The sequence below is a fragment of the Ailuropoda melanoleuca genome, chromosome 8 (genome assembly GCF_002007445.2).
Source record: "Ailuropoda melanoleuca isolate Jingjing chromosome 8, ASM200744v2, whole genome shotgun sequence".
In the NCBI taxonomy this organism is placed as follows: Eukaryota; Metazoa; Chordata; class Mammalia; order Carnivora; family Ursidae; genus Ailuropoda; species Ailuropoda melanoleuca.
In genome coordinates this window covers 76,998,362-77,070,450 of record NC_048225.1, presented here as the reverse complement: position 1 = coordinate 77,070,450, position 72,089 = coordinate 76,998,362, and the positions used below count along the sequence as shown (strand labels likewise).

Below are 72,089 nucleotides of genomic sequence, written 5' to 3'. Positions count from 1 at the left end.
ACTTAGTAAAGTTAGGTAGAACATAGAACATGTAGAGAGAGGTCACAGACCTACCTGGGTGAGGCTTTTCACTTTCTACGAACTAGGAAGAGGAGAGAGGATGTAAGGCAGAACTTGACAGCCTGGGGAAGGTTGGCTCAGTTGGCCAGAGTAGGTGGCAAGAAGATCTGACTCCACAACTGGCTTTTGCCCTGTTCCATGTTCTCATTTCAGAAGGATTCCAGAAATGGCACTTCCACATCCAGGTCCATGGCAGACACTGAGAATCACTTAGAGCCCTCTTTCGCATTGAGCTTAGTGACAGCCTCAAGTCCTGGCCTTCTCAAGGCCAGGTCCCCTACAGTCACTCTGCATAAAGGATATGGCATATATGATGAACCTTATTACTATATTGGCATTATATTGTACTTGTAACCTCGTCTGTGCAACAGGTACGAGTCTCTTGAACACAGAGCCCAGCATGAGGTTGTTGTGTGACTCATTCCCAGTACGAGAAAAGCAAGTGCTGGCATTTCTATGGAATTCTCACTGGCTGCATTCATTAGGAAAGATCTGTATATTTTTCCTCCTATGCATATGAAATATAACCTTCTTTTGTCGTCCGTGCCCTACAGACAGATACATAGTAGTTAGCAGCATGGGCTCTGGAGTCAGATTATCTGGGTGTGACTAGTGGTATCATGAGGATTCGATGACTTACTATAAATGGAACACATTGAACAGTACCCAGCTTATAGTAATGCTCAGTGAATATTAGCTATAATAATAATTATTATTATACTGTGGCAGAGTCCCTATTCAGGAAAGTGTAAACTATTTAAAATGAGGAATTTCAGCTCCAGCAGCAAGGGGGTTAGGTATCCTGAATTATCCTCCAGTTAAAAACAACCAAAAGAAATGGAAAGAATATAAAGAATATTTTAAAATTGCATCTCTGATGGGGTGCCTGGGTGGCTCAGTCATTAAGCATCTGCCTTTGGCCCAGGGCGTGATCCCAGGGTCCTGGGATCGAGCCCCGCATCAGGCTCCCTGCTCCGCTGGGAGCCTGCTCCTTCCCCTCCCACTCCCCCTGCTTGTGTTCCCTCTCTTGCTGGCTGTGTCTCTCTCTGTCAAATAAATAAATAAAATCTTAAAATAAAATAAAATAAAATAAAATAAAATAAAATAAAATAAAATTGCATCTCTGAGCCAGCAAGAAAAGAAGACATCCACAGAGGCGGAAAACTCAGTGAAAGTGGGAAACTTAAGGGCAAGTGCACATCAAAGCAGATTTCATTTGGGGTTATCTAACAAACCTTGGTGACCTTGATGTTTTGTTTTGATGGGTGCACAGGACTTAGAAGGCAAGGGATAAAGACTAAGGATGGACTAATGTGGGGATCTCATAAGAAACTCACAAATAAAGCTGGGACACCTAAGAGCTACGGTCTTAGTTTAAGGTTAAACTCAATCTACCCTATAGAATGGGACAACAAGGAATCTTGTCTTGTTTGACCTTGGTTTGAGCAAAGGAAGAAAAATCTCCCCTGAGTATTTATAACCACAAGGCAGTCCTCTCCGGGGTTTGAGCATGAATGGAAAGTCTGAGCTGCAAAAAGAAACGGTGAGCAAGTATGTGATTAAAGATGTGGTTAAATAAAAACAAACGGCTGTATAAAATAATAACAGCAATGATAATACCTAACTGGTAGGACAAATCAAAACAAGACAGAACCAAAATACCAGACAACTATAGCATTTAAGTCATGGGAATTACATTGATGAGAATGAAAACATTCTACGATCTGTGTAGTGCTTAAGAGAGGATAAAAATATGAAACTTTGAGTTTGTTAGTATGCTTGTTAAAAATTTAGGTTAATCAGGGGCGCCTGGGTGACTTAGTCATTAAATGTCTGCCTTTGGCTCAGGTCATGATCCCAGGGTCCTGGGATCGAGCCCAGCATTGGGCTCCCCGCTTGGCAGGAAGCCTGTTTCTCCCTCTCCCACTCCCCCTGCTTGTGTCCCCTCTCTCGGTGTCTCTCTATCAAATAAATAAATAAAATCTTAAAAAAAAATTAGGTTAATCACTAAAGGAATAGACAAGTTCTCCTTTTCCTGAATAATTTTTGAAAATCTTCTCAGGTATGATGATTTGGCACTGAGGTAACATTATCTGAGGCCCTGATCTTGGATTGTACAGAGAAAGAAAATTTTTTACAACATAAAATATTCACTAATGAATTGGCTAATAATGAAATTAGTCCCCACATAAATATCCTTCTCCATCTTTTCTAACTCTGTGGCTGTGAACATTTGAATGCAAAGTAAATTGAGTGATGAATAAAACTGCAAATCTTGCAAGAGAGTCAAGATATTGAGTCTGTGAAAGTACAATTGGAGAATCACACTTAAAGTGTTTGAAAAAGGAGGCTCTGGCTGGTTCAGATCAGTTACCAACTGAAGAAGAGGGAATCAACCAAGATGGTAGCATGATCAGATGATTTAAAGGAGAATGATTCTGAAATACAAGGGTTAAAAGAGCCCTTGAGAAAATAGATGGATCTCTCTTTAATTGTACTGATTATGGAAAAACCTGAGATGCTGGAAAATGGTCCTCAAAATACAGTGATTTGAGATGAAAGATATGTCTCTCTCGTATATCAGTCCAGCTCTGCGAGGTCAGTTGGGGTGCATGCTCCTTCCCTCCTGTGCCCTGTGTTCTCCCAGGGTGATGCTCACCTGTGCAGTCAGAGATAAATCATGTGGCTCATCCATGTTTCAGTTAAAAGGAAGGGGAAAGAGAGGAAGTCCAGAACAAGCAATTTCCTTTTAAGCAAGTGATAACAGAAGATATATGTTTATATCACTTCCTCTCATGTTCCATCGATGAGAACTAAATTTCATGGCCACAACTGCTAGTGAAGTCGAGAAAGTGGTCTCTGCCTGGATGGCAAAGGGCCTAGCATAAGAGAATAGACTTGTGGGGACCACTAGTTATCTGCCTCAATGTAAAATTGATTCTGTGATCATGTTCTGAAGAAAACATGAAGTCGTGTTGCACTCTCTGTACCGTGATGTATAATTAGGTCTGATAAATTATGCCCATCCAAATCAATACTTGATTCATTCTTTAACTTAAAAAGAATGCCATATCATTATTACTCATATTTTGTAAGTCAGATAAAATGAACTTATTTAAAGAAATAAATGAACAAGGGTTTATTAGACTAGGTGCTTAACAACCTTTGTTTTGTCTTTTTATTTTCTAGTAAAATGACTAGAAAGTTCTTGTTTCTCTTAATTGTCCTGTAACTACTACGGTTACAGAACTGTAACTACAGTTACAGAACGTATGTAGTTGATGTGATTCTCCATCCACGATCTCTCTGTTTGAGAATTGAAACAAACCTCATTTCTGTGTTTCTATTTTTAACTCCCGTGTATTTTGGTCCGAGCAGTTGCAATTTAATTTCACTTCATAGTTCCTCTTTTCACTCTGGTTGCACCTAAATTCCGGCACCCAGAAATTATTGGGCTCTAACCTGGCATTTGCTGGGACAGCTATCATTCATCTAGGCCTCCTTCATTAAAAAAAAAAAAAGTACTTCAAGCAAATATACATGCCAGGCCCTGAGAAACACTTCAGCCCTTTCCCTACACTAGTGAATTTTGGTGCATTGCTAAAAGTTCTGGCTCAAGAGCAAGGTCGAGCATGCGCACGTTAGAGAAGTCAATTTGAAAGATTGGCTCAAAGTGAGGAAGAAGAAAGTTAATGACTAAATGGCTATGATTGTTCATTTTCAGTGAATTTTTTAGAGATGTGTATGTATAAGAAAGAGTGACTTCTGTTTGTCCTGGGGAATTCCTCTTTCAATGTTAGGGTCAGGGGTAGAGATCTATGTAAACATTCAACTGAACGCAGTGGTATTCAGCCCACCTCTTACCACATGACGGTAGCTTCTTAGCTGCTGTGGGATATCAAAGGGAGAAAGAGCCACAGTTCTGAAAGTTGCTTAGAGTCTCCTTGTAAAGAAAAATGACAGCCAGGACAGGCAGGAAGCAGAACTGTACTAATAAAACACTGTGGCAGAAATAAAGCACAACCCTGAAGAAGGCTAGGATTATAGGTAGGCAGAGAGGAAGGGCAGATGATTGTAAGATAAAAGAACAGTGTGGTCAGTTAATTGCAAAAGGGCAGCGAAGAGCATGGTGGGCGCAGTGTCTTGTGCAGGGAGGACAGGTGTAACTGGAGCCAAGGTTTGAGTGGCAAAGTTTGCTTCGTGGCTACACTCTCTCCTCAGCTACTCATGCTGCACAGCTGCAGGCCCGCCCCTGTGCTCAGTTTAATAGTGTCATTCTTTCTATAGCCTAGCGAATGAGAACACTGGCTCTGCAGCCAGCAGACCTGAGTTTGAATTCTGGCTCCAGTACTTACTGGTGTATGAGCTTGGGGAAGTTATTTAACCTTCTGAGCCTCTGTCTCCTCATTGCCTTGTAGGTTTTTGATGACTGCAATGAGCTACCATATATAAAGCATCTCATGGAGTTTTCAGATACTCCATAAGAACAACAGTCATCACTATGATCACCACTGTGGTGACGAGTGCTGGGGCCAGGGTGGTAGCATGGGGCAAAAAAGGATGGAGTGCAGCATCAGAGAGTCCCGAGTTCACATACCAGCTACATCACTTCCCTAAAATTCCCACTCTGCCAGGAATAAATGAGATCATGAACATGACATGCTCCACATAGGCCTGGCATATCATAGTGTTTTTAAAGACATTTCCTTCCTCCCCCATCACTTAGCCACCCTTTTTTCTTTGTTCCTCAGCATCCATCTTCTACTTTTCTAGTTTTGTGTTTGTACCTAGACTAGGACAATGGACACAGATGAGGAGGGGTCGTGTGTTGGCTTGCCTGGACAGTCCTGGTGCGTGTTGTTGACCCAACATTATTTTGAGTAGTTTTGAATAGTCTTCCCTTTCACTCACAAAGCATCCCAATTTGGCAATTAATCACCCTAGTTCTACCTCCGGCTTTCTGCCCTCCTGTCCTGCACGCTAGCCATAATCACAAGCTGCCTTTTCTGAAGGGGAAATCACCTGGGGGCTTTGGGCTGGGGCATATCCCTCCAGAGTGGCTGAAGAGCTGACAGGCATCTCCCCAGGCAACCCCCTTATTTGTATCTTCTTCACTGTCTGGGGTCCCCAGGATTACCTGACCAGCTCTCTGTGTTCTAGCACAGCCTATTCTTTCCCCTGGAGCTCTTGCTGAGATAAGACACAGACATACAGTAGAGTTTCCCTCCTTGCCTTTCCTGTTTGTTTCCAGCCAACACAGATTTTCTGGTCATCTGGGAGTTTATATGTTTGGGAAAAGGAAGAAGGGGGATCAAAATAACGTACAGGAGGAAATCAAAGCTCAACATTGGGACGACATTAGAAATGCCCCTAACCTCCATAAGCATATGAAAGTTGGCCTTTCTTAGCCCTCCTCACTGATTCATCCCTTCCAGTGAACTTCTGAAATCCACCTTGGTCTAGTCTTCCTGTCTCGATTTTTTTAATTCTTGGGACTTTATGCAATAGTTTCCCCACTATTTTCTTTAGCAATTTATTTTTGGAACTTATTGGGTGCCCAATAAATCTTCTTCTCTAGAATGGGGGCAAGCAAAGAAACGGACTAAAAAGAAATTCCTGGCAGATTTTGTTTGTTTGTTTGTTTCTGAAAAGACTCATTTCCTGAGAAATCCTGCTCTAATCAGAATGAACCTCCAGATACGGACAGAATAAGTGTAAATGCTCACTGAAGGCTATGTGCCAGGTGTTTTAGGGACATTATCTTACTGACATCTTAGAGTCACCCTGTTAAGTTATTGTACTCTTTCCCACCTTTCCTATACAATGATAATATTCGTTCCCACATTTATTAATGAGGAAACCAAAGTTTAATAAAGTTAAGCTGTCCAATTACTCCAATAATTTTTCCATTATTACTGAAAAGGTTGAGGCAAGCTGAAATTCAGACTCAGGCAGCCAGTCTCCAAAGCACCTGCTATTAATCCTTATACTAGACTGTCTTCCCAGACTGCAGGAACCAGAGACCACATCCCAGAATTGTAGCTAGGATCCAACCTAGAGAGAGCCTGCCTGGCATGGGGCTGAATTGCCTTGCTTTCTCTGACAGCTTTTCATACCAGTCTTAATGATCATGTCCTCATTTTACCTTTAGAAGTTATTCAATAACTAAGGCATCATTTGGTGACTGTTTGGAAGGGTACCCCCACTTCAGTTGGCATTGATTTTCCACTGCTGTATTTTCTTACCAGATGGAGTGCCATGAGGGAGAAGGCGCATTCTGATATTAGGGTGTACAATGGGATGGTGGAAGAAGCTGCTGCACCTGGGGGGGAGGCTCAGGGAAGGAATTTTCCAGGTATTTAAGCTAAACCTCTCAATTTTGCCAATTTTGGATCAGTTCTTCCTATGAGGTCAGTGTGGGGGAAATGCTCTTGATTACTCTTCACCTTTGGCTTTCCGGGATCAAGATCTTTACTGCCTGATTATATCGTGTGTGGTTATTTTTTTTTTTTTTTTCACTGAGACAACTAACTTTCCCTGATTAAGGCTGGGACTTTTTCTCTTTGGTCATTTCAGACCCTTTCAGTGGAGTTTTTGTATCTTGTCTTCTGCCTCTGATGTTTTCTTTACTCAATCAGGCTTTATTTCATGTCTCACTGGCTTCTCCCCTGCCCTAATTTTTAGAAGTCAGAGAGTATCCAGCATAGGCAATTGGGTTCTCATTCTGGAATGCAGTCTTGACAATGAGAAACAAAACTAGGGTCAAAGCTGAAGGCCAATTGGAGGGAGAACATATACCTCCCAGATGGGTTCTTTTAGTAGGAGTAATCCAGGATCATAATGCTACAATAGTCCTAGCTTTGGAGATGACCAACTATAACATTAGCTAACACCTACCACACATTTACTACATGTTACGTCATGCAAATTGCCTATCTTGCTGCACTTGACTCTTACTCAAACCCTGAGCAGGAAACGTTCCATTTTCAAGAGGACAGAGTCAAGGCTTAGAGAATTTAAAGGTCTTGTCAAAGAGTCACACAACTAGCCAATGGTGGTTCTGGGGTTAGGACTCAGCCATCTTAACCTCTACACTGCTGTGTGAAGGAGGATATCACATGGGGTGAGTCAGCCAAGTTATTAACCTTGTTATATAACCTCTCTGTGCTTTAGTTTCCTCATCTGTAAAATGGGAAGAATAAAATGACTCTTGGAGTCATCTTAAGCATCTCTGTGGTGCTTAAATGAGGAGCTGTCCAAAGCAGATCCCCTGATTTGCAAACTGCCTCTCCAATCTGCTTCTCTGCTGTCTTCCTCTTAACTCAGTCAATGGCACCAATACATAGCGATTCATTCAAGTCATCCAGAAATCGTCTTTGATTCCTTGAGTTCCTTCACTTGTCATATTTAATCCAGTAAGTCTTATTGCTCGACCTGCAAAATACATCCCAAATCTGATCATTTGTCCAAATCCCTACTGCAACAACCCTAGTAGTCAAGGGGCTTCACATCTTGCCTGGATTACTGTGTCCTACTGCTTATATAAGTTGCTAGTATTAATTCATCTCCCACACAAGTAGAAAAATAAAACATATAGAATGTTCTTGGTTTTTTTTTCTTAAGTAGTAACTATAACACCAATGAAAAATATTTTTTACTAACCTTGCAATAACAGAATCCCACATTTTACACATATTATGAAGGAGCTTTATTTACTATAATGTGCAGGTTAGAGGTGGGGGCAGCTAGGAAACATCAAAGGTAGTTTTTTTGTATGTTAGGGGAATTTTGTTCCCTATGTCTGGGCCAGGAACAGAAGATGAGATCTGTAGTAACTAGAAAGAGAGAGAGTGAGAGTGTCAAGGAAGAGGGAGCTACTGTGTATAAGGAGCTTTAGAATGTTTTCATCAAAGGGCATTGAGTTGGACCTTCCCTTGTCACCTGGAAACTGAGATGAAGCATGGAGGGGCCCTTGAGATAACGATATTGGGTTACTGGGTGCTGCCAGTAGAAATTTGTAGTAACTATGGAGGGGACCTCACCCACAGCCAATAGGAACAGGGACCTAGAGAGGTCAGTCTGGAATGTCAAGGTGATTAAAATATGCAAGGGGCCTGAAGACTCAGGAGGAACAATGGTTCAAGGAGAGAACTGCTGACAAAGAAGAAAAGCATTAATCTAGACTGATTTGTGGAGCATCTGATCTCTCCCTGGAATGCCTAGAAATACTTGGGACCACATTGTGGAATGTGACAGGGTCAGGCTACCACGTGGGTTAGGATCTATCTAGCCCAACAGTATCCACTGGAAATTTCACAATGTAATCTAAAAATTTTTAGTGGCCACATAAAGAAAGCAAATAGAAACAAGTGAAATTAATTATAATAATGTTGTATTTAACCTAATAGATCCAAAATATTATCATTTCAATACGTGGCACTAGTCCAGTGATATGCTGGTAAAGAGTTCTCTCTGAAAAAAAAGTCCCAATTTGTAGTGTTTACCAATTACCATGATGTAAACACTCTTACTATGCTCAATTTCAAGGTACAATAATGATACTATGAATGACAACTAACAATTACTGAATGCTACTCTGTATCAGTTTCTCTCTTCTTAGCACTGTATTCTATTTGTCCTTTTTTTTTGTTATCATTTTATTATAATGTTTCTATAAGAAAGAAAAGCAACCCCATTTCAAGTTGTCTCTTAATTCTGATACAACTTTATTTTAGTCATTTGTAAATTTCTTCATACTGTAGTGTTTTCTTTTTTTAAATGACAGCTGCAGTATCCTAATTACAAGGTTATTTATCTATCATCTCTCTATCTATCCATCATCTATCTATCACCTCTTGATTAATCAAAAATAACTAAATGAAGGCTGTGATGTTAAATAGTTTATCCAATAGGAAGTAGTAAAGCTTTTATGTGCATACAGGTCTTTTGACTTTGCACAGAATGTCAAGAATAAGCCCAGTGGAATCAAAGAATGGCAGGGAATCATGGAATTAGAAGGGTATGAGGATAGAACAGTAGAAGCTCCAAAGAACTGGAATAAAACTATAGCCCTCAATCCAATTGAATTCAGTCCCTGTACTGAGCACAACCATGGACTAGTTCTGGGGGGAGGAGGAGCATATGACAATGGCTAAGGCGTGTACCCTCTTCCCCAGTGGGTGACAGGCACATCTGTGCAGAACTCTCACACAGGGTAGACTGTAATTGGTGCTAAAAAAAAGAGACTAATCCAGCTTTCTCAGAATGAGCCTAGAAAGCACCAAGGAACACAGCAAAAAGTAGGAAGGAAAGGCCTGGAGGAATTCCCTGAACTGATTTGTGTAAAGTTGCAGGGGTTTGTGTGTGTGTGTGTGTGTGTGTGTGTGTGTGTGTGTGTGTGTGTGATTTTTGCAGAAAGGACATATCCCTAGGACTTATTAGTACAGCTTAGGGAGGTGGAAATGAGTGAATAAACCATACAGTGGTATTGAGGGTAGGGAGATAAGGGAAAACTACCTTCAAAAAAGAGAGAGATTGCTGATCAGACCTAAGCTTTAAGAGGAGGTTAATGAACATATATGGCAGTGGAAGAAAAAACACTAAAATGCCCTTACAGATTAAAAAAAAAAATCACACTACAACATCTACTGAAGGCCTCCTCTGTCTAGAAACATTGCTCAGTGTATTTTATAGATTCTTTTACTCTAGCTCCAAACTAGAAGTACATTCAGAAAAGAGCTCCCTAGAAGTACATTGAAGAAGACGGGATAAAACCCTTGTTATCACAGAGTGCATGTATCTGGAGCTAGAAACAAGAAAGTGTTCAAGAAACAATGCTCCTGTGGTATGCTTTTTATAATTTTCAGTTTTCTCAGTCTGTTCAGGCTGCCTTAATAAAATACCATAGACTGGGCGCTTAAACAATGGCAATTTATTTTTTTCACGGTTTGGAGGCCAAAAGGCCATGATCAAGGAATCAACATGGTCAGGTTCTGGTGAGAGCTCTCTTCCTGTCTTGTGGCTGTCTTCTCACTGTATCCCTCATTGGCAGAGAGAGAGAGAGTATGTAAGCTCTCTAGTGACACTTCTTATAAAGGCCTTTATCCTATCAGACAAGGCTCCACCTTCATGAACTAATTATCCTCCGTCTCCAAATACCATCATATGGGGGTTAGGGCTTCAACAGCGAACTGTGGCGGGACACAGGGTTTTAGTCTATACCGTCAGCTATTAAAGGTTTGGAACCGTTAAGCAAACAGACAAACCCAGATGATCTTGGTTTAAATCCCAACACTGTTGTGGTTAAGTTACTCTGAGATTCTGGTTCCTCATCTCAAAGATGTGGTTAATAATAACCATGTATGGTTGTTCCCAGAAGGATTGAATGAAACTCGGAGGAGTTGTTCCTGGCACACAGAAGGCATGTAAGAAATATGAGCTTGTATTCTATTCATCAACAATTTGGGAAAAAATCAGATCCAACTGATAAGTTATTTTGTTACTGAATTAGTGGCTTGTGAATCTGGCCATGTTAACATCTGCTTAGATATACTGGTTGCTTACTAAGTGCGCCAGACACAGAGCTTGTATTTTTATTTAAAAAATTAATAGTTTCAGGGCAGTTGGGTAGCACAGTTGGTTAAATATCTGACTCTTGGTTTTGGTTCAGGTTGTGAGATAGAGCCCCACGTCGGCTCTGTTCTCAGTGCAGAGTCTGCTTGAGTTTCTCTCTTCCTCTCCCTCTGACCCTCCCCTCTGCTCTCTCTCACTCTCAAATAAATAAATAAATCTTCAAAAAAAATTAATAGTATCACACAGAGTTTAAGAACAGACCTCAGAGAAAAAGGACCTGGATTCATATCCCATATCACAAGGTTACGACGTGACCTTGTCCAAGTTAGTTCATCTCACTAAGCCTCAGTTTCTCAATTATAAAATGGGTAGAAAAATAGTACCCTCCTTATAGATTTGTTTCTGGGCAGTGGAGAGGCATGTTAAGCAGGACAATAAGCAAATGCAATGCTCAGAGAGTGAGTACTGTATTGCTTCATTCATGGTCAATTATGGAAATGGATCTATACCAGGGTTCGTCAATCTTAGCACTATTGACATTTTAAACCATTAATCCTTTGTTGTAGTGGGGGCTGCTCTGTGCCTTGTGGGATGTTTAGCCCCATCCCTGTGCTCTACCCAGCAGATATCTGTAACACCCACCCCAAGTCCAGACAACCAAAAATGTCTCCAGACATGGCCAAAGGACTGACTCCTGGGGGAGCCAAATTGCCTCCTGCTGGGAATCACTAGTTTACATGAATTCCAATTTATACCCAATTAAATGCAGTTTGGAAAGAGGAGGGAGGTTCTTATGTACTCTGTTTGGATTTGCTTTTAGAATGATTATTTTTGAAAGAAAAATTATCTTTTGGGTGTGAATAAGGGCTCTGTATGTGATGGTGGTTTCACTCGTATCTTCAGCCAAAACTCATCTAATTTTTCACTTTAACGGGAAAAAGGATTTTTTGTCTATAATTATATTTCAATAAAGTTGATTCTTTAAAAAAGAAAACTGCCTATACTGTTATGTCTTAAAAGATCTCCTTACAAATTTTTATATATTCTTGGTGGTGCCACATGTTGTACACAACTTAAAAAGTAATGCTGTGTCTAGATATTTTCTTCTCATAATGGTGTAATACTTCCTGGGCATATTTCCACAGAGAGAAAAATTTCTGTGGCTGTTTTGTGCCACTAAGTTTTAGAATCTATCATCACGCTCTAAAATAACTGCCAATGATTAACTCAAGATAAAGAAAAGTAGCAAATATGAAGAATGAAGGGGAAATCAGCATCAGAAGAAAAGGGGTTGACAAGATGAGGGGCTAATGAGTCTGAAACCCCAACGAAATATCACTAGAAGGGTTCACATTTGCATGTGAAATAATGGTGTACATCCGGTTTCAATGAAAAGTACACATTTCAGGTTTGCTAATCTTTCACATCTAAGACCAAAGTCCAGCTATCAGGAAACTTCTGTATTTAATAGTGCCATTTTCAGTTTTGTTTAGACTTTCATTCTTTCTGGTCCTGAAAATAGCGCACTTCAGATCTATTGCAAGCAAATTTAATTTAATTTGGTAAATATTTATGGAAAGACGATTTCGGCCCTGAGAGTGAGCGCTCCACAAGACTCTTAACCTCAGGATCATGCGACATCACGGAGGAGCCTGAAATAGATTTAAATTGTTATGACACGAGAGAGATCATGATAAATGCTCTCGACACAGGGGTGGGAACAACTGCATTCTTCTGGGAGGCCCAGGGGAGGCTCCTTATCATTGAAATGTAATAGTGAAAGAGACCTTAAGCGGTCATCTGGGGAGATTCACAAATCTGGCTCTTATCAAATGTTTTAGAAATACAGATTCATAAGGCGCTACCCCAAACTTCTCAAATCAGAATTTCTAGAGTGAAGGGATCAGGAATCTGAATCTCTCAAAAGCTGTCCTCATGATTCTGATGATCAACTAGGCTTCGGGAACTACTGTTCATATAACCCGTCCCACTCGATGGATTCCTGGAACAGGATTCTTTCTGGGTTTTTGTTTAGTTTTTTTGGCAACACTGCAAGCTCAATGCCTCACAAGACAGCCAGCCCTTCATGGAAAATGTGTACGTAGTGTGTAGGCTTTGATTGCTAGAGATGGAGGGTAAGGATATTTGAGGCACGGCGACTATCAGAAATCACCAAGAAACAGAGGGAGATAAGTTTGGAGCGGAAATATGAAACCTGAGGTCCCATTACACAGTGACTCGAATATCAAGCTAATGAGTTTCAGCTGCATCTTTTTTGAGATGGAGACCCTGGACAGGATTTGGTCATCACTGGGTTTAAAGAGCCTGCCAAAGCAGCATGGATTAGAGATCAAAGAGATTGGAAATTGGAAGAACAGCTGGCAGTTTCATTCGGGAGTTGAAGTGAGGTGTAATAAGGACTTGGATCAGAAGCAGTAAGGAAGACAAAGTGGAGGAAAGTATGAGTCTCATCGCAGGGATAGTGCTACAAAGCTTGACTGATCGGGACCAAGGAAGAGTCAAAGCTGATTCTGGGGTTTTGAGATTCTAGAGTGCTGAAACATTAACCAGAATGAGGACATTAGGATCTAGAGCAGGTTGGGAAGGCAGATGGCAAATAAGGCTTTTGACATTTGACATGCATTTGTTTCCATCACCGACTATCTTAATTTGTCACCTGTCCCAGGACAGAGCTTAATTATGACTCCTTTTGTATGCTTAGAGGTTGGCATAGAATAGGACCTCAAAACATTTGGTGAGTTAATAGCCACTGTAAATATCTTCTCTCTGATTCAGTTTAGGATTTTATTATTATCACTTAAATAATTGCAAGCCCTCAGGACCACCCCAACTCATAGTGCTGTCTTTGTGTGAATTAGAACAGGGTGCTAGCTCAGGGTGTTTTTATCTGGGTGGACTCGGCTCTTTGCTCCCTTGGGGCTTGGGAAGCCACGCACACCTTTGCGGAAAGATAGCCCTTCCTGTAGGGCAAAGCCTCCGGCTCAAGGATGGAAGACAGGGACAGCTCAGGGTGGGGGTTGCTCCAGACCACCCTCTTCTCCTCAGCTGGCACAGGGCGCCCTGGAAAAGTCCCTCAGCTGATCCCCGTGACCCCTCCCTGCCATTTCTATTTCACTCAAGGAGATACTTTTCTAAAATGTCACCATCTCACATTCCGCTTCAAATCTTTCCTTGTTTCCCCAGGACCTTCAGGATAAAGTTCAAAGTTCTTAACTTGGAACAAAAGTCCATTTGTGATAGCTTCTCAGCCTCTTCCCCAGCCACTCTCGCTCACAGTCTTCCTCTCCAGTCGCAGTTCCCAAACCAGCAATGCACGAGAAGCTTCACCAGGTTGCGTGTGTTTCCTTCATTCCCTGTCTGGCTACTACTGCTCTTCCTTTCCCACCTGTGACTGTCCTGACTTACTGTCTATGACGTCCTTGAGGACTGAGAACGTGTTTTGTTCATGTCGTTCCCCTAACACCAGTATGCCGGCTGGTCGAACAGACAAATGACTTAGAAACCAATGAAAAGCCAGATTTTACCATGACAACTCCCCCCAAACCAAACCAAAAAAACCAAAATAGAACAGCACAAGACAAATACCACACACACGCCAAAAAAAGAAAAAAAAATTTTTTTAAGTTTTTGCTGCTTTCTAAGCATGAGGTATTCTGTCAGTTGTCAAAGCCTTTTATTTTCCATAGTTTTCTGTAATCTTGAAATGGCCATTCACTGAGAGGTCAAAGACCTATGGGAAGATAATTGCTTGGAGTGAAGTCTGAAGCTTCCTTCCAAGGCTGGCTTGCTCTGGCGGGTGTGTGTGTGTGACCTCTGTGAGAAGATTTGCAACACGGCACAGAGGTTCGGGTAACATACTCGACCTGGTTGAAAACATCTGCTTTGAAGCTGGAGGACTCTGCTCGTCTGCCTGAGATCGAACCATGGGTGATGTCTCAGACAGCGGTTTCACTTGTCCCAAATGCCAGGCCAGCCCAACTTTGAAGTGACGACGTCATCTGTCAAAAGGGCTTGCCTGGAACTTCCAGGCCAATTTATATTTATTTTTTTCTGGGTCTATTCCTCTGCTTCCCACAAAGAACGTGAAGAAGCTGTGAGAATGTGTTCAATAAAAAAAGAAATGTTTCAATGTATGCCACCACTTGAACTTCAACCAAAACATCACACGGAGGCAAAATACGGTGTTGGAGACCCGGACAGGGAGGTGAGAGGTGCGCTGCAGGCCCACACATTGCAATGGTCGGCCCTGCGCTCTCTTGGGACAACACAAACATGGAAGCTTAAAACATAGTAATTGTAGCTTTTCTTCATAGAAACCACGATGTTAATAATGCGAAGAGATGTGGCTCCGGGCCTAAGTACATACACTAAATGTTTATTTTTTTCCATTCTTTTGGCAGTCATTTAAAAATATTTTCTATGATTTCAGCATTAATAGTTTTCATAGATCTTTTCCAGCTAGTCTTTATAGTTTCTGATGGTATTTTAGGCTTTGACTCTTTTAGTTGGGTTTTGAAAATAAATGAGTAAGTCGTTACCAATTTTAACATCTATTTATGATTACCAGCTATTACACAAGAATTGGGCTCTCTATACACTGATTTTTCTTTCATTTCTTCCCCCTCCACACCCTGCATGTTACACATACTTTGTTCATAGGCATAACTAGCTAGAGATAAGTTTCAGTGGAACTTGGCTTTTAAATTTTGGCTTGGAGTCTATGGTAAAGTGTTACCTTATCTTCCAGACAACTTGAATTTCTGAAGACCAAAGTGTCCTGCAAGCGCAAGGCATAATGATTATAATGAGGATATTAATTCATACTTTCTTCGATTTATGCTGTAATAATAAAAGTACTTTCTATTTTCCACAAACTGTTTCTTTTTGGAATATGTCTCATATTCATTGTCTATAAAATTAAGCTGATATAGCATTTCATATTGTTGATATCAAAATAGTCTTTCCTCCCTTCTTTCTTTAAATATCTGTTGAACGGCTCACGGGGAGCTTAGAGAGACCTACTTGGCCACAGAAGATACATCCCCCCTCACCAGCACCCCCATGTCCCCCAGTACAGCACTGGGTTTACTATGTATCCGGTAGATATTTGTCAATCTGGACTTGACATTATAAATAATTTCATCATTTATTTCATTATAGCATTTATTTCAGTGCCAAGGGTAAGTAGTGTCCATCTATTGATAGAATACTCTTACTTTCCAAGTTCTGAGTCCCACCCCTGACCGCAAAGGAAGGAACAGTCTATTACAACCTGTTCATTTCTTCATTCGTGCAAAAATTATGTAAGAGGAAAAGGAAAAGTGGAAGGAAGGGGAAAAAAGTCAGGACACTCTTCCACTTCTTTTCTGTTATGCTTTAAATTAATCACGTAAATGTTTACTAAATCTGCCTCAAGAGATCAAATGGGAAAAAGATTGTGTGGCCGTCTAGCACAGTGTCTGACAATAGTCGATGCTCAGTATTTATTGTAATGTAATGGACTAACCCCAGAGGGTCTTACTCCTTTATTGCTACGTGACCACCATCTTATTTTCTTCTTTTCTCTCTTTCACTTCAAGAACAGTCTGTGTGTGCTTATATATATATATATATATATATATATGGATGGATATTTGTACAATGATTCAATGCTTAGTTACCCAATAAAGTGCAGATGAGAAATTAAGTCCAACATTTTCCTCAAATCTCTTCTATGATTTAAGACACCTCAGGGAAGGGATGGAGGAACTCCTACATCAACGGATGATGATTTTTATCTCTATCAAGTGACCCACAATTTGGTTACTGGTGCAATGAGAAATTAAGAAATTAGCACACTTTTATGACTGTCATTTCACAGTCACTCAAATCAGAACTGGAATGCCACAAAAACAACTCCCTGTTAGCCCAGAGAAAAAAAAAGAAAGAAAGTAAAGGGGAAATTCAGATTAGTCACAAAGAAGTTCCCCCGCCTGCCTGCAGAAGCTGCAGTGTTAAAACTGAGAGAGTGCGTTCTGCGCTTTCAATTGCCTCTTATCTCTGGTCCTGGGACCTCTGAGTATTTTCTGATTGATAAACTTTGTTTTCCCTTCATTTCCTTCTTTGTGGAGAAGAGGTCAGTCTCCCTCAGGCTCCCCTTTGCCACAGTTTTCATCTTCCTTGCATCCAAATTGTGAAGATGGAAGGGGTCCAACCCCTGGACGACAATGTGGGAAACACACCAGGGCGAAGATTCCAGAAGAACAAGCTATTGCTGGTGGCAGCTGTAATTCAGGGGCTGGGTCTGCTCCTGTGTTTCACCTACATCTGCCTGCACTTCTATGCTTCCCAGGTAAGATGGATGCTCCACTGGGCACTTTGCTTCCTCCAGCTCCTGCTGATGGCAGCTCCAGCAGCTCCAGTCACTTGGAAATAATCTGGTGCCAAAACTGTTCATTGCCCCCATCTGCCCCTCAGTGATCGTAAAGTGTGGTCAAACACCCTCCTGTCTCTCCTTTCCTTCCTTCTTTTCAGTAGTGGCAGTGGTGGGGCACAGCAGAGGTAGGTAGGGCAAGGGCACTGCTTCTGGATTCTTCCTCTTCCTCTTCTTTTTGCAATGTAAAAATCCTGGTATTCCTTTATGAGCTCTCACTTCGAAGCTTGGAGTCACTGATACCCTTGCTTTACCCGTTCTGCTAGTAAGCATCTGATTAGGGAATTTATATAAAAAGGAAATAAGAAAGGGACCAGTTCCACTTTCCCACTGTATTCATAAACCCCATGGGCGATTTGCTTTTTGAGGAATGCTGAAGGTACCAATATCAAGTCCTTTAAATAGCTGACCTATGGATTTTAAGGGCAGAGAAGTGTGTGTTCACGTGCGTATCCACACAAGGCCAAATATTTACTCCAATAATTTAATCAAAGATGATTTTTCAGTCTTTCTGTGCCAGTCACAACTTACAGATATCACTTTGTCTTTTTCTACTTTGTCCAGTACATCCTGTAGTGGGTGATCATCTTTCTAAGCATTTCCCCCACTTAATGAAGATATTCTTTCCCTTTTTCCTTCTCTTTGTTCTGGTTCCTTCTACATTATTTTTTCTTATTTACTTGTTTGTATCTACAAACATTATTATGTCTTTAAGGATGTTCTTGGCTGCAAGAGATTCCACTGAAAAGAAAATAAATGTATCATCTTCCCATGCTCCCTTGGTGGGGCTAGTCTGATAATCCTTGTTTTCTTGGCAGGTCACTAGGTTAGAAAAGTCTCTCCCTGGTAAAGGTGAAATAAGGGGAACTTAAATTTCTCATGGCCATGTCGGAGACTGGGTACCTCAAATTAGACCAGGATAAGATAAGCAGAGTCCTAACCAATGCCTGGGCTTGTCTTTGTCTACAGGAAGTGGGGGTTTTTGGTGCACAGAGGCTGGTGGGAGTGTGGTTGTGATCAGTGTACCGCAGAGAGGGCTCATGTTCCTAAATTCCAGAAGTGTAGCTGGTGTCATGTCAAGTCTGCAGACTAGTAAGCACACCAATGTGCCAGTCCTCTCTTGGTCTTGTCACACATTTCCTTCTCTGTGCAGAGCCCCTTGGATAAAATTAGAGTAGGCGATTAGGGGGGAGGGATGGGGGAGGAGTAACGTGTCCATGGCAGGATGCCTAAGACATAGACCGGAATTAGGCTTTTCTGAGAAGAAAACAAAGAGAATGACCAAAAATAGAACAGCTGAGTGCATTCACCAGGTCTGGGAGCCCTGAGAGTGCTTTTTCAGACAACCACAGTGTTACATATTTCCTTACACTGTGGGGTGATAGAAAGACAGAACAGATGGCCCCAGTAAAGGCTCAACAATTGCACTGGGGCTCTGAGCAGGAGAGAGGAAAAGGTGAAACAGATATATAGCTAGCTGGTGGTGGGACCACCCAGACTGTTAATATCTAAGAGATGCTGAGAAGGAGAGGGGTCCTTTCTGGCAAGTCACCCAGAGACTCTGTGACAGAGCCTGGAGGGAAAGCTAAGTGCGGGTTTCCAGGATGCTAGAATTCAGTGAGCCGATCTCTGGGAGAGAATTAGCTTTCTCTGGTCCTGGCACAGAAATGGAAGCAAAGACATAGGAGGTATGTTAGAGCTGCTGGCTCAAGAAATGTGCTCTCATATACTCGGGGTACAGAATTTTTTTGGCGCAGATATTTGAAATTCTTCACTTCACATCACATTTAATTTCTTTTTTCCTATTTCTTAGCTAGACTGTTGTAGCTAACATAATTTCTTGTACTGTTAGGACCCAGGGCAGCACAATGGGTCCTTACATTTAATCTCATGTAGTCTATTAGGGGGAAGGATAACATAGATGGGTCATGTGTGTTCTGCCTGGAATTTGATCAAACAGTGGTGGTGGCAGTGTGTGTGTGTGTGTGTGTGAAAGAGAGAGAGAGACAGAATGGTGTAGTGTAGCTATTGAAAAACAGACGTTGACTGGTAGCCTTCCTAAACTCATTGATAAGATGGGAATTTTGGTCAAAGGGTATAGGGCTGGTGGTGAGTAAATCAAACCCCTACTTTTATAAAACATAACATTCCAGTGATGTGACTGAGGGGTGAAATTGAGCTGAAATGCTGATCATTTGACCAGTTACACTGGATCTCTTTTATTGTAGGAAAACATATTTGGAGAACAATCATGTTTTTTCTTATTTCCTAGATCTAACTTTCAGCTTTATAAAATAACTGCCTACATGTACAACTCTGTAAAAAAAATACAAATATAACTATTAAACTTCATTTGACAGTGGACTTTCCCTTCAATCAAATTTATTTAGTAACCTGTGTCTTTTCACAACTCTATTAAGTTGTATGTACTTATGTGAAAAGCAGAATTTTTTTTTAAGATTTTTAAATTTATTTATTTGACAGAGAGTGAGAGACAGTGAGAGAGAGAGAACACAAGTAGGGGGAACGGCAGGGAGAGGGAGAAGCACACTCCCCATGGAGCAAAGAGCCCGACGTGGGGCTCGATCCCAGGACCCTGGGATCATGACCTGAGCCGAAGGCAGACTTTCAACCAACTGAGCCACCCAGGCGCCCCAAAAGCAGAAGTTTTAGTTTTTGAGATACTAGAAAAAAAGATAGTTCATACCCACTCCTCCTGTAACTTCCTTCTTTGGGCCTTGATTTACTCATTTTAACACAAGGCAGTTGGATCACATGATCAGAAAGGTCTCTTCCAGCTTAATATCCTTTGAGTATGTATTTTAGAATACATACATAGAATGTATGTATGAGAATGGGTATGAGGATTTGAGATATACAAAATATAAGTAAATAGATATTTGTGTCTAAGCTTACAAATTTCCTGCTTCTTAAGAAGGGACTGGAGGAAACAAATTTTGCACGTATATTTGTAATCTGTACTTATTTATATATCATGTACTTATCTATACATCTATTCTGGGTTAGCTAAATGCCTTATTTCAAAAGGGGAGAGACGTGGTTGCCCTAGAAGAACGTCCATGATACGAGTTATAAAACTGAGTGTTTCTGTCACCAAAACCAATACACACTGTTTGGATATTTATTGGGACCTGTCATTTAAAGTGTCAGGCTCCTAGTTGTATCTGTAGTTTCAGCTGGGAAGAGTGGGGGGTAAACAGAAGGGGGAACGAACCACAAGAGACTATGGACTCTGGGAAACAAACAGAGGGCTTTAGAGGGGAGGGGGGTGGGGGAATGGGATAGGCCGGTGATGGGTATTAAGGAGGGCACATATTGCATGGTGCACTGGGTGTTATACGCAAACAATGAATCATGGAACACTACATCAAAAACTAATGATGTACTGCACGGTCACTAACATATCATAATAAAAAAAATAAATTAAAAAAAAAGAAAAAAAAAGAAAAGAGCTGACCTATAATGCACGAAGCTTTCATAAATTATATCCACATGGGGAACCTGGGTGGCTCAGTTGGTTAAGCATTTGCCTTGGGCTCAAGTCATGGTCCCAGGGTCCTGGGATCGAGCCCTGCGTTGGGCTCCCTGCTTGGTGGCGAGACTGCTTCTCCCTCTCTCTCTACCCCTCCCCGCTCATACTGTCTCTTGCTAACTCTCTATTTCAAATAAATAAATAAAATCTTCAAAAAGAAAAAAGAAAATTATCTCCACATGTCTCAGGGCTTTAGAAGCCAGGACTTTTCCAAGATTTGTACCACCTTTACCATAGCACTTTATATACGTGAGGGCTGTTAGCGATAATTCTTCAGCAAATCCCACAATGAAAGGTTTACACTCTTACCACTTTTACTGTTGGGGAGAACAGAAGTGGGGGTACTTGGAAAATGAGTGATCTGTTCTGTACCAGTGATGCCCAGAATCAGAACTCACAGTTTCCTGGTGAAGTTTCAGGCTATAACTTGGAATTTATTTGTATCAATTAGGAAGAAAAAGAGGTGTTTCTGCCTGAAGAAATCTCATCTCAGATTAGCTCAATTTAAATGTGTCCCCGTGTAATCTAACACATTTTTTAGAAATTCTTTTTTTAAATGACAGATGGGCAAATAAGTGATTTCCAATACACCTGAGTTTGCATTTCATAAGCAATTCTGTGAGAATGAAAAAGAAACATCTGAAGTGTTGAACTGAGCTTGTCATTAAGTATTTTCAGGTTTTCAGGGGAGGTACGAATAAAAACACATAGAATCTTCGGATTTTTCAGCAGGCATTAGACATAGTCTATTTACAGATAAAACCCCAGAACCTCAGAGATGGTAGAAGCTGGGGGAACAGGTAATGCTTCAGACGAAATTAGAAGAGGAGTGGAAATTCTTTAAATGGACAAGAGAGCTGATGGCCTTGGACAGGGTCAGAAGGCTTCCTCGGTAGAACCGCAATTTGTTCAGAGTGGTTGAAGTTGAGTGTTCATAGGGGAAAGTGGCAAAAGGTGAGGCCGAAAACCTAGGCGGGGGCAGATCACAAAGGGTCTTGTGACTCATGCTAAGGGAGCACACTTTAGTCTAGTCTATGCAAAAGAGAATACAGGAAAAATTACTAGAATTGTCGCTTCTCCAAACTTCGCTTCTCTCCTGTGGTCTGTGTGTTGGCGAATAAGAGAGTGAGTCAAATCTCTTACAGCACTAGGGGGCACCACAGTAAAACTAACCATTCTCAGATTTACGATTTTTTTAAAGAAAGCCTACTTTCCTCTCCTGAGGAATTAAGATAGAAAACTTTCCGCAGGAAGCCAAGAGCCGATCCATGTGTAAGAGAATGAACACTGTCGGGAGCCTGATATTGTTCACTATTTACACAGTAGTGATATTTTCTAAACGACAAATTTAGATACGTGTGCTGACCCATGCACTCAATATAGGACAGAGTAATTTGGACAGAAATCATGCTGGAAAATGCCACATATGTATATGGATATAGAAACAAATACATACACGCACACAGGAGATTTGGGAAGTGAGTAGAATGGCTCTCGGTATAGACCCAGGAGTATAATCTCCCGCTTCCTTTTCTCTGACCTCAGTCCCTAGCTACTAGCGTGGAGTAGACCCAGCCTTGCCCAGGGCTTACCACTCTGCCCTTCCAATTCTATTTCTTTTAATAACAATTACTTGTGTGCCCTTTAATCTTATAAAAACTGCAGCTTTCCACCCTCTTCAGGGATTCTTAATTCATGGAAAATGAATGTTAATCTGGAGGTAGCAAGGTTAGAGGAACCATGTAAAATGCTGTTTTCACGTTCTATTTAGTGAGTTAAAGGAAACAACAGAAATACAGAGTAGAAAGATTATTCCCCAGTCACAGGTGAAACCTGTGGTCCTGACGTCCTATAGCTGTTGTGCTTTGTTGTCACCACACTTTTGATATCCACACCTTTTCAAGCGAAGGAATTAAAACACTTCCTTATATGAAATTACAAAAGATTTCCTCAAATTTCTGAAGGAGCTGTTGGGGTGTAAACGACAGTGTGCTGGACCAGGAACCAGATTCCTCGTTCAGTCCAGCCTTCTAACTTGTGACCCTGGGTAAATTCTGTGAAATTCCCAGAGCGTCCATTTAATCACTTCCAAAATTTGAATTTGGCTTCTGTGAGGAGGGAATGTTGTGGTACTGAGCTTTGTAAATGCTGAGATGATTATTATTCATGAACATGCGTCCATAGGCAGAGGAATACTAAAATGTTTACTTTGTGGCACCTATCCACATGGACAAACACCTCATAACTCAAACCTCAGAAACCATACCACAGTTAAGGTTAGCCTTAACCTCATGAAGCTTGACTTTGCTAGTGAAATGTTTAGGATTAAAAACAAACAAACAAATCCTTGTAATAATTCTAGCATTTTGGAACGCAGACTTCTAAGAGCTCATGACTGCGTTAGAGAAGAAAGGGTGAAGAGGAGAATTTATGAAGGTAGTATATGGTGTTATTAGGGTTAGTGTCTGACGGTGGTTCAGAGACCTAAATTACATAGTTAGAACATGGCCTGTTCCATTCCCCCCCACTAAGTTTGATATAGTTCATCCAATTCTGTAATGACTTGGTTGCTAAATCGGGTAGAAAATCATCTGGAAAAGGCATGTTGTCTTGTTCACAATACTGGAAACACTGGGGATATGACTAGCATAATTAAAAATTATTTTTCCTTTCAGCAGACTTTTCATTCTAAAATGAACCTTAGGTGGGTTATGAATTTGTATAAATTTGTCTAGCTTTGATAACATGTAAACACTACTTAAGAACATACTCTGACTGATAGAAAAATGGACAAATAGACTCAACTTTAATACTCCCAACACTAATGTAATAAGCACTTGTGGATAGAAAACCATCATTCCCAAAGTGTTGCCCTGTATCTGTGGGGAAGTGAGGGTCCCATGAGTTTAAACGATGGACCCTCAAAGCTGGGCTTCCCTGTAGCTATAACTAGGGCATGGGACTGGAGAACCACACAAACCATAAACAAATATCTGTACGAAACAACAATATCACAAAATGTTCTAAGCAAGCAGCAAAACAGTCATTAAGGGCAAATATAAAAACCTGTTGGGTTATAAAATAAGCTGTAAAACACATTTTACAGTGCAGTAATACAAAATATATTTTGAATTACTCGTGTGTTGGGTGCTTAATGTTTTCAGCTTCCAACGCCCTGAAAGTTCTTAACCTGACCCAGTATCTGGTATGACAAAAACTGGGAACTCAAAGCTCTTTTTGGGGGGATAATTGAGGGGTATCACTCCCGCAATAACAGCCCCTCATTTTTTGCACATCTTTTCCCTACTTTTGTCCTTTCTAATTCATTACAACCTTGGAGGAAGTTAGACGGATATCTGTGTTCAGTTTTGCAACGAGGAAATTTGAGGCATGAGAGACCTGCCTAGGTTTTTGTAGAAAAGTCAGGATTAGAAATTAAGACTGGGCGGGGGGGTGCGGCACCTGGGTGGCTCAGTTGATTAAGCATCTGCCTTTGGCTCAGGTCATGATCTCAGTGTCCTGGGGTTGAGCCCCGCATCCGAGTCCTTGCATAGTGTGAAGTCTGCTTCTCCCTCTTCATCTGCCTCTCGCCCTGCTTGTGCTCAATCTCAAATAAATAAATAAATAAATAAAGTCTTAAAAAAAAATAAAAGAAACTAAGACTGGGTCTAAATTCTAGTCCTGTCTCTTTCCATAACACTTGGCCATGACTTCATGACGCTAAGCTTTAAAAATTTTGTCTGGCTGTTTTAAAATTTGTTTCTTTTTCTGACATCAGTAGTTTTTGAAGAAAAATTAAGGGAAAGATTTGTGACTTGGTATTGAGGAAGAAGATTCTTTTTCAGAGGAGAGTTAAATCTACCTATGCAGATGTTGTTAACATGATCAATGAAGCTTTAACAGTCGCATAATACCTGATAGGTTATTTTTATAAGACGGAGTACTGCATGTGTGGTATATTCATAGACAAGAAAGGGGACCTCAATTTGGGCACCAACTCATTATTTCTCTGAGCCTTATTTTCTCTCTTTTGTTGCTATTTAAAAAAAAATAATAATGAGATTCGACTGCATAATCTCCCTGGGCCTTTCCAGTTCCATCACACTCTGAATCAAAGATTTACTTTAATGTGAGAGTGATTTTCTCACTATTTCAAATACCTATTCAACAATGTATTAGTTTTTTAGGGCAGCCATAAAAAACTACCATAAACTGGGTGTCTTAAAGCAACAGAAATGTGTTCTCTCACAGTTCTGGAGGGTAGAAGTTCAAAATCAAAGTGTTGGCAGGGCCATGCTCCCTCTGAAGGCTCTCAAGAAGACTCCCACCTTGCCCTTCTGGCTCCCGGTGGCTCCCGGCAGTCATTGTTGTTTCTTGGCTTGTAGTTGCATTACCCAAAGCTCCGCCTCCATCTCTGCCTGATCGTCTCCCCGTGTGTATCACTGTGTCCTCTCTTCTTGCTTTGAGGACACCAGTCATATTGGATTTCGTGCTCACCCTAATCTAGTTGGCCTCATGTTAACTTAACTAATTACATCTGCAAAGACACTATTTTCAAATGAAGTCACTCTCTGAGGTTCTAGGTGGACACCGATGGGGGGACACTTATTTAATTCACTATAAACCACTTATTCACTTACTTGTTTAACAATATCTATGGAGTAACGGTTACCTGTCAGACACCGAGAAGCAGTGGTATGCAACGTATGGTCTTCCTTCCAGAGTTTCCAACACAGTGGGGAAACAAGACAGTTAAAGAAACAATCACACAGTGTGTGAGAAGTACTGGATAACCAAGTAGGGTACAGTAAGAACTTCAGTAAGAACTTTCACAGAAAGCCACCAACCTGCTTCAATACCTAGTTTCTTGACTGAGATTGTAAAGCAAGCATACTTTTATTTTGCAATAGGTGCTTTGTTTCTCTTCCATTCATTATCAGAAAGGCTTTGGTTTTCTTTTTAAAAAATTTTTTAATTTGAGTGTAGTTGACACACAATGTTACATTCGTTTCAGGTGTACAACATAGTGATTCAACTTCTCTATACACTTGCTAAGCTCACTACCTGTGCCCATACAATGCTGTTACAATATCATTGACTACAATCCCTATGCTTTGCCTTTTATTCCCGTGACTTATTCATTCTGTAACTGGAAGCCTGTGCCTCCCACTCCCCTTCACCCATTTTCCCCATCCCCCCACATCCATCAATTTGTTCTCTGTATTTATTGCTCTGATTCTGCTTTTGTTTATTCATTTGTTTTTGTTTTTTAGATTCCACATATGAGTGAAATTATGTGGTATTTATCTTTCTCTGTTTGACTTACCTCACTTAGCATAACACCCCCTAGGTATACCCATGTTGTTTCAAATGGCAAGAATTAATCCTTTTTTTTTAAAAAAAAGATTTCTTTTATTTGAGAGAGAGAGGGAGGGAGAGAGAGAGGGAGAGAACACAGGGAGAGTGAGAGGGAGTAGCAGACTCCCCATTGAGCAGAAAGCCTGAAGTGGGGCTCGATCCCAGGACCCTGAGATCATGACCTGAGCTGAAGGCAGATGCTTAACCGACTGAGCCCTCTCAGGTGCCCCAGATTTCATCCATTTTATGGCTGCATAATATTCCACTATCTACATCTATTCCTATGCTTATGATTCTTTCTATCATCTATCTATCTATCCATCCATCCATCCATCTAACCTACCTATTTATCTTTATACCACACCTTAGGAAGGCTTTAGTTTAAAAATTTCATTGTCATTGTCACCACCATCATCATCCCACTGATGATTTTTACCAGTCACCAATCTCAGTTTGCACCAGAATACAGGTTGAGGATTATTTAGGCTCATGCAAATGAGGCTAAGAGCTTCACTGCACAAACAAAACCAGAGATACTTTTTTTTTTAAAGATTTATTTATTTATTTATATGACAGAAAGACAGCCAGCGAGAGAGGGAACACAGCAAGGGAGTGGGAGAGGAAGAAGCACGCTCCTAGCGGAGGAGCCTGATGTGGGACTCGATCCCAGAACACCGGGATCACGCCCCGAGCCAAAGGCAGACGCTTAACGACTGCGCTACCCAGGCGCCCCACCAGAGATACTTTTGATTGTTCACTAACCATCAGAGGGAGCCACTTGGGGAGAAGGCCTGCTGCTTTTATTACAGTAGAGGGATTTACTGTGTTGAAAAGATCTTCTGTTCAAAAGGTCTTCTTGACACCCAATCTCTTGGGATTTCTCTTTTGAACGTTGTGATTTGCCTACTCTCTGACATGGAAGAGTCTGTAGGCATTGCTTAGTCCACAGTGTGAATAAGTACTGCTTATTCCTTCAGTTTAACTGAGGGGGGATATTCAGATGAGGAAATTAGAAACTGAGGAAGGGAAAGGGCTTGTTCTGGCTTAAGACAAGACCCAGGAGTCCTATTCCCAGACCAATGCCTTAACTGCTCTACTATGTTGCCCTCCCAAAGCAACAGTCCTTCCTTTTTGTACAGCAAGTGAGATGGCAAATGAGTGACTTCCAATAGAAAGACATTGATTGTAATAATTTTGCAACTCCCTTTGTACTCAAGGATGAACAGGGCAATTTAAAAAAACCTTGAGCTATATATAGTGTTGGCTAGAGCCCATGTCAGATATTATGTGATTATGGAGCCACCAGCTAAGGTCTGCGCATAGCGTAAGGGGCTAAGTTCTGGGCATAGTTTAAGGGTCTAAGTTTCACCTTAGCTCAGCAGACATTTATTTACTACACCATTATGTTTGAGGCATTGTAAGACTTATGATAATGCAGTGGGTACATTATAAACTGACCCTTCCAGGTGCGAGACTAAGCTGCTACAAGGATATTATGGTGGAGACTTAACTCAATCACTAAGGTGAGGAAGGGAGTTCTTGGAAATCAGTTGGCAGACCCTTCTGTCAGTGTACTTTGAGGACTTCCCCAGTTAATGTGGAAAAGGAAACCCTGATATAAGAAAATCTTTCACTTGAAGATATAAAGAATTGGTTGCATTAGGTCAATCTTATAATTTTGAAAATGTGCTCATATCACACGGATGATTTTGCTTCGTTTGGTTGTTTACCTGAATACCCAGAGTCCTCTTAGGAATTTGTTAACTGCTAAGCATTCGGGCAATGAAACCACAGTTCTTGTTCTCAGAGATAGAGAGGAGAGGGTCATTAAGTGCCTCGCTGAGGGATATCCATTACTAAGTATATTTGGCAGGAAGAGTGGAAGTGGTTAGAGAGAGGAGGCTACATTTAGGATATCGTATGGGCTGTGTAGTAGAGAGGAGAATAAACATTAAGAGAAAGATTACAGCAAAAATGTGCTGGAAGCCATGGGAAGAGAGAGTTCGGATGACAATTAAAATGGCTTTTCTTTGTGTTTATTAAATCACAAAAGACTATTCAAAGAGGTTTTCAGGGGCGCCTGGGTGGCACAGCGGTTAAGCGTCTGCCTTCGGCTCAGGGCGTGATCCCCGCGTTATGGGATCGAGCCCCACATCAGGCTCCTCCGCTATGAGCCTGCTTCTTCCTCTCCCACTCCCCCTGCTTGTGTTCCCTCTCTAGCTGGCTGTCTCTATCTCTGTCGAATAAATGAATAGAACCTTTAAAAAAAAAAAAGAGGTTTTCAAAGCCACATATTTTCATCTTTAAGAAATATACCTTTCATGGGGCGCCTGGGTGGCACAGTGGTTAAGCATCTGCCTTCGGCTCAGGGCGTGATCCCGGCATTATGGGATCGAGCCCCACATCAGGCTCCTCCGCTAGGAGCCTGCTTCTTCCTCTCCCACTCCCCCTGCTTGTGTTCCCTTTCTCGCTGGCTGTCTCTAACTCTGTCGAATAAATAAATAAAATCTTTAAAAAAAAAAAAGAAATATACCTTTCAGAAGGGGGAATGAAGCATGAGAGATTATGGACTCTGAGAAACAAACTGAGGGCTTCAGAGGGGAGGGGGGGTGAGGGAATGGGATAGACTGGTGATGGGTAGTAAGGAGGGCACGTATTGCATGGGGCACTGCGTGTTATACGCAACTAATGAATCATCGAACTTTACATCAAAAACCAGGGATGTACTGTATGGTGACTAACATATAATAAAAAAATATTATTATTAAAAAAAAGAAATACACCTTTTGGATAAGGTTTTCTGAATAGAGAAAGTCTCTCTGGCCAAAGAACCAGTTTTTGCCCTTTCTTCCCATTTTTTTTTCTCTGAATGGGCGTGTGAACTTCCCTGATAAGAGGTGGCCCTTTGTCAGGGGCTGTTTGCACTGAGGACTCATTAAATGCACCAGGATGAGAGTCTACGTCCCCAGCCTGTTGTAATGAATCAAGTATGGAAAATTCCGTCTTTCTTTTCAGGCTCCTTGCAACATCCCTGACAGCTTGTGATGTTGTGCTTTCATGATCTCTCAGGTCTCCTCTATTGACATGAAGCCCAAGGTGGGGGAAGGAGTGGTTCACATCCCAGTGGAGGTGGCATGCTGAAGTGGGGAGTCCCCATCAAAGATCTGTTTCCCCACCATCCAACGCTGATTCACACCCCAGCGCACTCCCATGTAGGATCTTGACACCATCCTGATATCAAGTGAGGAAGGGCAAGGCCCACATAGTGAATGCAGAGCCCACTTCCTGCTTTCATATTTGATGAGTGTCATTCTTTTTTTTTTTTTTTTAAGATTTTACTTATTTATTTGACAGAGAGAGAGAGACAGCCAGTGAGAGAGGGAACACAAGCAGGGGGAGTGGGAGAGGAAGAAGCACAATCCCAGCAGAGGAGCCTGATATGGGGCTCGATCCCAGGACTCTGGGATCATGCCCTGAGCCAAAGGCAGACGCTTAATGACTGAGCCACCCAGGCACCCCTGATGAGTGTCATTCACTCCTGCCACAGATGCCCCTCTCCAGGACAACTGCCAAATGAGTATGAAGTTGGCAGCCTCATGCCACATCCCAATGAGTCAGAATTAGAAACTCACACTCTCCAAAGATGAGCTCTTTAAATAAGCATCACCTTTTTGGGAACATGGTACAGACTGCGAGGTAAACACTAGACATCAGACATTTCCTATCCATGTTCTTGAACAAGTCAGTGCTCAAGATGCTAAGAGAGGCCAAGAAAGGACCTAATTCTGGCTCTTCTTTGCAGCACCTGCTTGCTGCCTACTTTATACTTATTCATGGGTCTGCTGCCCCTTGCCAGGACAATTGTACCTAATCAGAGCTGAGCTAAAAGTTTTGCCAACTTGTACTATGCAGACAACCTTGTAGAGTTGGCTGAAGAGATTTTTTTTTTTTCTGAAGAACTTCTGGATATTTTGAGATATATCTGAATATTTTAACAACTATCTAAAACCTAATATATTAGCCCTGATCAGTATTGATGATGAAAATAATTCAAATTAATCTTGGACCATCAGACGAATGTTTTCATAGGGCTTTTTTTTTTCCCCTCTTAAGGTAGTATAGGATAAGAGAAGGGTTATTATCAAGAACTTGGAGTTCAACCAAACTCAAGTTAATACCTGTTTATTCGTGAGCAATTCCTTAACAACACTGAATCTGATTTTCCTATCTGCAAAACATAGGTAATTATTATTCATACTTACTAAGATTATTTTGCACAGCAAATGAAGCAATGAATGTGAATAAGAATAACCTAGTGCATGGCATGTTGTAAGTTCTTAATGAATTTTTATTATTTTTCTCTTTTGAAAGATTTTATTTATTTATTAGACAGAGATAGAGACAGCCAGTGAGAGAGGGAACACAAGCAGGGGGAGTGGGAGAGGAAGAAGTAGGCTCATAGCGGAGGAGCCTGATGTGGGGCTCGATCTCACAACGCCGGGATCACGCCCTCAGCCAAAGGCAGACGCTTAACCGCTGTGCCACCCAGGCGCCCCTTTATTATTTTTCTTGAATACCAAGAACAGTCTCATTCCTAGACTTTTCTTCCATAGAATGTCTTTTGCTTATCTGGTTCCTTTCTCTCTTTCAAGGCCTTTGTCCAGGTCTTTCCTCCTTGAGCTGCCAAAGCCTGCAGTGATTTTTCTGTTCTCTGGAACCTTATGGGATACACTGTCTATTGACATTTACCAAAGGTTTTATGTAGAGGGAGGGTTTTATTTCCTCAACTGTCAAAATAAGAACTGTCTGTTCTATTCCTTTGTGTTCTCATATTTGAATCTAATGCCTGCCATAAAACAGATACTCAGTAATTGTTGATGCTGTGTCAAACCACCAAATAATATGACAATCATATTATTCAATCAATTACTGAATAATTCAGTAGAAAAAAAAATTCTTGTTTGCATCAAGGAGATGATTCCTTTTATACTCATACTTCTGAGACCACTTCATTCAAACATCAGGACTATACTTTGAGAATGATGTGGGCTCTTCAGGCTTTCCAGATTGAAGAAGCTTTATTCTATAGCTTGTTCTTACATGGAAGCTCTCTGGGACCTTTGCTATTTTCCCATCTCTTTTAGCATTTGGAGAGGATCTGAGGATTTTGCTTTTCTTGATATTAAAAAGACCATGTTTATTTTCATATGAGTAAAAGAAGTATCTTCTCCCTGTTTTCTGGTAATCTTTCTCATGAAGCCCAGATGCTTCTGTACAGTTTCTTTGGGCTACAGAGAGCTAGAAAGCTAATATTTCAGGGACTTTGGTAGTCTTTATTCATTATTTTATTAATTCCTTCATTCCATAGTCAAATATGAGGCTTGAGTAATGTTGCACAAAATAAATTAAGAATATGATATGGATCTTGTCTTCCATGTGTATCCAAGAATAATAGCTGACATCTGTCGACTCCTTTCACTGTTCCAGGCCACATGCTGAAAATTCACAAAACATTAGCTCATTCAATCTTCACAACAATCCTCTAAGATATAGATTTTATCATTCCATTTTACAGATGAAAGCTGAAAATCAGCAAGGTAGTACCATTTACCAGGGTCACACACTTAGATGAGACTTATATCCAATGATGGTAGAATGGAAGTCAATAGAGTGTTTTTGTTTTATTTTATTTTTTTTTATATTAGGATCCACACTTGGTGTTGTACATTTTATGGGTTTTAACAACTGAATGACGTCATATACCCAACATTACAGTATCATGAATAGTCTCACTACTCTAAAACTTTTGTACTCTACTTATTCATCTCTCCCTCCTCCCTGACTCCTGGCAATCACTGATCTTTAACTGTCTCTGTGGTTTTGTCTTTTTCAGAATGTTATTTATTTAGAATCATATAGTATGTGGCCTCTTCACATTGGCTTCTTTCACTTAGTAATATGTACTTATCTCTTTTCATGGCCATGGCTCATTTGTTTTTAGCTCTGAATGATAGTACAATGGCTGGATGTGTCACAGGTTTTGTTTTTTGTTTTTTTATCCATTCACTTACCAAAGAACATCTTAGCTGTTTCCAAGTTTTGACAATAATGAACAAAACTTCTATAAACATCCATGGGAATACAGTGACTTTAAATACTGGCTGCGAATGGGAGTGCAGAAGCCAAAAATCAGGGATCTGATTTAGGCCTTGAAGGTGGTAATATTTTAATCAGTAGACACAGATGGAGGGATATTTTTGGTGGAGAGAACAAAGAAAGTGGGTACTTTTCAAATGCTTGCCAGACTAACTGCTGGGTACATTCACATATTATCTTACTTAAACTTCACAGTCATCTGGAATATTCCGATAGTAATATTATGCTTTATTTTCATAGAGCTGAAAACTAATGCTAAGAAATAATATATAATATATAATGTTTCCAGACTGTGTTTATGGAACAGAAAGGTGCCCAGTGCACCACTGAGAGTTTCTTCTGTCCTGCCAGGTACTTTAGGATTTTTGTTTTGAATCCCAGCCACTGGCCAGAGATAAAACACAGGAGAACTATGACCCTGGGCATGCTAGTGGCTGGGCACAGACAGGTTGAGGCCAGGGTCTGGCGAAAGCCTGGGACACAGAAGAGGAAATTGTTCACTTTTCTTTGAGGGCCTCCTGAACAGCAGCAGCTATGAGTTTCCCTCCCTGGGACAAGAGGTGGGGTAATGTCATCTTCCACACCCCAGGCCCCCCAAGTATGGTTGGACTTTAGCGTGAAACATAGCACCTCCAGTGGAGGCTGGAGTCACTTACACCAAACCCTGCTCCCCCGCACCTCATGAGGGATCTTTATTAGGGCAGGTTTGACTGTGTGCCAGCACAATGGGCCTCTCCCTCAGAAGACCAAAACAGGCCTCCCCACATGTTCCAAGACTACTGATCATAGAGTGCTCTCAAGCTTCAGCTCCAATAGAAAGAGGAACAGATTTTTTTCCCATCTTTCATTTTTATTTTTATTTCATATTTATTTTTTATTATTTATTTATTTTTTATTTATTTATTTTTTAATAATTTTTATTTTGTTATATTAGTCACCATACAGTACATCCCCAGTTTTTGATGCAATGTTCCATGATTCATTATTTGCGTATAACACCCAGTGCACCATGCAATATGTGCCCTCCTTAATNCCCTCCTTACCACCCATCACCGGCCTATCCCAATCCCCCACCCCCTCCCCTCTGAAGCCCTCAGTTTGTTTCCCAGAGTCCACAGTCTCTTGTGGTTCATTCCCCCTTCTGTTTACCTCCCCTTCATTCTTCCCTTCCTTCTCCTACCAATATATTTTTTTTATTTTTAAAATTAAAAATACTTTCTTTTCTTTTTCCTTGGCATTAGGCTTATAGTTTTTTCTTCAGTTGTTGGCTTGTTTGTTTGTTTCCTTTTTTCACTTTTGGGATCAGGCTTTTTTTTTCTCTCTCTCTCTTTTTCTTGGGAATCAGGCTTATACTTTTTTGTTTATTTATTTGCTTTCTGGTTCCCATTTCTTTTCTCTTTTCTTGAAGCAGAGTCTTTTTTTTTTTTTTTCAGGCTTATCTTAACAAACAAATCAAAGCGCATCTAGTTAAAGGTCCAAATACCAAACACTCCCCACTGCAAGCAAGGAGGAACTTTACAGAGGACTGGCCTGGGGGAAAGAGCAGCCAAAATACAATAGCAGAGTGCACAAAGCATACACCAGAAACACTTCCTGAAGTGCCAGGCCAATAATATAGCATTACTCTCAGGAGCAATAAACATAGCAAGCTTTCATAACACACAAAAGACAGAAACTTAGACATAATGACAAGATGGAGGAATTCTCCCCAAAAGAAACATTAAGAAGAAATCAATCACAGACAGGGATTTGCTCAAAACAGATATAAGCAATGTATCTGAACAAGAATTTAGAACAGCAGTCATAAGAATAATAGCTGGGCTTGAAAGAAGCATAGAAGACAACAGACAAACCCTGGCTACAGAGATAAAAGACCTAAAAGCTAGTCAGGCTGAAATAAAAAATGCTATAACTGAGATACAAAATAGACTGAAAGTAATCACAATGAGGATAGAAGAACCAGAAGAACCAATAGGTGATATAGAAGATAAAATTATAGGGGCGCCTGGGTGGCACAGTGGTTGAGCATCTGCCTTCGGCTCAGGGCGTGATCCCGGCATTATGGGATCGAGCCTCACATCAGGCTCCTCCGCTGTGAGCCTGCTTCTTCCTCTCCCACTCCCCCTGCTTGTGTTCCCTCTCTTGCTGGCTGTCTCTATCTCTGTCAAATAAATAAAAAAAAATCTTTAAAAAAGAAAAAAAAGAAGATAAAATTGTGGAGAATAATAATGCTGAAAAGAGGAGGGAAAGAAAACTATTAGATCATGAATATAGACTTAGGAAACCCAGCTATTCCACAAAGTGCAATAATATCTGTATCATAGGAGTCTCAGAAGAAGAAGAGGGAGAAAAAGGGGCAGGAGGTCTATTTGAACAAATTGTAACTGAGAACTTCCCTAATCTGAGGAAGGAAACAGGCACTCAAGTCCAATAGGCATAGAGAACTCCCTTCAAAATCAACAAAAACAGGTCACCAGGACACTTGCAAAATACAAAGATAAAGAGAGAATTCTGACAGCAACTAGGGCAAAAGGTCCTTAACCTACAAGGATAGAGACATAAGGTTAGCAGCAGACCTGTCCACAGAAACATGACAGGCCAGAAGAAAGTGGCATGGTATATTCAATGTGCTGAATGGGAAAAATATGTAGGGAAGAATACTTTATTTAGCAAGGCTGACATTCAGAATAGGAGATATAGTATCCAAGATAATTAAGAACTAAAGGAGTTTGTGAACAGTAAACCAGCTCTACCAGAAATATTAAAGGGGCCCCATTGAGCAAGAGAGACCAAAAACAACAAAGACTAGAAAGGAAAAGAGACAATCTAAAGGAATAGTGACTTTAAAGGTAATACAATGGTACTAAATTCATAACAACAATTACTCTGAATGTAAATGGACTCAATGCTCCAATCAAATGACATAGGGTATCAGAATGGATAAAAAAATGACCCATTGATATGCTGCTTATAAGAGACTCATTTTAGACCCAAAGACACCTCCAGATTGAAAGTGAGGGGGTGGAGAACCATCTATCATGCTAATGGACATCAAAAGAAAACTGGAGCAGCCATACTTATATCAGACAAACTAGATTTTAGACCAAAGACTGTAATAAAGATGAAGAAGGGCACTATATTATAATAAAGGTGCCTATTTATTCTATGAGGGCCTCCTGAATAGTGGCAGCCATGAGTTTCCCTCCCTGGGGCAAGAGGGTGGGGTAATGCCATCTTCCACAAGATGATCTAACAGTTGTAAATACTTATGCCCCCAAATTGGGAGCAACCAAATATATAAATCAATTAATAACAAACTTAAAGAAACTCATTGATAATAATACAATAATAGAAGGGGACTTTAACACCCTACTCAAAGCAATGGACAGATCATCTAGGCAGAAGACCAACAAGGAAACATGGCTTTGAATGACACAGTGGATCAGATGGACTTAACAGATATATTCAGAGAATTTCATCCTAAAGCAGCAAAATATATATTCTTTTCAAGTGCACATGGAACACTCTCAGGTATAGATCACATATTGGGTCACAAATCAGGCCTCAACCAGTACAAAAAAAAAAAAAAGACTGAGATCACTCCATGCATATTTTCAGACCACAACACTATGAAACTTGAAGTCAACCACAAGAAAAAATTGGAAAGACTGCCAATACATGGAGGTTAAAGAACATCCTACTAAAGAATGAATGAGTTAACCAGAAAAATTAAAGAAGAAATTTAAAAAATACAAAGAAGCTAATGAAAATGAAAACATGACAGTCCAAAACCTTTGGAACATAGCAAAGGCGGTCATAAGAGGGAAGTATATAGCAATACCGGCCTTTCACAAGAAGGAAGTAAAGTCTCATATACAAAACCTAAGCTTACACCAAAAGGACCTGGAAAAAGAACAGCAAATAAAGCCTAAAACCAGCAGAAGAAGGGAAATAATTAAGATTAGAGCAGAAACAAATGATAGAGAAATTTAAAAGAACAATAGAAGAGATCAACAAAACTAAGAGCTGGTACTTTGAAAAATTAACAAAATTGATAACTCCCTAGCCAGACTTATCAAAAAGAAAAGAGAAAGGACCCAAGTAAATAAAATCAGGAATGAAAGAGGAGAGATCACAACCGACCCCACCGAAATACAAACAATTATAAAAGAACATTATAAGCAATTACATGCCAACAAATTAGGCAATCTGGAAGAAACACATAAATTCCTAGAAACATATAAACTACCAAAACAGAAACAGGAAGAAGTAGAAAATTTGAACAGACCCATAACCAGCAAAGAAATTGAATCAGTAATCAAAAATCTTCCAACAAACAAGAGTTCAGGGCCAGATGGTTTCCCAGGGGAATTCTACCATGCACTTAAAGAATTAATACCTCTTCTTCTGAAGCTTTTCCAAAAAATAGAAATGGAAGGAAAACTTCCAAACTCATCATAGGAGGCCAGCATTACCTTGATTCCAAAACCAGACAAAGAACCCACTAAAAAGGAGAATTACAGACCAATATCCCTGATGAACATGGATGCAAAAATTCTCAAGATACTAGCTAATCAAATCCAACTATACATTAAAAGGATTCTTCACCCTGATCAAGTGGGATTTACTCCTGGGCTGCAGGGTTGGTTCAATATCCACAAATCAATCAACGTGATACACCACATTAGAAGAAAGGATACAAACCATATGATCCTCTCAATAGATGCAGAAAAACCATTTGACAAAATACAGCAACCTTCTTGATAAAAACCCTCAAGTAAATAGAAATATATGGAACACACCTCAACATCATAAAGGCCATATACAAAAGACCCACAGCTAGTATCATCCTCAATGAGGAAAAACTGAGAGCTTTTCCCCTAAAGTCAGGAACATGGCAGGGATGTCCACTCTCACCACTGTTGTTCAACATAGTACAGGAAGTCCTTGCCTCAGCAATCAAAGAAGAAAAACAAATGAAATTCATCCAAATTGGCAAGGGAGAAGTCAAACGTTCACTCTTTGCAGATGACATGATACTCTATGTAGAAAACCTAAAAGACTCCACCAAAAAATTGCTAGAATTGATACATGAATTCAACAAAGTCACCGGATATAAAATCAACATACAGAAATCTGTTGTCTTTCTATACACCAATGATGAAACAGCAGAAAGAGAAATCAAGAAATCAATCCCATTTACAATTGCACCAAAAACCATAAGATACCTAGGAATAAACCCAACCAAAGAGGGAAAAGATCTGTACTTAGAAAACTATAGAACACTTATGAAAGAAATTGAGGAAGACACAAAGAAATGGAAAAACATTCCATGCTCATTGATTGGAAGAACATCGTTAAAATGCCCATACTACCAAAGCAATTTAAACTTTCAACGCAATCCCAATCCAAATAACACTAGCATTTTTCACAGAACTAGAACAAACAATCCTAAAATTTGTATGGAACTAGAAAAGACCCCATATAGCCAAAATAATTTTGAAAAAGAAAAGCAAAGTGGGAGGCATCACAATCCCATACGTCAAGTTGTATTACAAAGCTGTAATCATCAAGACAGTATGGAACTGGCACAAAACAGACACATAGATCAACGAACAGAATAGAGAACACAGAAATGGACCCACAACTATATGTTCAGCCAATCTTCGACAAAGTAGGAAAGAATATCCAATGGAAAAAAGACAGTCTCTTCAACAAATGGTGCTGGGAAAATTGGACAGCTATATACAGAAGAATAAAACTAGCCCATTCTCTCACACCATACACAAAGATAAACTCAAAATAGATGAAAGATCTAAATGTGAGACAAGAAACTATCAAAACCCTAAAGGAGAACACAGTCATAAATCTCTTTGGCTTTGGCCATAGCAACTTCTTACATCACCAGAGGCAAGGGAAACAAAAGCAAAAATGAACTATTGGGACCTCATCAAGGTAAAAAGTTTCTGCACAGTGAAGGAAATAATCAACAAAACTAAAAGGCAACCAACAGAATGGAGGAGATATTTGCAAATGGCATATCTGATAAAGGATTAGTATCCAAAATATATAAAGAACTTATCAAAATCAACACCCCCCAAATAAATAATACAGTTAAGAAATGGGCAGAAGATATGAACAGACATTTCTCCAAAGAAGACATACAGATGGCTAACAGATACATGAAAAATGCTCAACATCACACATCATCAGAGAAATACAAATCAAAACCACAATGAGATACCACCTCACACCTGTCAGAATGGCTAAAAATTAACAACTCAGAAAATAACAGATGTGGCAAAGATGTGGAGAAAGGGGAATTCTTCTGCACATTTCTTGGGGATGCAAACTGGTACAGCCACTCTGGAAAACAGTATGGAGGTTCCTCAAAAAGTTAAAAATAGAACTACCCTATGACCCAGCAATTGCGCTACTAGGTATTTACCCAAAGGATATAAAAATGCTGATTTGAAGGGGCACGTGCATGCCAACATAGCAGCAATGTCCGCAATAGCCAAACAGTGGAAAGAGCTGAGATGCTCATCAATAGATGAATGCATAAAGAAGATGTGTGCAGATATATGTATGTATATGTATATGTGCAGATAGATGTATATATACATCTATATATACATATATATGGATTTACATGTATATATATATGTGTGTATAATCATATATTACTCAGCCATCAAAAAGAATTAAATCTTGCCATTTGCAACAACGTGGATGGAACTAGAGTATATTATGCTAAGTGAAATAAGTCAGTCAGAGAAAGACAAATATCATGTGATCTCACTCATATGTGGAATTTAGCGAACCAAACAGATGAACATAAGGGAAGGGAAGGAAAAATAAAATAAGATAAAAACAGAGAGGGAGGCAAACCATAGGAAACTCTTAACTATAGGGAATAAACTCAGGGTTTCTGGAGGGGAGGTGGGTGGTAATTTGAATTAAAAAAAAGATCTTACATAGCACTGTTTTGTACCCAAACAAACAAACAAACAAACAACCCCACCCAAACAGTATATAAAGTTTCCAAATGGACCAAGCTAGATAAGTCACAATTTGACACTGATCTGACTCCCAAGTCTGTGATCTCTGTCTCATCCTACCAGGCTCTAGTCAAGGGCAAAAAGATGAGAAAACAGTTGGCTAGAGCATAAGACACAGACAGGATACGTGTGGCAATAAAGCTTGACAAGGAGGTTGCAGCCAGGCCATGAAGGGTCTTGCATTGGGCACTGTGGAGGCCAGTGGGGGTAGTGAGCATGAAGTAATCAAATATGAGAATGAAGGGAAAAGTGGTGAAAGGGCAGAGAGCAAGAGAAAGGAAGGAACATCTTATTTTATTTCACAACATTGCCAGGATTTGAAGGTATTGATGCTAGTAAGAGACTTCTGAGAATATGTAAATGTCTAATACTGGGCAATCTTCAGGAGAAGGAACAGGAAGCCTGAGTCTGGAGTTCTGTTAGGTCTACCCTAGAGAGGAAGTCATGTGTGCTTTCTTTGCTGCTTCTCAGCATTGCGGTCTCAGAGAATGTTCTCTTGGTTACTACCAACCCTACTTTGCCAGGGTACTTCAAAGCAGTCAGAAATTTCTTTGATTTGTAGGGACCTTTTAGAGATTTTGCAGAGTCAGTCAAATTAAATCATGAGGACTTTTAGATCTGAGAACTGGATGTAAATATGGATGAAGAGGCTTCGTGTTCTTCCCTTTTATTAAAATTGACTTCGAATTGCAACTTTTAAAAGCTAAATCTTGGACAGTTAATGCTGGAAGGAATGCCTGTGATCTTCTGATAATTTTTAAAGATGAAAAAACTGACTTCTGGGGAAGTTATGAAATTTGCCGAAGATGACACCGAACCAGCCTGGCTGACATTAACACCAAGGTTGCTCTGTGCTGAGAGCCCTGTGCTATTTGTGCTACTCCACAGGCTGCTTCTGATTTTAATAATGTGGCCACTCATGCTGGGACCAACCAGCTGGAGAGTAGTGGGGGCATTTATTTACCTAGGGGATTATGGTGATAGTGTAATACGCCCTTTGAGAGTCCCTCTTCCAGAACATTGCCTTAAGCATGAAGGACACTAATTCTGCCATCACAAACAGGGGAGAGAACCATAGACTCTCAAGCTCTCAAGTCATTCCAAGTCAACACCTCTATCCATGTGCTCACCACTGAATTAAAATTGCCTCTGAGGTTCACCCACTGGCAAGACTCAGAAAGGCTTTCCCTTCTTCCTATGCTGCCTGTTGGTTTCAGCTTGGTAAGGCTTGTGATTTGACTTAGAAGGGAAGTAAGGGATTCCTCTTCTGTGTGGGCAGTCCCAGTGGAATTCACTTTAGCCACTAGTGTGCCAGGGGACTGGGAAGCAGGGATTCCACACCGCAGGGCATGAAAACAAATCCCTCCCCATACCTTTGATCAGAATGTCTCGCCAAAAATAACCTTTGAGAAGAGACGTTGCTCTTGGCAGGAGCAATAGGTGGTGCTTTTTGGTTTTGGTTTTGGTTTTCATTTCCTTTTTTAGTGAGTAACTCAAACACATGGTAAAAAATTTTTTAAATATGAAAAAGTAGACCATGAAAAGTAAGTGTCCCCCCCACTCCTGACCTCAGGCTTCCAATTCCATTTTCCAGAGGCGACATTTATGACCTGTTTTCTTAGTATTTCTTCAGATATATTTAATGCCCATTCATGCATTATTAATATTTTTAACATGAATGTAATATATTTTGTACATCATTCTGCCTTTTTTCCCCACTCATATATTTGGGAGTTTCCTCCATATTAAACTGCTTTGCTCTTTTAACCATTAAATTACTATAGATATTTTATTTATCAGGCTTCCTTTCTTCATTATTTTACTTCTCTTTTGCTGTTGAGTACTCACTTGATTCAAGTTAGATTTTTCAACTCATTAAACAAAAGAGAAAAAGACAATGTTAGAAATATATACACTCAAATCTACTGAAGGATTAGACCAGTTCCTATTGCCCATGTGAATTGAAAATAGTACAATCTTACTCCAGCATTGCAGTGAAAGAACAAACAGCTAGAAAGCTTCCAGAATTCACTTCCAGTACATCCTGGGAGTTTATGGCCATGATGGATTGATTGGTCACAGCCTTCTTCATGAGGAGATCTTTATGACTGAATGGCTTTCTTAAGATGACTGTTAAAAGCTCCATTATCCAAAATGGGAAATCGGGACTCAGAAAGCCACAATATACCAGAGAAGAGTTTGGCAGAAGTGGGGACAGATCTTAGATGCTTGCATGATGGAGCAGAATAATCGTAACTTATCTTAGAAGATGTTACAGAAAAGCAAGGGGGCAGGTAGGAAGTCTGCGTCTAATCTTTACAGAAAACTCGAAGTCTCTTGTCAAGTCATTCCTTCCATAGTCCTGCATTTCTGCTTCATAGGATATAACTTGTCAATTTCATTTGCTCACTTTTTTTTTCCTAAAAATATATCCTTTTTTCTCCTCCAGGTGCCACCTCAGTATCCTCCAATTCAAAGTATCAGAGTACAATTTACCAGTAAGTATGGTTCAATTGATTCATATTTTTAAAAAGAATCTTCCTTCTAGTCTCTTAATTTCTTCCAGAAAACAGAATCTCTCCCTAGCTTTTGGGAAGCATGAAATCCTGCAATTGTTAGAACCTGCATGCTGTTTTCATTAGGCACAAGGAAGGTGTATAAAGAAGAAAAGGGAGTAATTAATTACCAAATATGTGCTTGTCACTGTATTAATCACTTTATACGCCTCTCTTAATCCTTCCAGGAACCCTCTGAGTAGGAATTATTCTCATTTTTTAGGTAAGAAAACTAAGGCTTTACTTCTTACAAGGCTGTCTGACTTTACGACACATCATTTCCCACTAAATCAATTATAGGACAAGATTTTGTCTTAATGAGAGTTGGGGGGGTTCCTGCATATGAAGACAAGGTGATCCTCTAACCACCTGGATAGCATTATTTGGGTCCATGATTAATATTAGGACAATCACCAGTAGTTTCTATATGGATATTCATTTATTTATTAAATTCTTCTGAGTCTGAAGGGAAGTATATCTTACCTTCCATAAGTGGTCCTCATTTTCACTTCAAACTATGTCACCTGGGCCTGGTGCAAAGCAAGAATTAACTGAATTATGCCCAGTAGTGGAGCTTTGTTCTGTCCTATCACTAAGGGACACGGGCCAAAGTGGAGAATCTGAGATGTGGTTGCTTGGCCATTCAGGATGATATTGTGAGGTAGGAATAAAAGAAATTCAGTCTTTTTGCCTTACACTTGGAATGGCCCTACATGAAGCTACCACAGCCAACAATCTCAGTCCTCTCCCAACCCTCATTTTTTTTTTTTCTCCTGTGGTAGCAACTCTTCCCAAGACATTTTCCAGGAAAAACTAGCAGTATGAAAGCAAAATGGAGAAGCATGTCTGTGTTCTGGAGCACTTCCACCTGCATCTTACTGAGCAGAACTGAGCCCATTAAGCTTAATGACTGCTAGCAAAGGCCAGTAGTAAATGCTGTTGAGAAGTCCAGTGTCCACGGCATATGAAAAATTTGCATTTTGTGGTCAGGTGGAGAGAGGATAGGGAAGTGTTAACAAGCAATTGCTTTGTGTGAAGGTGGTATGCAAGACCCGGGCAAGGGGGCACTCCTGCTACCCTTTGCCCTGTCTATCCGTTGACAAAGAAAGGAAGCACTGAAGTTACCAACCCCTCCTGGTTTTGAAAAATCAGGGAAATCTCGAAGTTCCATTTCCTGCCACTGGTCTGTTTTGCCTACTGCCAATTGCTGTAATCTCTCAGTTTTTGAATCCCAACCCCATCTGAAACTCTCTTGGCCACTAGTATTATTAGCTTTGCCTCTTCTGCCATTCCACAGGTCAATCAGACTCCAACCCTCGTGTAGAAGCCCAATGTTCTCTTTCTTTCATTCTTTTCAAAATCTCTCCCTATCACCACCCTTTCTTTACATGTTTTTAGACGATTTGGAAGGTTGTTGCCCAATGCTGTGCTAACTAATCATTTTTTTTTCTTCTTGCCCTCCCCTCCTTAGGATGTGAGAATGAGAAAGGTTGCATCATCACATCCCCAAACAAGGATGAAACTATGAAGGTACAAGACAACTCAATCATCATCAACTGTGATGGGTTTTATCTCGTCTCCCTGAAGGGCTACTTCTCTGAGGAGCTCAGCCTCAGCCTTTATTACCGGAAGGGTCGGGAACCCCTCTTCTCCCTGAGCAAGGTCACATCTGTTGACTCCATTGGAGTGGCTTACCTGGCTTTCAAGGACAAAGTCTACTTTAACGTGACCACTCACAGTACCTCTTACAAAGACATTCAGGTGAATGGTGGGGAATTGATTCTCATTCATCAAAATCCTGGTGGATTCTGTGCCTACTGAGGACCTGAGGGCTACATCTAAGCCAGGCACCAGTATGAACACTGAACCGGGGTTGGACAGGACTCTGATTCTTCCTTGGGAGTGGAGAAATTGTCCTAGCCTAGCCCCCATATATGGCCACACGGGATGTGACCAGAAGCAGATCCCCCAACTCAGGGATATTTAAAACTTATTTTACATACCAGTTAACTTTATTTATCCTCATGTCTTCTAAATCACCTATCCTTCATCCCTCATGGTTGCCTCAAGCCTACTAGGCACCTCTGCAAGAATGAGAAAATAGGTGCCTCTTCTTTAAGGCACATTATTTCTATTGGTCAGGAAATTGTTATAATAAACTTTCTTTTTTGAAAAAGACACTTGACTACCATTTGCTGGAAATTTGACATCTGGCTTTGTCAAAATGAAGAGGACCAAGGAAGGGGCTATGAATCTGCCAAAGGTGGTGTGGACTAACCCCTGGCAGCCAAAACTGTCTCTCCAAGATGAAATTAGTTCCTGTTTGCATAGTGTCTAAATACCTCTCTCATTTGGTGGAGTTCAAAAGGAAAATCATCTTGAGAACAGCTGTCAGGACTTGAAGACAGCCAGCTAAGGAATACTTTGTGCTCTGGGCTTTTTTCCCTTTACCACTTTGCTTACTTTCCCAGCCTCCAATGTTCTGAATAGAAATTTCCCTTCAAAGAATCATCCTGGGGATGTGATGCTGTGAAAAATCTAATCAGTGATTTTAGGAAAACTGAGAGAGGTTTTTCTAAACTGGGAGAGTGAGATAATTTATTGTGATAATTTATACCATCTTTATGGCACGGGAGAGCAGTGAAACTGGACATCTCAGGGTAAAAGTCAATAAGAACGTAAATAGCCTGGGAAGGAAAACACATTCTTTGCCATGATAGGCAAAGCAACACATGTGCGTTCTCCTGCTTATGCTGAGATACATACTCAGCCCTGTTTCTTGTACACGTATACCACATTGCTACCTTAAAAAATGAGGCAATTCTATTCTTGAATGCAAGTTTATGTCAAGACACTCAGAAGTTATTATATTATATGAAAAATAATGATATCTATCTGGAAACACCATAATATCGCATATGATCTAATACTGGTAATTGAGACTAGAATGACCAATAATCAGCAATACCAATAAGGAAAAAGATCCCTTTATTTTTAGTTTAAATATCCCTCTCGATGCATCAGGATTATGGCACTATGGACAAATTTCCAGATGACTTATAAATTCTCAAATTTTTGATAATTTTTTTTAATGGCAGGAAATGGTTTCCTTCCATTTAAAATAGAGTGCATAACATAACATAGAATCTTTCTGGATGATTCTGTGTCATCACAGTGATTGTATTGCGCTGCAGTACAGTGATATCTCCAGAATCTCCAGAACAGGGGAAGGCAGTTTGCCCCTACACTAAATGGTCTCAATTACATTTGGATTTTTTTCTATCTAACACAGTTTTTCATCTCCTCTTAAGTGTTTATTTATCTCCAACTATATTCTTGCCCCTCTATTTTAATCTGTTATGGAAAGAAGGTAAATAAGAGAAATTGTGCATAAGGTAAGAGTAACCGAGCTCTGAGTGGCTGCCAAGGCACTCACATAATCATATTCATGATCATGATCATAATCATAGGTAAAAATTAATGGACGGTCTGCTGTGGACCAGGCATTGGGTTAATTGCTTTGCATGAATTGTTCTGAGCAAGATATTCTGTGATATTTGTCTTGACCCCTCAGAGGATTTAAATGTGTGTGTGTGTGTGTGTGTGTGTGTGTGTGTGTGTGTGTGTGTATTTCTTTGTTATTGACTATGGTCTGCAAAGTTGAAGCTACTCAATGGGTGATATCTAATAAGTAAATGTTTATGACTATAGATAATATTTAAGAAAATATATATTCACTTTTTACAGTTTGGAATTTCTAATTGTATTTCTCCTGAACATGCACATTCCAGGCCTCAGCATAGTTATTCTGTGGGTTGTCTGTCTTTGTTGTCATGGTCCTTCCTCACAGATGCCCGCTCCCTTTTGGTACACATGGCTTGCTCTTCCCATGCTGGCCTCTTTCGGGCCACGCAGGGATTTTTTTGTCATGCATCAGCTTTACTCACCGCCCCCCCCTTTCACCCATCAAAATATGTGTGTCCTCTTTAAGTCATTCCTCCAGAAAGATAATTAAACCTTCTCCAGGCACAACAAAGTTTTGTGGAAAGAGAACTGAATGAGAAGTCAGGAGATTGAAAATCTAATTTGATTCAGTCACTAACTAGCTAAGTGAACTTGGGCAAGTAATTCCCCATTTTTGGATCCTGCTTTCCTCTCTTGTTAAGTGACTATTTTAGAATCTTATGCTCATAGCGCTAACTGTGAATGTTCATACTAAATGTCTAAGTACTGGTTGCTGTGAGTCAAGATGTATAGCCTTCTCTTACAATGCGTGGATTTTTTTTTTCTTAGACAAACATGTTCCCTCAGTCTTCTTGATTCCTTCAAAAGCAGTTCCAATTGTTACTTAGTAACTTTCTATTTAGTGGATGGCATAAGGGATTCCAATCTTGATCCAAATCATAATTTGTTCTTAAGCATACTGGGCAGGTTCCCTATTTAAAGTCATAATTGTGTAGTTAGTGTTTTTCTGGCTCTCAGGAAGTATTAATATTGATATTAATAATATAGCTAATAATAATATTGATATTTACATGGAAACAAATAAAAGATTTCAGAATTCACTACTGGTTAAAGTGCTAGAGTTTTTATTTATCCTCTCTTCCTTACCTTGTTCTTTAGAGAAAGAGATTGAACGAATGGGGGGGGGCATGGGGAGAAGGGGCAGAGGGAAGGAATCTCAAACATACTCCCCACTGAGCTCAGAGCCCATCGTGGGCTTGATCTCATGACCTTGAGATCATTACATGAGACAAAGTCAGGGGTTGGACACTTAACCAACTGAACCACCCAGGCACCCCTTCCTTTCCTTGCTCTGATCAGCTAATTCCCTGATGAGGGAAGGAAATATAAATACAAATATAAAATAGTTTCTTTCCACTAAGTATTGAGTACAGTGTGTAGTATTAACTGGAATGGAGAGAAACTAGAAGCCTGGATATCAGATAAGAAACTAAGGGTTGATGACTGTAAAGGAAAAAATGGATTTCAAAAATAACAAAAAATTAATCAGACCTCCTGATTGGTAGCATGTCAGTAGCAGATAAAGGGAGAAATTAATTTGTTCATTCATTAAAAATGTTGTTTTGAGAGTCAGGGAAAAAAAAACAACAAGCAAAAACAAGAAAAGAACAAATTAGAGTGTTAGGAGGAAAAAAAAGGGGCTTATCCACTTTAAATTGGGAAGAAATCTCATTGAAAAGATGACCTTTAACTCAAGATCTGAAAATTGGAAGAAACCAGCTGTTGAAACCAGAAATGTTGGCCAGGCCAATGAGGTGGGGGCAGATAGTGGGAAAAGGAAGTTAAAAATACCATCTATGACCATGTGACCAATTTCAGAAATGAGGACTATAATAGTTGTACTTCTTCCTTATTTTGTTATGACTATATTGATGTATATGTTAGCCAATGTTTTCCTCCCACTCTCCATTCCTTTGCCATCTGTTAATGGTAGTTAAGTTTATATCTTATATTTTAAGTAGTAGAATAGCAAAGATGGGAGTGTAACTCAGCTGAAAAAACAATGAGCATCACCCAAAGATGGATGAGTGAATTTTGTATATTTTTGGGGGGAGGGGAGAACCAGCATGTTGTACATGGGACAGCTGCATCATTTGTGGAAGTATCATTTTGACGTTATCTTTATTTGGAAGTAAATTATGATTAAAGGTTACTATGGGGCCAAGGGGTGAACTATGGTGGGATTTGTACTAGTACAAGTTAGCTAAGATAGAAGCATAATTCCTAGAATTCTTTTCCCCCTAGAGTTACAGGGAGAAGTCTGCATGAGATTTATAAGGTGGAAATAAAGGAACAGCCATGTTTATACTTGAAAGCCTGGAACAGAGTATCAGGTACTGTGGCAACTCACAGTCATTGTTGTGGATCTGCCGGCTCGCTATGTTGCTGTGGGGCAACACCAGAACCCACACCTCATCTTGCTCCTTCTAGATCTCCTAAGCTTCTCCAAGTCCTGAGGCAGGCATTTATGCAGCTCTGTGGTAAAGGGATCTAATTTCTCCTGCAAGTGTCCTCAAGGTTGGTGGTGCCTAGAGACAGATGTGTGTTCCAGCTTGTTTTCATGGGTTCAGTGTTCAAGAGAAAGTGACAGTATTGAGATTAGGCAAAGAAAAGCCAACATGTAAGATGACAGTAGTCCTCAAAGAAGAAAACTAATACAGAAAACAGAAGAAATGCTAAAATTATAATTAAAAAAAACTTTTGAAATAAAAAAGATTTGAAACTACATATTAAAATGCATAATGCATAACCTTGGGAATCCTGACCCTGAATGATTGAATTTTAAAAATTACTGAACTTAAAAAAAGATAAAGAATTCAGTAATTATCTTGGCAAAAATATCATCACCGGACTAACACTCTAAATATTTTCCTGTCTGCTCTAACAAATTGCCACAAACTAATCAGCTTAAAACAACAGAAATTTATTCTCTTAGCGTTTTAGAGGCCAGAAGTCTGTAAAGAGTCTTACAGGGTTGGAATAAAAATGTAAAAAAGGCTGGATCCTTGTGGAAGCTCTCAAGGAGAATCCATTTCTTTGACAGCTTTTAGAGGCTATTCTCATTCCCTGGTTAATAGCCCCATATCACCTCGACCTTTTCTCCCCTTGCTTCAACACTCACACTGTTTTCTTTCGTTTCTGTAGTCTGCCTCTGCCTCCCTTTCATAAGGATACTTGTGATTACATTTAGGGCCTATTTGGATAATCCAGGGTAATGTCCCTATCTGAAGATCCTTAACTTAATCATACCTGCAATATCCCTTTTGCCACATAAGGTAACATTCACAGGTTCTGGGTATTAGGACATGGTTATCTTTGGGGCAGGAGGCATTATGCAGCCTACCACAAACACTTTACCCAGAAGAAAACAGAAAACATATTTAAAATACCCAAAGGAAAAATAAATATAAGCCAAGGATTTTATATCCAGCAAAACTGACATTCAAGTATAGTGGGCATGGATAAATTGTTGCTTTCAACTTTTAAGAACTCAGAAAATCTTGTTCCCATGAGCCCTTCATGAAAAATCTATTAGAAAATGAGCTCCACATCTATGGAACATAAGAACTAGGAAGATCTGTAGGGGAAGAAAGGGATAAAGAAAGGGGGGGTAATCAGAAGGGGGAATGAAGCATGAGAGACTACGGACTATGAGAAACAAACTGAGGGCCTCAGAGGGGAGGGAGGTGGGGGAATGGGATAGACTGGTGATGGGTAGTAAGGAGGGCACGTATTGCATGGTGCACTGGGTGTTATATGCAACTAATGAATCATCGAACTTTACATCGGAAACCGGGGATATACCGTATGGTGACTAACAATACAATAAAAAAACATTAAAAAAAAGAAAGAAAATGAGCTCCAGACAACTAAAATAACTACACAGATGTTGACCTAAGGACTTGTGGTGATCATGACACACCTGGTTTTTATAAAAATGAGGCTTAAAAAGAAGAGATTATAGTATATAATGCCTATATCCTCTGACAATGTAGATATAACTTTAAAATGGGTAGGGGAGAATGAGGAGGATATATTAAAAATATGTTTTAAGCTGTTCTTACCAATTGTACTGATGGTTATATATTAGAATTGCTATTCTGAAACTGTTGTATATGGAGTGGAATAAAGTAAATGTATAATAATCATTCAAGGTTCAGCTTGAAGAAAATTCCTGCATAAGGCCTTTTTAAATTCCTCTAGGCAGAAGAAAGCCTTTCCTCTCTCTGAATTCTCATTATATAATTCTTTTATGACCTTATTATTTTCTTGATGATGAATTTCTGTACTTGACACAGTGCTAAGCATATAAAGTTGGCCAGTAAATATTTTTTTGTGAATACATTATCTTGAAGACACTTATTAGGTACAGAGGTAAAACATGATATTGCTAATAAAATTCTTATACTGGGTCCACATTTCTTTTTTCCCAAAGTGATGCAATATCTGAAGGATAAAGTATTTCCATTAATAAAGTCTCTTCATTAAATAGTGAAAAGTTCCTTCTACAAATCCAGGTCCTGCCCCTGGTAAATGTTTTTGTTTTGTTTTGTTTTGCTTGGTCTAGATTGGTAGTATGGAAATAGTTCCCCAGGGAGCCACAATTTTACTGTTTTCTGAAGGTAGTTACTCTCTTTGGGTATAATTTATTAGATAAACATCATAACCATAATTACCTACCCACAAAAAAAGTTATTACACCATTACTAATTCCCTACTCACAACTTCCTTGTACACAGAACAAGATACCTTGTACGAGACATACGGAAGCTGCGGGGTTCATTCTGAGTCTCTAGCAGTGTGCTCACAAGCAGCAGATATTTGTAAGAGGAGGCTTTAGGCAGCTGGTCTTAGACCAAAAACAAAAAACAAAACCAAAAAAACAAAAACAGCCAAAAACAAAAACAAATAAGTTTCTTCTAGTTTGGCACATTGTCTGTTAATGTAGTGTCAATTGAAAATATAACTCCTATACCATCCAACAGGAGTCTTCCTGGAAAAGGAATAAAATCTAGCTGAGAAACCTGGAGAAAAAATAATGTTCCAAGCTAACCACAAAAATGCAGACAGATGTGTCTAGATTCACATTCCACAAGAAGGTCTGAATTGTTGTTTTTTTTCCCACAAAGTTAAATAATACAGGAAGCTTTTTCAGATTACAGAAAGTCATGCTCTTCATAAGGCTTTTGCCAGAAATTCTCAAGTGGCTAAATGTGGTTATGTGTGCCGTAACTTCCTAAATAAAAGCTTCCTTTTTGGGGGTTTGTGGTGCTGAAATAGACCTTGTGAGCATCAACAAAAGGAATGATGGAACGCAAGTGAGGGAAAAGGAAAAATAAAGCAGGCATGGAGAGGACAAGAAATCAAGGAAGGGACAATATGTTTCCTTCAAGAGCATAGGTTTACACTATAGATTTATTAAACTTGAGGATATATAAAATTCAATTCAATTTATTTGAACAAGTATTTGTTCAATTTTTTTTTTCACCAGGTGCCTGACACTGTGTTAACTGTTCTGAGGAACCTGAACAGAAAGAAGTAGAAAGGTGGAAGAATAATATGATTAGTATAAACCCAGTACTTGGAATCAATGGAGGCTTGAGTTCAAGTTGAGACTTTACCATCACTTATCATCTGTGTCCTTTGGCTGATTACTTACTTGTAGGTCCCCTACTTATTGCCTTCCTAGCTCCACCATCATACAGATAGGGACAATGAAACCTATCCCATTGGATTCTTGAGAGAATTAAATGAAGCAGTTCATGACATTTTCAAGATGTTTAATAATCGTTTGTTGCCACCTGTAGAAACCACAGTCCCTGTCCTGTAGGATATTAACTCACAGAAACAAAAGGCATAAAAATCTCTAAAAGAAGTAGGGAAATATAAAAATTTATATGGGCTTGCAAGAAAGATGAACAAGAAAAATGGAATATTTTGGACTACTAGCAAGTAGTGAAGACTTTTTGATCTGTGTGAAGTGGTAAGCCTGTAGGTTTTTGTTTTATTATTGAAAATTCTACAAGCTTAAAAGCCTTACCATTTTACAGGTGAGAAATGTAAGGTTTGCAATAGCAGAGACTACTAGCTAATCAACAAAATTGTTTCCTCTTCTTTTTGGGACTTACAGCCTCCCTTGCTGTTAGTAGTGGTCATGTGACTGAATTCTACCCAGTGAAATGTGAGTCATAGCCCCTCCCACTGACAGTCATCCATGCTCTTCTCCTATCTACTGGTAGATATTAACCTCCAGGGCAACTTTGAAGCCTTCTGCAACCTGTGTCTGCAACCAACTGCATGGAATAAAGCCTGCTTTCCCTCTCTTGTCACCAATCAGCAAACACCTATTTCATCTACAAAACAAAAAATTTCCAGTATTTTATGTCATTGAGATTTGGGGATTTTTCTTTTACAGTAAGTAGGATTGCTCAACTAAAACACTTGGAGGAAATAAGAAATTGATTATATATAGAACCACTCACAAAGCCAAGTTTAAAACCTCAGAGCATCAAGGAATCAGTTGAGAATGTTAGAGACAGGTGAATTTTGGAGATTATACTCACATTCTAGTGGAGAAGCAGTCATATTTAAGGGAAAAGGTGTCATCAGCAGTGCCACTGGTACCACTCTCATCATCACTGTCATGATTCTATAGGCTGTAGTATGTGCAGTGGCTAGGAACAGGCTATGGAGCCACATGACTTGTGTGAATCCTGGTTTACCATTCACTAGTTGTGTGACCTTGGGCAAGATACTAAACTACTCCATGCCTCAATTTGTTTATCCATAAAACAGGAATGAGGATATTAATATTTATTTCACAGAATCACTGATAATACTGTTATTTCATATGTGTAAAGCATTTAGAAGAGTGCCTGGCACATAATAAGCACTAATTATGTAGGAGCAATTATGTTATGGTTTTAGGATGAGTCAAGACACTGGGGAAAATATGAAGCCATTGAGACCTCTTATTGTTGTCACCTTTCCTTGTCTATACGTCTACAAAGAACATGGTCATAGGTAGCTGAAAAGCATGGGTATTTTGACTTTATGTGAGTGATGGCTTTTAAACACAAAGTATAGCTAACCTTCTGATTCTTAGGTTGTATAAATGGATAATGAATATTCATTTTATTATTGTCTTCCATAATGTTCACATACATATATACTATTTTGCATGCATCAAATATTTCATCAAAAACAGGATTTGTGGGGGCGCCTGGGTGGCACAGCGGTTAAGCGTCTGCCTTCGGCTCAGGGCGTGATCCCGGTGTTATGGGATCGAGCCCCACATCAGGCTCCTCCGCTATGAGCCTGCCTCTTCCTCTCCCACTCCCCCTGCTTGTGCTCCCTCTCTCTCTGGCTGTCTCTATCTCTGTCGAATAAATAAATAAAATCTTTAAAAAAAAAACAGGATTTGTGGAGTCTTATTTATGAATTTATGGAAAATTATATAAATAGATTTCAAATGTAATAAGAATCAACTTTTCAGTACTTTTTATTTTACTTTTTTTTCATTAGAGATTTTATTTATTTATTTGTCAGAGAAAGAGAGAGAGAGTGAGAATACAAGCAGGGGGACTGGCAGGCTGAGGGAGAAGCAGCCTCCCTGCTAAGCAAGGAGCCCAATGTGGGACTTGGTCCTGGGATCATGACCTGAGCTGAAGGCAGATGCTTAATCGTCTGAGCCACCAGGAGTCCCTACTTTTTTTTTTTTTAATTAAGTAGGCTCCATACACAATGTGTACACAATGTGGGGCTTAAACTTATGACTCTGAGATCAAGAGTTGGCTGTTTTACCAATTGAGCCAGCCAGGTTCCCCACAAGTCCTGAGTTTTTCCAGTGAGCCCAGTAGTAATATATGGTATATTTGTAGGCCAAACTGATGTCTTGTCCTTTATATATATGGTAATGTTGATTTTATGACTACTTTAAAACACATTTGCTATGATTAAAATTCATAAATTGATTTCAAATTAAAAAAAGAATGCATTTTTAATATTTAAAAAATAATAGGACAAGCACTCTAATTACCCTAGGTGTAGCATAACATCCCAAAGAGCTAAGTTAAATGCAATATTGGCTTGCTTTGCTCAGAAGAATGAGGCTACATGGGGATAAGTCATATCAGGTACTATGGTAAGTGGGTGAGATTTGTCTTTGATGTCAACAGGATTCTTGTCTTTACTCCTTTATGCTCCTGGTTTCCTCCTGGTCTCACCTTCTGTCCTTACCAAATCACACTCTTTGGCCACCATCACCTATTGCCTGGTTTTATTTAACATCTTTATAACAGGTTCCCTTGGCCACTAATCATGTCCCCTCCAATCCTGTCTCTGCCCCGCATTCAAGAGGTCCTTTTGAAAATACAAAATTTGACCATGTTACTTCCTGACTTGAAACTCTTAAATGACACTATTAACTTCAGGGTAAAGATGGTGTGGCAAAGCAAAGATTTCTAGTTGTCTTTAATATCTTTTTTTTTTCTTTCCTCCTTACTAATAGACCCTGATTTTGTTAAGGAGAGCAATTGTGCTCAGCTAAGAAACCATATGTCCTAGTACCCCTTGCATATAGATAGGAACGGTTGTTTGATGAAGTTCTGGCCAACGGAATAAAAGCCAAAGTTTCGAGTGTAGCATCTAGAAAAGGAACTGATTTAGGGGGGACTGTAATCAGTTGTTCTTTTTCTCTTCTTCCATCTTCTTAACTGGAGAAAATAGTGGCTCAAGATGAAGTGGCCATTTTGAGACCTTGAAATGGTCTTATGGGGAGAAGTCCTGAACTAAAGATGCAATAACTGAAAGCAAGAACGAACTGAAATCTTTAATGGTTCCTTCATCATGGAGATAATTTGGACTGCCTATTCCTGGAACTGATGTACATGAGAGTAAAATAACTCCATGTCTTATTTAAACCATTGTTTGGTGACTTCCATCTCTTACAGGCATACACAACTTCTAAATGATATATATGACTTTAATGTCTGGTGTCTACTATTCTCTTCATCCCTATATAGCATGCCTATCTACTTTTGCCCTCAACCTTCAAGGACCTACTTCTCAAACAGAATAAATTACTTTTGGTTCCTTAAACTGGTTGCTTTATTCTGCCTGAAATATTGTCTTCCCTCTCTTTGGTTAGTTTAATGTCTACCTTCTCTCTAGACTTAATTATTACTTATTCCAGGAAGACTTCCTTTTCATTCATTAAATCTTATACTTTCTTGTCTGTTATCAGCTGTACTGGATAAATTGCTTCTATGCTTCCTTTACTGGAACTTAGGTTCAGTGAAAGCAATAGCTATGTCATGTCTACAGTTTTATATTTAACATCTAGCAGCAATTCAGGCATCTTAGAGCCAGTTAGTAAATGTATGGTGACTGGTGAATGAATAATGAATAAATTAGTGGATAAAATCACACCAAAGTGAAAATTATGGTTTTATTTAAATGAGCTGCTAACAGGGCAATTTTGCTTATAAAAAGAGGTCCGATGTCAAAGAGGTTGCAGCCTGTGTTCTCCTCTATGATTTTGATGGATTCCTGTCTCACATCGAGGTCTTTCATCCATTTGGAGTTTATCTTTGTGTACGGTGTGAGAGAAGGTCTAGTTTCATTCTTTTGCATATGCTGTCCAATTTTCCCAGCACCATTTATTGAAGAGACTGTCTTTTTTTCCACTGGATGTTTCTTCCTGCTTTGTCAAAGATTAGTTGCCCAAAGAGCCAAGGGTCCATTTCTGGGTTTTCTATTCTGTTCCATTGGTTATGTGTCTGTTTTTGTGCCATTACCATGCTGTCTTTGTGATCACACTTTGTAGTATAGCTTAAAATCCAGCAACGTGATGCCCCCAGCTTTGTTTCTCCTTTTCAACAATTCCTTGGTGATTTGGGGCCTTTTCTGGTTCCACACAGATTTAAGGGCTGTTTGTTCCAGTTCTTTGAAAAACGTTATTGGTATTTTGATCAGGATGGCATTGCAAGTGTAGATTGTTCTGGGCAGCATCGGCCACAGCAGCCTTTTTCATGACACATCTCCAAAGGCAAGAGAAACAAAAGAAAAAAATGAACTTGTGGGACTTCATCAAGATAAAAAGCTTCTGCACAGCCAAGGAAACAGTCAAAAAAACTAAGAGGCAGCCCATGGAATGGGAGAATATATTTGCAAATGATGCTACAGATAAAAGACTGGTATCCAAGATCTACAAAGAACTTCTCAAACTCAATACATGAGAAACAAATAATCAAATCAAAAAATGGGCAGAAGATATGAACAGACACTTTTCCAACGAAGAGATACAAATGGCTAACAGACACATGAAAAAATGTCCAACATCATTAGCCATCAGGGAAATTGAAATCAAAACCACATTGAGATACCACCTTACACCAGTTAGAATGGCAAAAATTGACAAGGCAGGAAACAACAAATGTTGGGGAGGATGTGGAGAAAGGGGATCCCTCTTACACTGTTGGTGGGAATGCAAGTTGGTACAGCCACTTTGGAAAACAGTGTGGAGGTCCCTTAAAAAGTTAAAAATTGAGCTACCCTATGATCCAGCAATTGCACTACTGGGTATTTACCCCAAAGATACAGATGTAGTGAAGAGAAGGGCCATATGCACCGCAATGCTCATAGCAACATTGTCCACAATAGCTAAATTGTGGAAGGAGCTGAGATGCCCTTCAACAGATGACTGGATTAAGAAGATGTGGTCCATATATACAATGGAATATTACTTAGCCATCAGAGAGAACGATTACCCAACATTTGCAGCAACATGGACGGGACTGGAGAAGAGTATGCTAAGTGAAATAAGTCAAGCACAGAAAGACAATTATCATATGGTTTCACTCATTTATGGAACATAAGAAATAGCAGGAAGATTGGTAGGAGAAGGAAGGGAAGAATGAAGGGGGGGTAAGCAGAAGAGGAATGAACCATGAGAGACTATGGACTCCAGGCAACAAATTGAGGGCTTCAGAGGGGAAGAGGGTGGGGGTTGAGATAGGCCGGTGATGGGTATTAAGGAGGGTACATATTGCATGGTGCACTGGGTGTTATATGCAAATAATGAATCATAGAACATTACATCAAAAACTAAGGATATACTGTATGGTGACTAACATAACATAATAAAAAATTATTAAAAAAAAAAAAGAAAAAAGAGGTCAGAATGTAACTCCTCTGAAAAAGATGGGTGGTCCTTTTTGTTTTCTTGATATCACATGACATAGCCTCCTGTTCCACAGAAGGAGGAAAAGATGGCAGAATTCCACTTTTGTCTATGATTTGCCATTATCAATATGTACTCCTCACTTTTACTCTTCCTCCTCCTCCTCCCTTCCCACACACCATGGCTTAGAGGAAGATTCAATCAAGGATGAATATTTCTTCAGAGAAAACATCATCTCTAATTTAAACCAAACAAAATCCAAGGAGTCCGTTTGGTTCTTTTGAGGTTGAGTAATGAGTTTGAAGGAATGTATTGCCATTTGCCAAATATGACACTGATACCATCAACTCTTTGCATAAGTTTGAGTTTATTTTCCAGTTTTTATTGTTACTCACACTTTCATGTTCTTTGTTCCCTTTCTGAAAAAATAATTTGTCAAAAGTTTTCTAAACTTTCTCCTTTTAAGGTACTCAGATGGAGTTCCGAAATTCTAAAAAGGAGGTTTGGGACCAAGGACCAGAGAAGCTGTGTTTCTGAGACTTATAGATCAACTTTCATTCATGTTTGTTTAAAAATTACTTAATGTTCACAATATGTGAAATTACTTTCACATATTGAAAATTTTTTTATCAACAGTCACCAACTCCTGCCTTCCTGGTCAATGTCAGAATAGCTTGAAATACAAATAAAATTCACTGCATATCTGGATTCCTTTGCAACTTGGTCAAAGTCAGCGAAATCCTTTAAAAGTTGCTGTGAAACAAATAGGTAGATACTCTTGCCAAATCAGAAATATCTTGACATAAGTATATAGGTATATAATAATACACTTGAGCCCCATACCCACTAAAGAAACTTAGCCAACAGAAAAGACAGGTGATGGTGAGGAGAGATGCAAGCAGAATAAGTGGGGAAACTGTAGGTTTAAGTGTCTCAGAGGCTGTCACCCTCCCCTCCACTGCATGGCAGGCATCGCTCATTCATGTAGACATTCTCTTCTGTCATGCCTGAGTTAGCTTCATTATTTTTGTTAACCTGGTGTTCCAGGTAGATGCTAAAATTGATTGGCATTAGTAAGATAAAGAAGGGTTCTCTGTAACTGAAGTATTAAAAATTTAAGTACTGGAGGTACTTAAAACAGTGAAAAATTAACCATGGAGATGGACCTAAATCGGGAGTTCTAGTCAACATAAGCAAGGAATTGAGTTGTGATGGGAGTCCTACAGGTAGGAGAGTTATTCCAATGGGGAGAGAGGATGTGGAGGGAAGTTTTAACACTTTGTAGGTAGCAAAACTGAACATCCTGTGACCTACTTATATGGCATAGAGTACATAGATCTAATTTCTTTCGTTTATGGTTATATGACTTTGCAGAAGTCACTAAACTCTCAAGTTACTCTGTCTCTATTTATAAAATTTCATGACAAAATTGTGAGAATTAAATGAGATAATCATAAGAGTTTTGTAAATTATAAAGTGTTATGAAAACCTACTATTAAGGGACTATTAATTTGTAATAAACACTACCCAGATAGACCCTAGGTAATTACTATGTCAGTGAATGTGAAATTTTGAGAATACTGAATGGATAAAAATCACACTACAGTCAATTTACAAAGAAATCAATCCTCCAAAATTATAAACCAAATCATAAGCAGGAGAAAAATAATGGTGGAGGTAGAAGTGATTGAGGGGCTTTCGAGCCTAGAGTCCACAGATACAAGAAGTGGGAGGGGACCTTGGAGCCTTCATCAAGGTGATGAATAGAGTCACTGTATCTGGAGCTGTTTGTTACGCAGTGGGCAGTGGTATACATGCGTACTAAAAGCAGAGAGTAAGACTAAGGCCCAACTTCATGCTCTTCTCCCCTCCCACAATGACCAGAGTCAGGTAACCAGAATAGGCAGACCCAAAACCAGGTTCCTCAGTACAAAAATGCACAAACACTCAAAGAAAACCTGTACCACGAAAAAGAGGCAGCAAACTTAACAAACAGAACTATTCCCTCTGGTTAAAAAACAGTGTTAGAAGAAACTCATATGAGGAGGAAGGGACTGGTTTTCACAGGAGGGGGTCATTTGATGCTAGCCCAGACCAAGTTGCTTGCAAGGGTTCACCTTTGCCCCAGAAGCTCTTCAAGAACCACTAACCTACAGCGTATGTCACAAGTCACACACCTGACTTATGACATGTCCCCATTACTCACACCAGTATTACAGAAACTTTCTTCAGGGAATTGTGAAGAATAACTTGGAAGCTTGCCATGCTTTTGGGATTGACATGGAAGTGGGCAGGGACACTGAGTGGGGGTGGAAAACAAGCACTGAGTTAGGTACATTGTGTGGGCAGGCTCCCCATAAGCCATAGGTAAAGGTGGGTACACACTGAGCCAGTGGCAAAACTTTGATTACATCACTTTGGATTGTTTTTCAGAAGCTTACTATCCATTGGTATCCTGACTTCTAAATGTGACAATTATAGAAATACTTGCCAAACGCTTGTCATGTATCATGTATGAATGTCTATAAGAAAAAAACCCTGACTACGTTCTCTTCACTCCATTCCAGCAGCTTTACAAACAAGACACAAGATAATAGTCAGTGAAAGATGTTATGAGTGCAGATGAATGGGGCAGATACAGACTGCTATTGTATTGGAAAAAGAAGTCCTTGTGAGTCGGAACTCCGTAAGAAGTTTGCATGGGCATGGTGGTTCATAGCTGAATGTTAAGATTGGGTAGCAAAAAAAGTAAAAGTGTTAGGCAGTTAGCCTGGAAACTTGAAATCTTTGTGGTTCCTAAACAGGTGCAGAGACCAGCAGGAACATCCACGGAATCAGCCTGAGACGCAGGAAGATACATCCGGATCTCTACAAATGAACATCTCCAGCGCTGAGTATCGAGGTACAGCGGGGAGCCGTGAAACCGCGCACAGATATCGGAAGCTAAACAGAAGAGGGAGGGAGCCGCCGTGTCAGGGCGCCGGGAAGCGGTAGCCACCTGCAAGGGGGAGCGGACAGACCGCGGACCGGCACGCTTGAGACAGCAGGCTGAGAAGGGAGCTCCGGGAGCGCACGCGGACGGCTGGCGGTTGGCGGGCCACCTGTAAGGGGGGAGCAGGCGGACTCGCGGACGGCACCCGCGAGACAGCAGACTTAGAACGGGAGCTCCAGGAGCGCGCGCAGGGCGGCTGGCGGGCCACCTGCACCGGGGAGCACGTGGACCGCAGACCCGCACTCTGGAAACAGCAGACTGAGTCCGTGAGCTGGAAGCGTGCGCCACCAAGCATCTCACGGAGCTCCGGAGCTCCGGTGTGCTCACTGGATCGAGGCTGAGACCGGGAGCTCCGGGAGCGTGCGCGGGGCGGCTGGCGACTGGTGGCTGGCGGGGTTGCAAACACAAAGGACAGAGACGCGCCGGCCCTGGAAGTGAGGGCTGGGACACCAGGTGTGGGGCGCACAGCCCCGGGATGCTGCAGGGTTGAGCAGCACCAACAGAAACAGAATTAAAGTGGCCAGAACATCAGTGGAGAACGATCCGCGATCCCTCTGTTCTGAGACAGAGGCTGAATTTCAGCCGCTGCTGCTCTCTCAGAAGAGGCATAGCAAACCGCCAGGGAAAGCCGCCAGAGAACAAAAGCCTGGAAATACCAGCTCACAGGGTGCCCATCCCCATCCCCCCTCCCAGGGGACACGGAGACTCTACCCAAACAGGGTTTTCTGAAGACCTGCAGGCAGGCCCCTCCCCCAGAAGGCAGGCTGAAAAATCAAGAAGCCCACAACCCGGAGCGCCTGAGTGGCGCAGTCACCAAGCACCTGTCTTCGGATTAGGGTGTGATCACAACGCTCCGTAAGGAGTCCTTCATCGGGCTTCTCCACCGGGAACCTGCTTCTTCCTCTCCCACTCCTCTGCTTGGGTTCCCTTTCTTGCTGACTGTCTCTCTCTCTCTCAAATAAATAAATAAACTCTTTAAGGAAGAAGCCCACATCCCTAAGATCTCTATAAAACAAGGGCGCACGGCCTGGGTCCCAGTCAACACTTGGGCTCTGGACAACCCTGCAATCTCTCTTCATCAGAATGACGAGAAGGAGAAGTCCCCCCCAGCAAAGAAAAGATAATGAGTCTGTGGCCTCTGCCACAGAATTGGCCTCGGCCACAGAATTAATACATATGGATGTATCCCAATTATCAGAAATGGAATTCAGAGCAACAATGGTCAAGATGATGAGTAAACTTGAAAAAAGCATCAGAGAAAGCGTTGCTGAGAATATAGAATCCCTAAGGGCAGAAATGAGAGCGAATCTGACAGAAATTAAAAATTCTATGAGCCAAATGCAGTCAAAACTAGAGGCTCTGACGGCCAGGGTCACCGAGGCAGAGGAACGCGTTAGCGAATTGGAGGATGGGTTAGTAGAAGAAAAAACGAAAATAGAAGCTGGTCTTAAAAAAATCCACGCCCACGAATGTAGATTACGGGAGATTACTGACTCTATGAAACGATCCAATGTCAGAATCATCGGCATCCCTGAAGGGGTGGAGAAAAACAGAGGTCTAGAAGAGATATTTGAACAAATTGTAGCTGAAAACTTCCCTAATCTAGCAAGGGAAACAAGCATTCGTGTCCAAGAGGCAGAGAGGACCCCATCCAAGCTCAACCAGGACAAACCTACGCCACGGCATGTCATAGTGCAATTCGCAAATATTAGATCCAAGGATACAGTATTGAAAGCGGCCAGGGCAAAGAAATTTCTCACGTACCAAGGCAAAGGTATCAGGATTACGTCAGACCTGTCTACAGAGACCTGGAATGAGAGAAAGGCTTGGGGGGGCATTTTTAAAGCTCTTTCAGAGAAAAACATGCAGCCAAGGATCCTTTATCCAGCAAAGCTGTCATTCAGAATTGATGGAGAAATAAAGACGTTCCAAAATCGCCAATCATTAACCAATTTCGTAACCACGAAACCAGCCCTACAGGAGATATTAAGGGGGGCTCTATAAAGGTAAAAAGGCCCCAAGAGTGATACAGAGCAGCAAGTCACAACCGATACAAAGACTTTAAAGAGAAATGGCATCATTAAAATCATATCTGTCAATAATCTCTATCAATCTAAATGGCTTAAACTCTCCCATAAAACGCCACAGGGTTGCAGATTGGATAAAAAGACATGACCCATCCATTTGCTGTCTACAAGAGACTCATTTTGAACCCAAAGATGCATTCAGACTTAGAGTAAGGGGATGGAGTACCATCTTCCACGCAAATGGACCTCAAAAGAAAGCTGGAGTAGCAATTCTCATATCAGATAGACTGGATTTTAAACTAGAGGCCATAGAGAGAGATACAGAAGGGCACTATATTATTCTTAAAGGAAGTATTCAACAAGTGGATATGACAATTATTAATATATATGCCCCCAACAGGGGAGCAGCAAGATACACAAGCCAACTCTTAACCAAAATAAAGAGACATATAGATAAGAACACAGTAATAGTAGGGGACCTCAACACCCCACTATCAGAAATAGACAGAACACCCTGGCAAAAACTAAGCAAAGAATCAAAGGCTTTGAATGCCATACTCGACGAGTTGGACCTCATAGATATATATAGAACACTACACCCCAGAACCAAAGAATACTCATTCTATTCAAATGCCCATGGAACATTCTCAAGAATAGATCATGCTCTGGGACACAAAACAGGTCTCAGCCAATACCAAAAGATTGAAATTATCCCCTGCATATTCTCAGACCACAACGCTCTGAAATTGGAACTCAACCACAAGGAAAAACCTGGAAGAAACTCAAACACTTGGAGGCTAAGAACCATCCTGCTCAAGAATGACTCGATAAACCAGGAAATCAAAAAACAAATTAAACAATTTATGGAGACCAACGAGAATGAATACACAACGGTCCAAAACCTATGGGATACTGCAAAGGCAGTCCTAAGGGGGAAATACATAGCCATCCAAGCCTCACTCAAAAGAATAGAAAAATCTAAAATGCAGTTTCTATATTCTCACCTCAAGAAACTGGAACAGCAACAGAGGGACAGGCCTAACCCACTGACAAGGAAGGAGTTGACCAAGATTAGAGCAGAAATCAATGAATTAGAAACCAGAAGCACAGTAGAGCAGATCAACAGGACTAGAAGCTGGTTCTTTGAGAGAATCCATAAAATTGATAGACCACTGGCAAAACTTGTCCAAAAACAAAGAGAAAGGACTGAGATTATTAAAATTATGACTGAAAAGGGAGAGGTCACGACCAGCACCATTGAAATTGCAAGGATTATTAGAAACTTTTATCAACAGCTATATGCCAAAAAACTAAACAATCTGGAAGAGATGGAGGCCTTCCTGGAAACCTATAAACTACCAAGACTGAAACAGGAAGAAATAGATTTCTTAAATAGGCCAATTAACTATGAAGAAATTGAGTCAGTGATAAACAACCTTCCAAATAATAAAACTCCAGGCCCAGACGGTTTTCCTGGGGAATTCTACCAAACATTCAAAGAAGAAATAATACCTATTCTCCTAAAGCTATTTCAAAAAATAGAAACAGAAGGAAAGCTACCAAACTCATTCTATGAGGCTAATATTACCTTGATCCCCAAACCAGGCAAAGACCCCCTCAAAAAGGAGAATTACAGACCGATTTCTCTAATGAATATGGATGCCAAAATCCTCAACAAGATCCTTGCTAATAGAATCCAACAGTACATTAAAAGGATTATCCATCATGACCAAGTGGGATTCATACCTGGGATGCAAGCATGGTTCAACACTCGCAAATCAATCAATGTGATACATCATATCAACAAGAAAAGACTCAAGAACCATATGATCCTCTCAATTGATGCAGAAAAAGCATTTGACAAAATACAGCATCCTTTCCTGATTAAAACCCTTCAGAGTGTAGGAATAGAGGGTACATTTCTCAATCTCATAAAAGCCATCTATGAAAAGCCTACTGCAAGCATTATTCTCAATGGGGAAAAGCTGGAAGCCTTTCCCTTAAGATCAGGAACACGACAAGGATGCCCACTCTCGCCACTATTATTCAACATAGTACTAGAAGTCCTTGCAACAGCAATCAGAAGACAAAAAGGGATCAAAGGTATCCAAATCGGCAAAGAAGAAGTCAAACTGTCTCTCTTTGCAGATGACATGATACTCTATATGGAAAACCCAAAGGAATCCACTCCCAAACTATTAGAAGTTATAGAACAATTCAGTAAGGTGGCAGGATACAAAATCAATGCCCAGAAATCAGTTGCATTTCTATACACGAATAACGAGACTGAAGAAAGAGAAATTAGGGAATCCATCCCATTTACAATAACACCAAAAACCATACGTTACCTTGGAATTAACTTAACCAGAGACGTAAAGGACCTATATCCTAGAAACTATAGATCACTTTTGAAAGATATTGAGGAAGACATAAAAAGATGGAAAAATATTCCATGCTCATGGATTGGAAGAATTAACATAGTTAAAATGTCCATACTACCCAGAGCAATCTACACTTTCAATGCTATCCCGATCAAAATACCGAGGACATTTTTCAAAGAACTGGAACAAATAGTCCTTAAATTTGTATGGAACCAGAAAAGGCCCCGAATCTCCAAGGAACTGTTGAAAAGGAAAAACAAAGCTGGGGGCATCACAATGCCGGATTTCGAGCTGTACTACAAAGCTGTGATCACAAAGACAGCATGGTACTGGCACAAAAACAGACACATCGACCAATGGAACAGAATAGAGAACCCAGAAATGGACCCTCGGCTCTTTGGGCAACTAATCTTTGATAAAGCAGGAAAAAACATCCGGTGGAAAAAAGACAGTCTCTTCAATAAATGGTGCTGGGAAAATTGGACAGCTACATGCAAAAGAATGAAACTTGACCACTCTCTCACACCATACACAAAAATAAACTCCAAATGGATGAAAGACCTCAATGTGAGACAGGAATCCATCAAAATTCTAGAGGAGAACATAGGCAACAACTTCTATGACATCGGCCAGAGCAACCTTTTTCACGACACATCGCCAAAGGCAAGAGAAATAAAAGATAAAATGAACTTATGGGACTTTATCAGGATAAAGAGCTTCTGCACAGCCAAGGAAACAGTCAAAAAAACTAAGAGACAGCCCACGGAATGGGAGAATATATTTGCAAAGGACACCACAGATAAAGGACTGGTATCCAAGATCTACAAAGAACTTCTCAAACTCAATACACGAGAAACAAATAAACAAATCATAAAATGGGCAGAAGATATGAACAGACACTTTTCCAATGAAGACATACAAATGGCTAACAGACACATGAAAAAATGTTCAAAATCATTAGCCATCAGGGAAATTCAAATCAAAACCACACTGAGATACCACCTTACGCCAGTTAGAATGGCAAAGATAGACAAGGCAAGAAACAACAATTGTTGGAGAGGATGTGGAGAAAGGGGATCCCTCCTACATTGTTGGTGGGAATGCAAGTTGGTACAGCCACTCTGGAAAACAGTGTGGAGGTCCCTTAAAAAGTTAAAAATTGAACTACCCTATGACCCAGCCATTGCACTACTGGGTGTTTACCCCAAAGATACAGACGTAGTAAAGAGAAGGGCCATATGCACCCCAATGTTCATAGCTGCATTGTCCACAATAGCCAAATCATGGAAGGAGCCGAGATGCCCTTCAACAGATGACTGGATTAAGAAGCTGTGGTCCATATATACAATGGAATATTACTCAGCTATCAGAAAGAACGAATTCTCAACATTTGCTGCAACATGGACGGCACTGGAGGAGATAATGCTAAGTGAAATAAGTCAAGCAGAGAAAGACAATTATCATATGATTTCTCTCATCTATGGAACATAAGAACTAGGATGATCGGTAGGGGAAGAAAGGGATAAAGAAAAGGGGGGTAATCAGAAGGGGGAATGAAACATGAGAGACTATGGACTATGAGAAACAAACTGAAGACTTCAGAGGGGAGGGGGTGGGGGAATGGGATAGACTGGTGATGGGTAGTAAGGAGGGCACGTATTGCATGGTGCACTGGGTGTTATACGCAACTAATGAAGCATCAAACTTTACATCGGAATCTGGGGATGTACTGTATGGTGATTAACATAATATAATAAAATAAAATTAAAAAAAAAAAAAGAAATACCCCACAGTGCAATGAACAGGATGAGAAACCAGAATAAAGGGCATACTCAGTACTTACGCCCTGAGTTAAAAACATCTGTCATGTGTGGCTGTCCAGTATCTTTTTTAAAAAGATTTTATTTATTTATGGGAGAGAGATAGAGTGTGGGGTGGGGGGGAGCAGAGGGAGAGGGACAAGCAGACTCCTCACTGAGTGTGGAGCCAATGCAGGGTTCAATGTTAGGAACCTGAGATCATGATCTGAGTGGAAACCAAGAGTCAGATGCTTAACCGACTGAGCCACCCAGGAGTCCTGCAACGTCTTTTGAACAGACTCTATACTTTGATTGTTCTATTATGATTTCCACCTTTGTTGGGTAGAATGGTGCTGGCAGATTATCTAGGTTCTACCAAGTAGACATGAGACTTCAGAGTGAGTTATGGGAGGAAAACTGCTATGTATGGGCAGCTGTGGTTTGGTTCTGGGTTCGGGGTCAATGGTTGAAGCACTGTTCTATGGTGAGTTTCTGGGAGGGGTTTCTGGAAACCCAGCCATACGTTTATTTATCCACCCCCTTGAGGTACTTAACATACCATAATAAATTCCTTTTTGGCTTAAAGTTGCCAGAGTAAGTTCCTTTTTGGAACTAAGAGGCTTAGCTGCATTCTATTGGTTCTAGGTAGCCTCTGTAACTCTTGGCTTTAGAACTGCCCTACCTGCCTCACTGGGGATGGATCACATCTAAGTCTAAGCAGTAGAGTGACCTTGTATAACTCATGCTATAAAAAGAGTACAAGTCCATTGTCTCCCTCCATCCCTTTAATGTTTATTCAGAAGAAGTAATCTTTCACTACTCTGGAAACTCTGGTAGACCTCAGGACTTTTCTATTCAGGATATATGGTCACTTTAAGTAAAGAACACAGTCATGTGTAAGATAATTACAATATCTAGGAGAGGATATTAAAGAGATCTCAAAATGTGATTTATTGGCTCATTTCCTCCTACCTATATATCAGCCTGTTTCAGCCTGGAAACTTCTAGTGGGAAAGGGGATCATGGTTAACTTCTTCCCTAACTCTTTGTCTTTTTATCCTTTCTTACCTTGCTGGTGTGGGATTGTAAAGGAATAGAAAAAGCATCAATTGAACTGACCAAATAAAGTCAGCTTAAACATGGAAGGTGTTTAAAGCAGAGTCTTTCATGAAGCACTTTGTTGGCCCTTTGGAAGCTAGGATCAAGTCTCTCAGACTTCAGTTCCCTTGTCTTGAGCAGATACTTCTCTAATCTAGATGGTTACTTGAGCCTTCTGTAGTTACTGTGCTTTCTGTCGGCATTTATTTCCAAATTTTTGCTGCTGGGGTTCCACTGCCCCTTTAGGTGGCTGTAGAGGACAAACACCCAACATGGGCTCTCACACCTGGTTCCCATCAACATCTTTGCCTTGACAAACTCTAGTAGTGTTGGCCAATCTCAACATAATAGCATGTTCTGTTTCCTTGCCACCAGAGCAGTTAGCTCGTATTTGAGTTGAGATTCTTTGGGTGAACATTATTTATTTTAATTTAATTAATTTATTTTAGAGAGAGAGAGAGAGAGAGAGAGAGAATGTGCAAGTGAGAGTGAGAGTTGGGTGGGGGGCAGAGCAGAGAAGAGGGAGAAAGAATCTGAAACAGACTCCATACTGAGTACAGAGGCTGACGCAGGGCTCAATCCAATGCCTGGGAGATCATGACCTGAACTGAAACTAAGAGTTGGAAGCTTAACTGACTGAGCCACCCAGGCACCCCATCTTTGGGTGAACATTAAGCCTCAAACCTCTATGACATATAGTGATCCCAAATTAAGCTTTTTTCAGTAGCCCCATGGAAAGCCACACTCCTTCTATGAGTGAGATGAAGAGGCAAGCATCTCTTCCTAACATCTTGTTATAGAAATAAAAGACAGGTATATGATCTTTTTTTTTTTTAAACAAAATGCTTTCAAAATTTGATAAACTGAATTCAGCAAACATGTATGCAGTGGGTAGTGAATTGCTCTGGAGATGCAAAAATAAACAAAAAATGGTACTTGCTCCTGTGTGGCAGATTTATAATTGGAAACAAATAATTGCAGAATGGCATGTGTCAGGGAGAAATGATGGTATCAACCAGTCTGCTGAAATGATGTGGTCAGAGGAGCAGATATCTAAAAAATGAGTAATGATATTTTAAAGAGAAAGCAAATCACACTAACTCAATAGAAAATGTCTTGATATACGAGACTGACAGGAATGTATGGGAAATTTCGAGAGAGATGATTAGGCTAGGAATTTGGCTCATTGAGGGGGAGTTTCCTTTCAATTTGCTACAGAGCAGTTTTAGATTATGATGTCTTACCTTGTGGATAGCCCTCAAGTGACATCTGGGAGGCTCATGGCTTCAGACATCTGCATACTTTGTTTGGCTTTAGGTGCCTACATAAGTTGTTTGAGAACATCAGCGAATATCAGTAAGACAAGTATCAGGAATTTCTGATGAGTAGAATTATTTTCCTTAGATCCAAAAAAAATGAACAACAGAAGAAATTCTGCAGGTTGTGCTCTCTGGTCACAGTGCAATAAAATGAGAAATAGTTATCAGTAATACTTTATTGTTATTATTATTATTAAAGCAAGAATTCAAATAAATAACAACAAAAACCATATGAAAAATATTTTAAAACTCTCCAATATAACCACTAAAAAAGACACAAGCAAATGACTTAGTAACAGACTTTGGATAAAAGTTAGAGCTCCTCATAATAAAGAAAACCTTTAGGGCGAAGTCACAGAAATACTCAGAGGTCCATTCTCAGTCTTCAGTGTTTTTACTGTTAAAAATAATGAGAAAATAAACAAATAAAGCACTTAATTTGATTATGTAGGAGGAAAAGACACATTAAAAGTCCTAAGGAAATTAGCAGAAATGAAATAAAACAAAACCTGAAAAAAATAAATTGGTAAGCAAAAAACGTTACATCAGATCTAATGAACCCAAGAGCTACCATTACTGTTACAAGGCTGCAGCTTTATCAAGGAAGAAAAAAATGAAAATGAAAAGGAGGAAAGACACCACAGAAGAGACTGTTAGCAAGGGTTCTCTGACCCAAGAGAGCGGGAACCTGTCAGAGGGCATGATGGTAGGGGGCGCAGCATTGCAGCGGAAGATCCAGGTAATCAGATGGCAGTGGCTGAAGCAAAGCTTCTTGCCCTCTTGCCCATCAGAGACCCTTTTCAGGCAGGCACCCGGAATAAGGAGCTCCATCTGATACAGACACAGACGCATAAGCAGAGGCAGAGGCAGGAGTGGCAGCTGCTTCTCAGAGTGAACCCAGAGCATTTGGGAGTGATGATTTTCTATATCTTTTTAATTTATTCTCTGCTAGTGGGAGACCCACACAGTCTTCCTCAGGGCTAGGAATAAGGAGAGGGAGACTTAACACAGGGAACACGTGAGATTTAACATGGGGGAGGGGAGGTCTGTCCTCACCCCGGGTCCAGAACTTACTGACGCAGATGCAGTTTCGAAGCCAGGAAGCTCCATGAAGTGGGTGACCCAACAGAGAAATGCTGTGCCCAGCAGCCTAAATGCTTCAATGCCTGTGAACTCGTCACGCTTGTGCCTGCCATGCACTGGCTCACTGAGTCCAGGTGTCACCATTGCCTTGAAACACTCATAGCGCAGGACCATACTCATCAGACAGAGCTGTAGAAGGGAGATGGCCTCACCTCCCTTTTGTCTTCCAAGTCAGACAGGTCAGCATGGGCAGAAGCTAAGTCATATCCAGGACCTCAGCTGTGGAATCTGGGAAATGTAGTCTGTAGCATTCCCGATGACCAACAGAACTGAATGGATCCAAACCAAACCCAACCCATAGAAGGGGCTGGAAAATGAAGTCAAGTGCAGAGCAGTATATTCAGCATAGTGTGTCTGGATGTAAGTTTCCTTTCACTTATCTTGTTTGGGGTGTCCTGAGAGTAAATTTTTAGCAATTCTGGAAAATTTTCAGCCATTATGCACTCAAATGTTGCCCTTCTTCTTTGGGTTTCTACTTTCTCTTGGTTTTTGGCCTTTGAAGATTCATCATAAAAGAGCCTGGGCTCTTTTATGGTTTCAGGTCTCACAGGTAGATCTCTCATCCATTTTGAGTTTATTTTTGTGTATAGAGTAAAAAAGTTGTCCAGTTTCATTCTTTTGCTTGTAGTTGTCCAGTTTTCCTAGCACCATTTGTTGGAGAGACTTTCTTTTTCTCATTACATATTTTTGCTTCTTTTGTCATAGATTAATTGACCATATAATTGTGAATTTATTTCTGGGTTTTCTGTTCCATTTATCTATGTATCTGTTTTTGTGTTGTCTTTGTCAGTTTAATTTTCAGACCCAACTGAAACCCTAAGAGGGTTGAGAAATGTTTTTTTCTCTCCTACACTTATGTAGGGGCACTTCTAATGTAGTTCCCAAGCATGCAATAAAAATAACTTTCTTCCCTTACTCTGGGAAGAGAAATGAAAGCTGTTTCCTATCACCATAATCCCTCAGATGCATTTTCTCACAGCAAGCAGGGGCAGAGAGAGTGTGGTAAAAAAGCTTCCTTGGGATCAGAACCCACAAATATTCTCTCGTTATCCTGGGTCAGGACTAAGTGCATTCCACTAGATTCTGCCAATCCCATTAAAAGGGGCAAGGCATCTTGGCTATTAGTTGACTAAAGGCTAAAGGCGGGTCCCAGGTCATTGGCACTCTGGGACTGAATCTCACATGAGGCACAGATGTGCGGAGACACTGTAGTTCACAGGTGCTGATGCATGGCTGCACCGACCTGATACCCTCTTAGTCTTCTCTTCTACATTGCAGTGTGCTTATAAAATATACTCTTATCATGCCACTACCTTGTTTAAAATCCTCTAGCGACTCCTTCATTACCTTCAAAGTAAAATCCAAATATGTCATAGAAGACCATTCATGAAATTAACCACCAGTGACTTCCCCACTTGAGTCATTCAAAACATTTTGGTTTTCCATGAACACATCTCCTTGTTCCAAACCCCTGGTCAGAGTGAACCGTTCTCTGGGTTTCCTGAACTGAATCAATGAATTCTCTGTCAAAGGACCTCTGGACTTGAGAAGAGAGAGAGAAATTGAGGGTAGGGGGAGAGACGTCATCTCAGCTGGCAGAAATTGTAAAAGGTCAAACTCAAGAGTTGTTGGTGACCATGTTTTATCCAAGTGTGTAGAAAACCACTCAGCAGTGAGAAAGGATGAGCCCTACATGCAGACAAATGAGAAAAAGACTGAGAGTCTTGGCAGCACTGAGTCCCTAGTTCCAACTGGGTTTTATTATATTGCTGACCTGGCTAACTCCTCCTTACCCTTAAGAGTTGTGTGTGAGACATTACACAAAAATAAGGGAATGAGTTTCTGGTCTCCAGTGAAAGTGCCACATTGAGCATACCATCCAGATACTCCCTTTGGTTTGTCTGCTTGGACTAGCATACGACTGGCAAGGACAGTGACATCCAGTTATTTCTAGCTTTGTCCTTAAAGAAAGTGCCCAAGACTTTTATTTATAAAAGCATTTTTTGAGACGAATTCTCAGCAATTAAGATGATATCCTGAGCTGTGTGAAAATATCTGATAATCTAAATTTTATAAAGGTAATGTGTTTGGAGGATTCAATGGAAAAAATATGCCTTGTTAAATATTTTTCCTTCTGCAAACTGCCTCTAGGTACAAATCCAGGCCAGCAATATTTGGAATGCAAGAAAGAATCTAAAGAATTAAGTTAGAACACAGTGATTATCTGCAAAACATTCCTTTTTGGTTTCAACACGGAGCAAGTTTGTGCCGATCGACATTGAGGTGTGGAAATTTATACCTAAGAAATGTCCCTTTCACTGTTAGCACAAGTTAATACCTGGGAAGCTGCTTGGGAAAAGCTGCAGTGGGGTGTGCCAGTGATGATTCCTTCCTTCTCATTCATAAGAAGCTGGCTCAGCTCTCTCCGCCTCTGGGCAGGCAGTGACTGAGCAGTCTGCACAACGCCAGTGAACAGAGGAAGCCCATGACGTAGTCCACAGACTGCAGTTGAAAGGGGTGCCACTAATTCAGCAAATTCAAAGTCGGAGAAGTGGGTAAAGGTAGAGGCGAGGAGCTGGGGCACCAGATGAGTATAATAGGTACACCAAAGGTGAAGGAGAACATGTTAGGTTTCCCTCCCTAGCCTTTCTTTATTCAAAGAGCCAAATCCCAAAACACCTTCTTAGGCTTTACATAGCAAGGAGCTCAGAAACAGGGGAAAGAGTAAACTCTTGGTACCTGCAAAGCTGCCTGAATTAGGCACTACTCAGTGCCTCACGTGCCTATTTTGCATGATTTCAAGAAGAATCATTATTGCAAATCCTCGGGTGCCAGGGTCGTCTTGCCAATGAACCCTGGGCCCAGTCTACTCCAA

At 40.3% G+C, this 72,089-nt stretch overlaps 1 protein-coding gene and 1 long non-coding RNA gene across 3 annotated transcripts; one reads left to right on the top strand and one right to left on the bottom strand.

Moving 5' to 3' along the window:
- The first annotated feature begins 16,760 nt into the window (after nt 1-16,760).
- Nucleotides 16,761-46,308, top strand: TNFSF4 (TNF superfamily member 4). 2 transcript variants are annotated; one of them, XM_002916947.4, is made up of 3 exons: nt 16,761-16,984; nt 41,643-41,691; nt 43,220-46,308. In XM_002916947.4, exons 1-3 carry the CDS (start codon nt 16,832-16,834, stop codon nt 43,567-43,569), a joined length of 552 nt encoding a protein of 183 aa, XP_002916993.1. In that variant the 5' UTR covers nt 16,761-16,831; the 3' UTR covers nt 43,570-46,308. The 2 variants fall into 2 exon arrangements, 1 of the variants encoding a protein (XP_002916993.1); XR_002142204.2 differs by lacking the exon at nt 16,761-16,984 and adding an exon at nt 18,473-18,753 and having other exon boundaries at nt 43,220-43,300.
- An 8,946-nt stretch (nt 46,309-55,254) lies between these two features.
- LOC117803411 lies at nt 55,255-69,464 on the bottom strand. Its single transcript, XR_004627252.1, has 3 exons — nt 69,146-69,464; nt 67,997-68,202; nt 55,255-55,313 (listed from the first exon to the last, which is right to left on the bottom strand). It is a non-coding gene; the product is annotated as an uncharacterized LOC117803411 (long non-coding RNA).
- Between the last annotated feature and the right edge of the window lie 2,625 nt (nt 69,465-72,089).

What these genes read in the sequence shown, in the direction of transcription:
- TNFSF4 (XM_002916947.4), top strand. Translation starts at nt 16,832, where the DNA reads ATGGAAGGGGTCCAACCCCTGGACGACAATGTGGGAAACACACCAGGG. An exon ending in TGCACTTCTATGCTTCCCAG is followed by an intron (nt 16,985 to 41,642) that starts GTAAGATGGATG and finishes TTTCTCCTCCAG; the next exon opens with GTGCCACCTCAGTATCCTCC. An exon ending in TATCAGAGTACAATTTACCA is followed by an intron (nt 41,692 to 43,219) that starts GTAAGTATGGTT and finishes TCCCCTCCTTAG; the next exon opens with GATGTGAGAATGAGAAAGGT.